Source organism: Sparus aurata, chromosome 7, assembly GCF_900880675.1.
Source record: "Sparus aurata chromosome 7, fSpaAur1.1, whole genome shotgun sequence".
In the NCBI taxonomy this organism is placed as follows: domain Eukaryota; kingdom Metazoa; phylum Chordata; class Actinopteri; order Spariformes; family Sparidae; genus Sparus; species Sparus aurata.
Window position 1 is genome coordinate 33,639,797 of NC_044193.1, and position 64,923 is coordinate 33,704,719.

At 40.1% G+C, this 64,923-nt stretch overlaps 2 protein-coding genes across 2 annotated transcripts; both read left to right on the forward strand.

Moving 5' to 3' along the window:
- The first annotated feature begins 444 nt into the window (after positions 1-444).
- LOC115585398 (zinc finger protein PLAGL2-like) lies at positions 445-17,480 on the forward strand. Its single transcript, XM_030423733.1, has 2 exons — positions 445-600; positions 10,848-17,480. Exon 2 carries the CDS (start codon positions 11,294-11,296, stop codon positions 12,593-12,595), a length of 1,302 nt encoding a protein of 433 aa, XP_030279593.1. The 5' UTR covers positions 445-600; positions 10,848-11,293; the 3' UTR covers positions 12,596-17,480.
- Positions 17,481-20,544: 3,064 nt separating this feature from the next.
- On the forward strand, positions 20,545-55,138 carry mfn2 (mitofusin 2). The gene is made up of 18 exons (XM_030422301.1): positions 20,545-21,021; positions 24,480-24,661; positions 25,898-26,033; positions 26,308-26,470; positions 26,555-26,679; positions 27,276-27,384; positions 28,137-28,244; positions 29,269-29,422; positions 30,453-30,520; positions 31,054-31,175; positions 36,767-36,893; positions 37,169-37,273; positions 43,031-43,133; positions 45,781-46,001; positions 47,122-47,277; positions 49,689-49,885; positions 50,059-50,193; positions 51,458-55,138. The coding sequence occupies exons 2-18, from the start codon at positions 24,484-24,486 to the stop codon at positions 51,525-51,527; spliced, it is 2,277 nt and encodes a 758-aa protein (XP_030278161.1). The 5' UTR covers positions 20,545-21,021; positions 24,480-24,483; the 3' UTR covers positions 51,528-55,138.
- The last annotated feature ends 9,785 nt before the right edge of the window (positions 55,139-64,923 follow it).

Here is a 64,923-nt window from a genome sequence, read left to right on the forward strand (position 1 = left end):
AATTACCCTTTTTATAAAGTAGTTAATTAGAAGATTGTGTATTTCCTTTGATGACTTTTCCAGCAGTTTCCCCAAGGTAATGTTGTATTTTCTATCTTCTGCTAATGAAATGAATCCCTTCTTAATCATCAAATCTGTTACAACCTATTAGTGCATGGATGAGTTTACTGTTTATTACAGTGTTAACATAGTCCAGTGGAGTGCTCGCCTATCCTATGGAGGGTTTTATTTAGACCTGTAGGCCTATGTCATACTCTCAGACGAGAATCATCTCCTCCTTTGGGCCCCTGCTCTGTATTCATATGAACATATACTTAGTTTTGAATAAATTAAAAAAAAGGGTTCCTTGAATCCTGTGACAGTTTAAATTTAGTCTGTAAACTTGCGATCTTGGTTACTTCTGCCACCATATGCATGGCTATGTGAAGTAAGTGAGCCCCAGCACTGGGTGTGACGTCACTCTCCCAGAATGCATGGCTTCCAACGCGGCGCCCAGCAGTCCAGGCCCGGACTCTGAGAAACATCTCTAAAAGTCGTACCAAAATGTCGATGTGGGGACGGAATGGAAGGTGGACGGAGAGGTGGACTGAGGCACAATCTGTAAGTAAGGTTGTGTTCATGTATGTTGACCTAAGCAGGAGTTTAGGCCTGTTCGTTGAATATAATGGAGTTAGCTCCCGCAAGACAAACTCCGATACAACTTAGTGAAGCGCTCATCTTTTGTTTTTTAACCAGCATGCTAGCTCAGCTAACCCCCAAACTTCACCCACAGCCAAACTTGCACTAGCTGGTTTGTTCACTCGATCTAAATCTAATGTAAGACGGATGCAAACCTGCGGGCACGAAACCTAATTTCACCTCCGCCGCCGAATTTTGATAATGCAGCAGGCTAGCAGGCAAATGTAGCCCCCGTCCGATAACGACCCCGTCCCACCAGTCTCTACCAGTTCAGACGTCGTCATTTTAGTTAAGCTCCCATTGGGCTTGGTGGAAGTTTTTGCCCGGCTTTATTTGGTATCGAAAAGGCAAGAATTTTCACTCAAAACAATGGAGTTTATACAGAAAAGTGTGCGGATTGAAGCTTCATCGCAGCACCATGTTGAGGACCCACAAGATGGCACTATCGGCTCCGAGCGTTCTCTTTATCAAGTTTGTAATGACTCAGAAACCGCAAATGTTCGTTAATGTGTTTAAACATTGTGCTTGAGGAAAAAGTGGCGACTCTATGATAGAATAATACACAATTTTACAGTAAAAATATAATCCAATTTGATTACAACATCGATGGTATTAACAACAATTATCAGAAGTAACTACTGATTCAGAGGCATGGCCTAGTTCTGAATGTGGTCGCACTCCTCTGACGGATCTACATTCTTGATAGAAACTCTTAAATAGTTTATTAGGCAACACAATAAATCAGTGAGTTTAGCTTGTATTTTTTCAAATCCACTCTATAGCCTCAAATCACAAGTGGCACAGAGGGAATTACAGTAATTAAAATACCAAATTAACTATTACAGTTGTTTGGAAAAAAGTGCAATTACTTACCCTTAACATGTGTTTAGTTGTTTGTTTGTATTCTAGTGATATTCAATATTGTTCTTCTGGTCAGCAAACCTCATGTGCTGAGCCACATCAACACTGAATGTATCCAACAGTACGTATTGCATCAAAGCTTCATCTTCTTCCCCTGTGCCATAGAGTTCTGTGGTAGTCCAAAAACTATTAAACGCATGAGTGAGCCACAGTGTTGCACTGGGGGACATGTTCCTTGCATACATGACACACACAGTGTAGATAATTTTGAATCGATCCCACATATATTGTCCCGATCCCTCAAATACACACAAGAGCACTAAATGTGTATTAATCCACTACTGAAAACGGTCCTCACTGACCAGTTGAAAAATAGTCAGTTCACTTTGATCTTGCTGCTGTGGAACAAACAAATCCATTCTGTCAATCCGTCTGAGACAGACAGCAGCAGCTGACTGTATTTGCTTAAATTTTTGGGCGATATAAACACATAATGCATGATGATTACAAGGGTTGGGATGACATGCTTATCTCTAGATTTGATACTTGAGAATTGTTCAAGTATTTTGATTCAGTATTCTGATATATTGTGATTTGTCTTTGCTTTTTCAAACCCAGACTATGGGAACAAACTGAATCATACACTTTTAGAGACAATATATCTTCAGTTTCATTTCCAAAAAGAATACCCATCACATGTCAGTCAAACTCTCTGATTTTTCATTGCTATATTGCATATAAAAGTGGTAAATTAAATCCTTAAAAATGATTAAAAAGCATCATGTTGTGTTGAGCCTTCTTAGTGTTTTGAAAATAGCGATTTTGATGCTAACAAAGTATTTTCCCCTTGCACCCCATTGAAAATGATTTTGACACAAAAACAAAAATACGGTAAATTTTCATCATTATCATATCGTTTCATTGTAATTATGCTTTTAAACGAAGGTTTGACTGGGGTACATTCACAGACCCTAGGTTGCATTTTGGTGAGAATTTCTCTTTAAAGCTGCTGTTAGCCATCATCCAATCATTATTGCCTAATTTCAACATCACAGCTGGGTTTTTGTGATATGAATAATAATAACGGTGATAAATTTCCCAGTCTGGGATCATTAAAGTAATTCTATCTATCTATGATAATAGACCCTATTAGTCAGATCAGAAAAACACCTCAAATTAACTTAAGTTTCAAGTAAACAGAAAATTTAAAACCACTGAGCAACATCATTAACGTGACATTACCATAACTTTTACAGGTACTTTTTTCTTAATGCAGCTGTATTATCCAGGAAAATTTTAATTAAGAACCAAACTCACCACCTGATCTGCACCTTCCTTGTTGTGGGGAAGCCCAGTGAGTCGATTACCGAGTGCAGTAGAGTTCCGCAGCTCAATGATGATCATTACTGCAGGACTCTACTGCACTCGGTAATCGACTCACAGGGCTTCCCCACAACAAGGAAGGCTTCTCGGGTGGTGAGATTTGTTTAACTTTTCCGACAAATCCAGCAATGATATCAAATGTTTGATGCCTCGAAATATGTGCTGGGACCCTATTTCTAATGTTGCTGAAATTTGGTGCTGTTCTGAGCATTATTTGTGGCTTTTTGATGGCGGTTTTATATTTGGACCCATTTACTGCAATGTATTGTTGTCGTGCAGTCTTTTCTGAGGATGCTAAAACTACGTTAGCTAGCGGTCTGCAAACTTTATCTCTCGAGAGGGAGTCCAACACAGTTTCACGGTGTGTTAGACCATGGATTAAACTTGGAAAGTTTAAGTCTTGGAAATATGTGCTTCAATCGAGTCTCATGCTGAATTGATACCCGTGCAGAGACGTCACGTAGGAGATAAGGATGGAGAGTAAATTCATGAAGCCTGGGGAAGATGCCCTCCTAATTGATTACGGATTAACAAATAAATGGCGCTTGGCGTGGATAGAAGAAATAGGGAAGACGGTAAGCCTTTTGGTAGCTCGTGCAAGAACTTAATAGCAGCAGGCGCTTGCTCCTGCACTTTGTGCTCGAGAAAGCTTATCTATGTAACTAGCGGTGAAAAAGTGCGACCACGTCACGAATCAGACCCCACTCATAGAGCAGCTGTTTGCACTCTCCAACACACAACATGATTATTGGGAGCAACAACCACAGCTGATGTACCGGCATCAATGGCTGACCGTGTGTGTGAAAATACAACTTGAAAATACGCGTGTGCACGTTCATCGCAAAACAAAATTGCTCCGACAAAACTGTCAATGGAGTAAAAACTCAACACAGGAAAGTGATTATAGCAATGCCTCAGTACTTTCAGTATGATCTAATAATATTGATAATTTTAGATATTTTTAATAATAAATGTTTAATAATCCCCAATGCACCACTGTTCCCCCCCCCCCCCCCCCCCAACGAGATACTGACAGACTGCATGCCTGTTTAGAGACAAGATTACAGTCGTGTGTGTGCGTGCGCGCACGCGTGTGTGTGTGTGTGCGTGTGTGTGTGTGTGCGTGCGCGCATGCGCATGCTTGTACAGCTACCTTTTGTGAGTTTGAGACCTGTGGATGTCCTGCAGTGTCTTCCAGTATGATCTAAAGATATTGATAATTTTAGATATTTTTAATAATAAATGTTTGATAATCCCCACTACACCACTGATACACCAGGTAACAAAAATATGCCCAGCTGCAAGGGTAATAGATTACCAGTGTGTTTTCTTGACAATTTTGGTCATTGGCAGGATAAATGGGAGATACGCCAAAAAGATCACCATAGATGGTGAGCCGTTAGCAGAGGCTCTCGCCACTACCAATCAGCATATGCCCGCTTATAGCACTGACAACAGGTGCAGCACATCCACTATCAGGGCATGACGAAATTAAGGCATAAACAAATTGTTCTGCACCAACATATAGCATTTGTGTGTTTTATGTATGCTGTGTAAATGTAGTCCATTATATATGGCTAATGAAAGCATATGTCGGGTAGTTGTATTTTATGGCCAGAATTCTGAAACATTAAAGGCCAAAGTGGCCATCAAAAAGAGTTGTGTGTAAACATTTCACACTTGTTACTGCACTTTCTTGGATCCTCAGCAATACACCTGCCAAAATGTGAAGTCACTCTAATTAACTTCTCGTGAGAAATTATATTTTTTCTTCTTGCGACTCGTTTTAAAAGCGATGTAGTTGTTGTACACTGTCATGGTTGAAGAACGGCTGATTCATTGAGTTGAGATGACGAGTTATCTGTCTGATATGTCCTCAATTTCCTACGTAACCTAAATAAAGTGGCAGCTGGCATTGCCAGGAAGCTGGGAGTTTCTGGTAAGTAAGAAAAACTTTTTGTGTGTTTTTTGTCACAATGCTTAACAGAGCTTGTTAGCTAGCTCGTTTTACCATGTAGAGATAGTGGTATGATTCAGTACAATAGTCAAAAGAATATCTATCCTTGCCATTTCATTTATTAAGGTCTCCAGTGTGCTATAATTAAGATGGATATCAAGGTCCCTTTATTTTTGCAGTCATGAGTTGCTAACATCCATCTAGCTAGCTATTTTTTGCCGAGGGTGGAGCAGAGTAGTATCATCTGTCGGTGTCGAATAAGGTTATTAATTTGGCCTACTGTAATATTGCACCTGTGAAACAATCCCAGGTGTAGGTTGTAGTGGTGTGTTAGGGGTATCGAGTATAGTTTTCTTTATTTCATGCTGATATTGTATTCAAGTGAAAAATTGTGGAGTTGTGAGTATCTTACCTGCACGTCAGATTTTTGTAAGATTTATTTTCTCAATGCACATGAAAATCTGTCAGTAACTTGAAGGAGTAATATTCCTAATTTATTTATTTATCACTGTTTTGTGCATGCTTGAAATATTTCTTCAGGAGACATTAGTCAAGCCACTTTAGTAATTCTATATTTTTGAGTCTAGTCCTCATTAGCATTCAGGCACATGCATAGACATATTACCAAGGGCTATGTGCTCGGTTCTTTTATTCTGTAATTGTAGTCCTTGCTGTTGATTTCTTGAAGCTATATTGCCTGGATCCTTCCTATCCTTCCTAAAAGGAACAGGCTTCAAACATGGTTCTGACTGCCAAGCCTGTCCGACCTAGCAACAGTAACTAAGGAATAAATAAGGAATTTTAATTAACAAAGCTGTGTAGCAGTGATTGCCCTGAACTCACGACACAATTTGGAAATTACTGCATCTTCCAAAAGCCTCTGGTAACCGTTGTCCAGGTTTCTGTGCATCAGGTGAGAATCAGAGACCTAGGATTAGTTATGTGGTCTTTGCTGTTAAATAATCTTTTTCCTCCTGTGTCTCCTGAAGATTGTAGGAACAAGTGGTGGATATCCCTTGGATGGTGACATGCAATATCACTGATTTTCTTTCCCATGTTATATCAAGTAAAACCCAGACAGGTGTTGCTGACACTAATAAGAGAGGAATACTTTTACCAAAGCGTAATAAAGCGGTATGCCGCTATGTGAACAATGCAAGGAACTCCGATTGTTTAAACATAAACACACATTAGACAGATGTGAATCACTTTCCCAGGATCAGTAATTTTGATCAGCATTGCCAATAGCTGCACTCTGCATCTCTGTACCTGGGTAATGCCTTCCAGTGCCAAATGACTCAGAGGTTCATGCCTGTCTCGCCCCAGTGGTACCCTTCCTCTCCTTTTTAGCCCAAACAAAACAAAACAATTTGTTTGACAGATTAGAGATTAATTGTCATTGTAACAAGACCTTTAAGGTTGTTAGGTTGTTAATGCTCTGTGTGGTGAAACTACATCTAATCTGGAGTTGTATCTGGGGTTGTGTGGTTGCTAAAGTAATAGTTTGGGTCTTCTGATGTGAGGTTGTCTGAGGGCCTTGTCCCCTAGTCAGTGTATTGCTTGCTTCTGCTACTACTGTGGGCAATACTTGTGTATTACCCGCAGTAGATGACAGGGATACGGACCTCATATAATCCCACATCAGATATCCTGAACTTTGACGTCCGCTAGCCATTTCCATGTTTTTATTGTCTCTTATTGTAACTTGTTGTTACTGTTGTTATTGTTATAATAAGTTTAATTGATGCTTTAATTGCTCAGGTTCAGTATTTTGACAGTATGTTTTTGATGAAATTAGTCAATAAATAATACTTCTTTCTAAAGCTTGTGTATTTTTCATTTACTTTAATGTTACAGGCAATATCTGTTTAGCTTGTTTGCTCTTTATAGGTAATCCTTTTGTTTATAAAGGTCCTGACCAACATATTACAATTGGGCAGTGCTTATAGATATAGAATTGTTGTATTTTTTTGCTGACAACTGCAATTCCTGCACTTGATAAAAGTAATCCTCCTCCTGCTTTCACATCTGGTTTGGGTCATCATACTGTAATATTTATACTTATGTCATAGGCTACTTAGGGAATTGCTTTTTTTTTTTCTCTGGTTATAATGCTCTCACACAGCCATCATGAACTCTAATATTGTAAAGAAATGCTATTTTTATTCTTTCAAGAGAGGAGTTATCTAAGTCAGAGTCCTGCACGGGTGAAAAATAATGCACTGTGTCGGACACAGATGCAGGACATGCGGACGCCTGGAGAGGTGGGTCGGGTTTTACGATTGCCATTCTCAAGGCGTCACTTATCATGAGTCATTATTAGCGACACAAATGATAAGCATTTATATTTCATACGAGCTCATTCATGCGTGCTTGCGCCATCCCAGAACTCATTCCCTCTACGCTGTCTTACTTTTACTTTTAAAAATTGCGTCCGTCCAATATTCCTTCGGGCGTCGGTATCAATTTATACCGGGTCGGCTCGGGTGCGCAATGTAAGTTGTGTCGGAAAACTGGTCGGATGCAGTGACCTGTGCAGGACTCCGCTCTAAGTGACCATTTTAATCCTCTAGCTAATTATCAAGCTAAATATCCAACATGCTAGTTAACGTCAAAGACTGCGGTGGAAGACGACAGTAAAATATTTCCTTTCTCTAACACTGGATTTATTTATGCCTGAATTTTGAAGGTGTGGCGGCTTTTATTTTGCCGTGGCAGTGCGCCACAGTCAATTACATGTAGGGGAAACCCTGAGTTTCATGGTAGGGTTAGAGTGTGGCCCCAATCGAGCCATACAACCTAGTTACACTCACAGGTGTCTGTGGCTACAGTTTGGTCTCAACTGACACGAGCTTGCAGGCTAAACTGGAGTAGCCTTGTCAATGCAATATATTGATTTGATTTTGATTTGTCCCGTAGGGAGATTTGTCTTCACTGACAGTACATAACACATCTTCGAGGGATAATATATTGGTTCAGTGGGTGAGTGATGTCTTGTGCTATGGTGTTTGCAAGGCGAGTGATGGACTTGTTATTTAGTTCTATGAGGTTGGGTGTGGGGAGACCGATGATTTTAGCAGCTGTGTTTGTGATGCGTGTGAGTTTGGCCCGGTTGGTGACAGAAAGCATATTGAAGAAACATGTGAAACAGTACAGAAGGATGGGTTGAATGATGCTTTGATAAAGTAGCAACAGGAGGTGGGGTGCAACGTATAGTCCTTTGAGTTTGCGGATGGTTGACAGTCTTTGTTGGCTTCCTTTTTGAATGTCCTTGGTGTGCTGATCAAAGGTGAGTTTATTGTCCAGAGTTATTCCCAGATATTTGAAAGTGTCCACTGTCTCAACTGTTTGGTTGTTTATGATGGTGGGGTTCTGGGGTGAGCTGAACAGTAATTCCTTTGTTTTATTGACATTAATTTGGAGATGATTGTCTGCACACCACTTGGTGAAATGAGTGACTGTATTGTGATAGTCCAGAGTGGATTGGTTGTCTGAGAGAAGTGCCAGAATGGCTGTGTCGTCTGAATATTTGAGATATGATGTGGTGGGAGAGATGCTAAGGCAGTCATTGGTGTAGAGAGTGTACAGGAAAGGGCTCAACACACATCCCTGTGGGACCCCGGTGTTGATGGTGAGTACAGGGGATGTGGTTGAGCCCACCCTCACTGCCTGCAATCTGTGGGTGAGGAAGTTGTGAATCAGGTGGGTCAGATGAGGGGGGATGCTGAAGTGGTGTAACTTCTGGATCGACAGGTGTTTTTCTGTTCTCCCACCAGTACCTTTGGCCGCACTGACTCAACCGAGCTTTGCCCATTTGCTCTTCCATCACCAGTTTTACGGTGGAGAGTTGAGCAGAGCTGCACCCGCCCTGCATGCAAGCAGTAACGTCTCATTACTGAAGCCAGTCTGCAACAGGAACCCGTTTCCACTTAAGCAAGTGTTTGTTGCAAATCAATACTCAACTCATGTCTATGCAATAAACCTGAGAGAAAGACGTTTTTACAAGTCGTTGTGTTCAGCTCTGTTTTTTTGTAGCTACTAACTGAAAGTTTAGCTTGTGTTTGTACCTAGCATCTGCTGTGTTTAACTGTTTCACCATGTTTGCTGTCAGTTGTTTTGGGAGTCAAGTTTTTTTAGTGCTGGTGAAAACACAACGATCCCTGTAATGCTGCTTCATGAGAAAAGCTTCCTAATGACTAATTAACAGAGGACTTTATTGTGAAGAACTGTGTGTTTGTTCCTGAATAATCAGAGCCACTTTGTTAGCAGGGATTCTTCGGTAGTACTGCTGGGATCAGAACCAGAACATCATTGGTTTAAGACACCCCATCAAGAAGGTAGCCCAGTTGTGGTGAAAAAGCAAATCCCTGCATCAACGTAATGGAAAAACATCATATGTGTTTCCATATATGAAGTAGTGTGTCTACTCAGGGTTGCCATAGTGCTGGAATTGACTACCAGCTCACCACTGTTGCCAATGCCATTTCCTGCTCTCGTTCTGACTGCCACCTCTAACTGTTTTGCCCAGAAGAGGACACTCTCCAGTCACTAGCAATGGAGTCCGATCAACTCTCACATCCATGCTGCACGAACTTATGACATAAATCCCTGTGATGGTTTTAAATGGGGGAGGGTCCTATTGTCAAGGACTTCATGATACGATGCGCATCACAATACATGGGTCACGATATGATTATATCGCAATACATTGTGATATAATGCATATTGCGATTGCTATATTCCACATAGTTAACTGAAAATGTAAAAACAGAGCCATATGACATTGATAATGCTGCAGACAAAATGAGTTTCAAGTCCTCACCGATGTGGTGCGAAGTCATCAAATTGATGTAGTATATCACGTAAATAAATTGCAATATATGCCTATTTTTTAGTAAAGCCCTAGTTTTAAAAGTGTTTTTTGTTTTCAAACCACATGTCTGTAACTTAAAGCTGCAGTCTCGAGTTTTGAGAAAAAAAGTGGACTTGGCCAGAAAGAAAATTTGAATGATACAGCTCCCAGGTCCCTCCTTCTTCCTCTCTGCTGCGCTGCAGCCCTGCCTTCAAAGCCCCTCCCCACAGAGGAGCCTGCTTTGCACGAGCAGGCTTGTAACCACGTTAGCAAAGGACGCTAGATAACCAAGATGGCGCATTCTAAATACCAACAACAACATAAGCCCTGATTGTTCTTTCAGACCAATACAAGTAAATTACAATGACTGATGCCTCATGTCAATCCCTGTAGATATGCCCTGTAACAAACAATATTCCTCACATTGCGGTAGACAATAGTTACCAGGTAATCATTCAGTTAATCATGGTCACCATGCTGCCTTTCTGAAGCATGAGTACGTTTTAACTGTCCGGTCACTTGAAAGACACTTCTGCTAACCAGTAGCCATAAAGACAAAGCTTGTGGTTAAAACATATAATGAAACATGTCAAGCAGCGGTCTTTACTTATTCAACAGAAAAGTCCTTACAAATCCTGCAGCTCCCTCCACCTCTGAAATGACGCTCCAATATTTATCCTCGTTTTCTCTCTGGCTCTATCCAATTCTTTTTTTTTTTTACACTGCTTGCCTTCATCTGTCTTCTTATTTCTTTTCTTTCTTCTTTCTTTGACGTGGGTTATGGTGGGGCATTTTTCAGCTCTGTAGCTTTTCCGCCATTGTTTACAGTTTAGGCTTGAATGTATCTGACCAGGTAAGAGCAGGCACTGCACCTGCGTGAGGGAGGGGCACTGCCCAGTACGTGCTGCGTGAGGGAGGGGGGCTGTTTTTTAAACAGACTTCATCCATTTCCTATATTACAGACTTGTGGAGTAAAATTTGTGAATCATGTTTTGCTTCTGTGTAGTTATGTAGCCTGCTCATCGAGCATATGTGTTACTATGCCACAACATTTAAGCCAAAGATATTTTCACATTTGTGACACAAGTGACTTTTATTATTCCTCCTCTTTTGCAGGTCTGTGAAGATGTTGAGCTGCCTCTGTGATTCAGCTGCTCTTACTGTGGTGCTCAGGGCTGCTGAATACTAAAATAGACTGCAGACCAACACAAGAGCACTTCTCAGGAAACACAGACCCAGTCAGAGCTTCCAAAGCCCCTCATCACAGCAGCCCTTTTGGGGTTGCTATGGCAGCTGCTGTCACAGAGACCAAGTGCTGGACACAGGCTTGCCTCAGTAAGGCAGGACAGACCACTAGTCATTGCCACAAGAGACCATCAAAGAGTCAACAAACAGCACTTAGCATTAATTCTAGCACTCTAAGTTAACAAAACCACCAAAGGTCTTGTAGGCTGATGGTCAGCTTCCTGGAGAATCCTCATGAGTCTTGTCTGTGTCTGCTCAGGCTCTTGGCCAGAGTCCCTGTGCAGCAGCAGAGCCAGTACTCTTCCTTCTGTTAGACCATGTTCCATCAGCAGGATCATCTGAAGAGCCAGCTGCAGGAGAGCCACCCAGCCAGTAGGCAGCTCTTCCACTGCCAGGAGTGTGGTAAGCAGTACAACACCCAGCTGGGTTATAGACGCCACCTGGTGGCAGCCCACAGCGCTACAGCGGGCCTGCCTTGCCCAGAGGGGGCGTCTTCCCTGCTGGAGCACCTGGGCAGCCATATTGACAGGGCGCCACCGCCAGAGGGGAATGCTAATGCAGCTGTGCCAGTGAGAGAAAGGAAGTACTCATGTGAGAGATGTGACCGCCGTTTCTATACTCGTAAGGATGTACGGCGTCACGCTGTGGTGCATACAGGGCGCCGTGACTTCCTCTGTCCACGCTGTGCACAACGCTTTGGCCGCAGAGACCACCTGACCCGACACTTGAAGAAGAGCCATGCCCAGGAGTCAGGATTGATGCCACCCTGTACACCCAGCACTCCTGTGGCTACACCTACCCCAGCCTCAAAGTGTGCTGTGAAGGAGGAGCCCAGCTCTGTGACGTCTGAGATGGGCTCTGGTTCCAAGGAGCCTATGGAGACTTATTCCAGAGACATGTACAACTCATACCCCATGGCAAATCCTGTCCCTGGGTTGGGCCACCCTCATGGCCTCATGCAGGGATCCTTGTCATCAAGCATGGGTGTTGGTCGCCACATTAACCCCCAATCTTCTCACCCACACCACCATCACCTGCAGCCACCAGTTGCTCCACAGCAGCAGCCCTACAGCAACATGGCCAGGTACCAGCATGGATCTACCTCATATCCTCGTGCAGACGTGGACAGTTTCCTGCTGGAACTGCAGAGTGCCCCCCTACCTCACCCGAGTGTGGCCAACTCCTCTACCTCTACTTCTGCCTCCCCTCAGAGGGAGATGCTGGGTGAAGGGGTGAGTTCTGGTGGTGAATCCCATCTGCTGTCAAGGAGCCCTGCTGTCTCCTCTACGGAGGTGTCCTGCACCACTAACATGGACCTCGGGCATCTGCTGGGCTTTTTGCCTTTCAGCCTGCCGCCCTACAGCCCTCACATGGGAATGGGAGGGTTAGTGATGAGCTATCCACCTGCCGCCACCACCACCACCACTTCCTCTCCATCCTCTTCTACTGGGTTGTCCTCCCAGGCTCCAGGGCCTTTCACTTTCTTCCAGCCTCCCCAGGCTCATGTACCCCAAGGCCCCGGAGCCCATAACCACAGCCAGCTACCTCAGGCCTACAGCAGTCCTGCTGTGAGCTCTCCCAGCTCCCTACCTCACTATTACCAGGCCTTTCAGCAGTAAGCAGTTCTGTCCCCACAATTGTTGCCTTCACAAAATCTCATGGATTTTTCATGAAAAGGGTAAAACATGAAAACGGCATTTATTTTTTATTGTGATGCAGATGTGTAACTTTAGCCTGTCAGCGCTAATGATGCTAATCTTAGTTGTTTTTTGTTGAACACAACAAGTCACCTCATCAGTATTACCTCATTATTTTAAAAGGAAGCTTGAACCTTTGTGGGTAAGTAGTGTAGATGGTCTCAGTACAACCAAAATAGAGTAGTGCATCTTTCTTCAGATTATTAGGAACAATGGATGCACTTGTGGAGAATGTGAAGAGTCATCCGGTTTTAGGTTACCATGGAAAATGCAACAATGTTAATATATGAATATATGTGTGGATATAACCCCAGTTTTCCGAAAGTTGGGATGCTGTGTAAATCGTAAATAAAAACAGAATGCATTTATTTAAAAAAAAAAAACTGTGTTAACAAAGAACACAAAAGTGTTTCTGAGCCTAAGTAGTAATATCCCTTTATACAATCATGTCTTTCATGAATTGGTGAAACTCACCCAATCTTCGCTTGTGACCGATTGAACCTTTCAACGATGCCTCTTACATACCCAATCACGGTACTATCGCCTGTTACCAATGAAGCTGTTTACCCGTGGAATGTTCCAAACAGCCGTTTCTAGAGCATTCCACAACTTTCCCAGTATGTTGTTGCCCGCCTTCACTTGTTTGAAATATGTTGTTGCCATCAAATTTAGGATTTGCATATATTTTCAAAAATCAGTTAAGTTGGTGAGATAAAACATGTCTTTGTACTATTCAATTATATGTTAAAAGGATGAGTAAACTATAACATTGTTTTATTTATATTTTACATGGCATCCAAACTTTTGTGTAATCAAGGTTGTATTTTATCCAGTAATGTATCATGTTTTGAGCAAATTTCCCCTTCCTTACTGAAACTGACTTGACATTTTCTCATTTTAGCGTAGGGGAGTATAAAACAGCCATACAGAGGGAGAACATTTGGTGTAAGATGTACTCAGGTACAGTTATTGATTACATACAACAACAAAAAAATGGAAAATGCAAACTCAAAACTGACCAGCACTGTCAGAATATGATATCCCATCAAAATATGCGGTAAAGAGCTTCCTATCCAGTCATCCTGCATGACAACAACTGATGTTTTTGCGTAATTGAATCAGCAGACAAACCATTAATTATATGGTGTAAATTTAACCCTTTTCTTTGGAATTCAGAATTAAGCTTTGGCCCATTTTTAAGTGTCAATAAGGGCAGTTATTAACAGCAACACAACAACTATTCCGTGTTTCCACCAAAATTAGCGGGTCAATATGTTTTTTTTTAAATGCGGGTACCCTCGCTAAAAGTCGCGTATGGACCCCACTGCCACAAGGCAGCCCATCTGAGATTTTATCTGAAGCGTTATGTTGTACATCATTGACTCCACATTTCACATCATGAATGCACCGGAAACAGTCATAACACAAGAGAAAACAACAATAGACCCATTGTGAAAGAAGTATCTGTAAAATGGTGGTCTTGCGTTTAGATCAAAGCCGAGCTGAGGTGATAAAAACCCATGTCTACTGCAAAGTATAACAGTTAATGAAAAATCTTGCTGGAATTAAAATGCAAAAGCAATTTCATACCATCATAATCCAAAATTCTGATTTCCTTTTATTAAAAAAATAAATACATTTAATAAACATGTTCTGACACTCTGAAATACTCCTATGTAAAACCCCAATGTATGAATTCACTGTTTTATTCAAAACGGTTCCTTTTCTGAGGCACCACAGGGATCACCTGTTCACTGTAAGGGACTCCCAATTGGGGGATCAATCTGAAATTTCCGCTGACTTCTTAATTACAGTCACTCACGACTCTTCTATGACCCTTAAATTCCTTGAATCCCCTGCCTTAAAAAAGTCAAACAGAGAACTCAGAAATGTCCAGTTATCACTGTCATCAACTATGCGCAAACCAGGTCACTGATCTCAGGGTTGCTGCCTGTTCCCATTGCTATATATTAATTATTTCCATCCCAAACTCACCACAGTACCCTTTCTAAACTGTTGCGAATCAGGAAATATAAAATGTTGACTTTCACAGTCATTGTCAAGTTCAGGAGGAAGGAACATAAAAGCACTTTGCAACATGTTGTTCTATCTTCATCATCCTGATCATCCAGGTCTCTCCCCGTTTTCAATATTTTCCATAGTGGAAGGTGGAAACCCTAGCTTCATGATGTGACCTGGGGCACTTGGTAACAGCATTTTGATCTAGGCAAAAGGAAGTCTCAGAGTGCTCCCTGTTGCCCAATTTTTTTCTGTTCAAACTGGACCACTGGATCTGAGCAGGTTGTAACTGTGACCTGCTTGTTGTGAATTACTGAATAGAAAGCAGCATCAATTCTACAAAGAGCTTCCAGAGCACTTGTACCATTGTTTTCTTTTCTTTCTTTCTTTTTTGTTTTTTTCCACTTGATTGAAACCCATTCCTCGAAGGCTGTGGTGCTGGATCTCAAGAGTTTCTGATGTAATAAGGACTTAAAGGCCACCCCCCCATCTTGTCCTGGCCTCTGTGCTGCAGGGGCTCAGCAAAGCCAGAGAAGGGAAACAGTTGAGGGGCTTTCGTTGTCTTGAGATCCAAGGTTCCTTCAATGAGCCTCACTGCAGCATGACAAGCATAACGATTCCCACCTCGAAACTTACCAATAATGAAAAAGAAAATGGTCAAGTGTAGTGGAGATGGAGGAGTCCTCCAGCTGGATGTTGTGAATAACTGATGTGATGTTGGAAAAAAGATATTTAGAGATAGTCAAATGGTGATCTCTCTTCTGCCTTACTTCCATGGACTTTATATTGAAGGACTTCTCTTGCTAGCATTGTAACCAGCCTCCAATTGTTGCACCAATGTCTTAAAATGCTACTGTTGTGCCTCTCTGAGAGTGTCTAATCTCTTGATAGGGTTTAAGCACTTATGACATTTCTAGAAAAGGATGGATTTGATCTGTACCTCAAACACACAGAACTGTGTTTCTGTTTTAATTTGTATTTGCTCCTAGTTGTTTTGGCTCTTACTTGTGCCATTAGATTGAAACTATAAAAGTAGATTTTATGAATCTAAACTCTTTATCTAGCGGCAGACATTGACATTGTAATTCAGTCAAACTTGCTACCTCTACCTTATCTTTCTGCAAAAATCATTGAAAATAGTGTTAACCTATAAAAAAGTAAAAAGAATAAAAAAAATAAAATAAGAAATAGGCAGTTTTTACCACTGTTGAAAATGGGGATATGTTCAGAATTCAACTTTGAAGGACCAGGTACACACAAGTCCTAGTGGTGTATTCTAGGGTCAAACATTGTTCTCTATACTTGCCTTTAATATTTCTACTTATTTACTACCTCAGAAGAGACAGGTGACTGTCCATCTAACTGCAGAGAAAATGTTTGTGTAGAGTTTTATTTTTGTCAGAAGAAGCACATGTACTTTGTAGCTCCATAGTGTTTTTTTTACTGAGATTAGCTCACAGCAGAATGATGTCTAGTGCAAGTAGCAGTTTTCACTGCACTTGTTCTTTTATAATGCTGTCTCTGCCTCTTAAGTCTGGAATGTTTACTTTGTTTATGAATTTGGACCTCTGTATGAAGAAATTCTACAGTTGCATGTTTGAGTTTATGATGCATTTCACCTGAAATCAATCACCACTAACTATTCCAAATTAATGTTCCTTGTCCGAGTGATTCATATTAATCTAGAACAATGTGTTTCACTTGCTGGCTCTTGCTGTGTGATGGTTTGCCCCTTTTCTTTTCAGTCTTTGTTAATTGGCTGCATTTTGGTTTTTGTCAGTTTTGTACGGGCAAAATAAGGAATTTGAACACATCACTTTAGGCTCTGGAAATGATGGACATTCATCGTTATTTTGTGACTTGCAAAAATACCTTCCCCTACATTAGGGCTAAATTACCAATCTGGGGCACCAGGCACTAGGGGCCTCTGACAGTCCTATCCAAAACTTACTTTATTGGAAGCATACTGAGGCCTTTGAAATGGCCCAGGTTTAATTTTACTGACAAGGACCTGTAGTAGCGGTTCAGTTAATGATTGCTCTCTGTCAGGAACAAAGGATGGTGTGAAGTTGTCATTACACTTCAAAACTAGTTGATTGCTATGGATGGTGGGTTATCAGTATTCTGTTCCCAATATGTTCCGTACCAACAGGAGATGTTGGATTCTTTTAACCATAAGCACCCCATTTCCATTGCCTTAATCAAGCAGTTGTGATTCACCCTCACACTCAGACCAAGAGCAGGATTAGGCACATATTTGGTAGAAACCCTAAAGAAATGATTATAATGATTGTGAAAAGTATTGACAAATGATGATGTTTTACAACTGGAGAAAAAGAGTGGGTTCGTGAGGTAATTTTTTGTCCAGCAGAAGACCCCCAACCCACCCTTGCAGCCATTGCCCTGTGACATTATTAGACTGTTACAAGTCTGCTCTTGCTGCGTAGTGTATGACATGTTTGAAGATTGTGTTTGGACAACATATACACAGTTGAACCATTCCAGACTGAAGGCAGAGAAGCGGTGCAGAGCAGAGGATACAGAGGACACCAACATTCATTTCACTAAATGATTGTTGATCGTTCAATACTGTTGTGTTGCCTGCATTTAGTTCGGCTCTGAGAACCACTACAATGCAGGTTTCACCACCTTTAACTTAGATATGTTTTGCATTAGGTGTTTGTATTATCATTTAATAGGTTAGAAGACAGTGAAAAGGAAAGGAGTTTTCTTTTTTGTCATTGTCTAAGCATCAAGTAAAACAAATAAATAATTCTTTAGATTTCAACTGTGTCTTGTGTGTTAATATAATGAGGTTGAGAAGTTAGGTCTATATTACCAAAACTTTGGTGATCCTGATCTATAGCAGCAGTGAAAAGTGATTAAGAAACTGGTATATTAAAACAGATTCATTCACCTAACAACCAACAATCAACACCTTTAGTAGGGTCAAAAGGTCCCAAGACTACTCATGAAAATACCTTTGCTTAACAGTTTAAGTTGACTTTTTAATATCTTAGCAGCCCCCTTTCACTTTTGGCTTTCACTCGAGCTGGAATGGACTCCACAAGTTTGTGTAAAACTGGCTGACTCATTATTCCAGCATGATTAGATAGTTGTCCACAAAGCTTGAAATGTTACAGAATACTTTGCTTTATGAGTCTTAAGTTCCCCAATAAATGTTGAGTGGGGCTGAGATCTGGTGACTATTGAGGAAAGTCCATAACAGTCAGCACTCTGTGGTCTTTTTTCTTCAAGTAGTTCTTGCAAAGTTTTTGAGGAGTGTTTGGGCTCATCCTGTACAATTTGTGGTGTCCCTGCCAGTGCAAGTGCATTCAATTATTAAGTACAACGGGGGACATACAAGATATTAGGGAATTTATGTTCATTTTTCAAAGATTCAACTTTTAACAGAAATTGTTCAGCTTATATTATCATATGTTATAATATAAATAGTTTTACATTTGAAACACATGTGGAACAGAGGTATTTTCACTTGTAGTGTCAGACCTTTTGACCCTACTGTATGTGCTGTACTCTACTGATGGTTAATAGATTGGACCAAACCACCTGTGAGGAAGTTGTACAACTTATTCTGTTTACAAGCACATTGGGTAAAGAGATATTAACAAAATGTACAGTTCTGTTTATCACTCAGCACTAACACTTTACAGTCATATACCTGTTGCACTGTAACTCAGGTTCTATGAATCCCATTTGTAACTTGCATAAGTGTGATCTAAAAATCCCAAAACAGCTGAAATGGACAGCAACTGACTTGCAATTTCCTCTTATTTAATTAAGCACAAATGAGGATTTACTCAGGAATAACCATGGACCAAAAGAGAAAGTCAAACATTTTGGAGCACAAGATCATAGCCATGGAAGAAGAGACTGGAGCCAGGCAACACCTATTACACACAGTGTGTTGCTGCAAAATGTTCATCCAGAATTTTCAAAAGGCGTAGATGCACGTGTCCCCCAACTGCAATACTCTTATATAACCAACAGGAAAATCACTTCAGTGCCATTTGGTCAAATTGTGTCACTTTTTGATGGAATGTTGAAATTGTTGACATTGTGTCATAAACACATCATGGCAGGCCTAACTATCCAACCTAAATAAACTATTCAGCTTTACGTGTTAGCATTACAATAAACTGTCATGTGTGGGTAGTATAGTCAGTGGCATGAAATCATAATAGTGTCATGAATATTTTTCTTAGCCACGTTTCAATGACAAGTCCAGATTATACCAAACTGGTTAAGTGTATTTACACTGTCAAATGCTCTTGTAAGGGTGTTTTGATTGTAGGAATTTCAAGGTAGAAAGAGAAAGATTAAGGGGCTGTTTAGAGATAGTGGATAAACAATTACAGCTTTAAATGACTTCCCTTAAAGGGACATTATGCCGTTTTGGAAAATAAATTCAAACTCAGAATTTTGATTTTTACAGTATTAATGAGGTAATAATATAAACTCAGAAATATTTCTTCCTAAGTGAATAAGCTGTTAAAATAACGTCCCAGAGCATTGAGGCTAGAAAGGTGGCAGGGTCAGCCACATAAAAACAAAGTAAAACAGTAAACATTGAGATGTCCTTAAAGGTCAGTTTGTGTTTTTTTAATGAGTGAATAAACTGAATAAATAAATGGAGTTTGTTTAGGCAGAAAAAAAAATCAGTTAATAAAGATCTCTTTCTTTTGATTGAAATGTCACCTTTAAATATTTAAATGAAACAGGTTTAATATGAATAATATTGCTTCTTTATTAAGTAATGATGTTGTACAGTAGATTTGTAGCCCGCCAATAAAACCAAAGAAGAAGAGTAGGCTGGCATCAAGAACATTAAAGCATTAAAACAGGATCAGCCAGAAACCACCAAGACCTAGTTTATATCATATATGTAATACTGTTAGCACATTCAACAGTCAGGTTAAAGTTATAGTGTTGTACATTTACATTTAGCAGATGCTTTTGTCCAAAGCGACTGACAGTAATTCATACATACATTCACACACTGATGGTGGTGGCTGCCATGCAAGGTGCCGACCAACACATCTGGAGCAGTTTAGGGTTCAGTGTCTTGACCAAGGACACCTCAACATGCAGACCAGGGGACTCAAACCAATCTTCTAATAACAAGACGCTTGCTTTACCCATGATCCACAGGGGTAAAGACACACTCATGAATCCCAGGAAATTAGTAATTAGATACATTAGTGAAGTAACAGCCAGGACAGAATTTGTATAGGTTAATATCAAACTTTCAAAATCGGAGGGAGATAAGAATTGTATATAGGGAAATACAACGGCAAAGTTACTCCGGTAGTAATACAAAATTGGGACACTTAACTATATGAGGTACAAAAAAAAGGAGATATAAAAAAAAATGGAACCAGCATAATAGAACAAGTCACTGTGGGTAGAACTGGTCACAGCAGCTGTCACTACAGGAGGAAAATTATAAGGTATTTTTCTTTTTTTCTTTTTTAAACACACACACACAAAAAACAACTGGACTTAACAGTCCATTACTCAGGGGTCACCAACACGGTGCCTGCGGGCACCAGGTAGCCCCGGAGGACCATATGAGTAGCCCTCAGGCCTGTTCTAAAAATGAAAATTGAGTATTGAAATTATCTGTTTCCCACCTTGTTAAGTCATTGTTGGTAATCATGTGAGAAGTGATCAGTGTGTTCACATAGATGAGTATCATTAATCATTAATTATCATATATAACTAAAGGAAAACTGAGCAAATTTATTATTTCAGAAGAGAGTTTCAAACTGGTAGCCCTTCGTATGACTCAGTACCCATGAAGTAGCTCTCAGTTTCAAAAAGGTTGGTGAGCCCTGCCATTAGTGGACGAGTAAAGCCAGAGGGGGGCAGTGCAACCTGAAGGATACCAACTCCCGTGAAACCTTGAAGAAAAAGAAGAAGAGGAGGAGGAGGAGGAGCAGCAGCAGCAACTGTTTCAAGCGTTATATTGAATCCGTATCTAATATATAGTGAAAGGTCCATGGTAATATCTCGAGGAAACACTATAGTCGCAGGTATCGTGCTTTGGACGAAACTTGGATATTACCAGCCTGCACCGGTCAGCGCTGCGGAGTAAACGAAAGAAACAAGTGTTGTGTGTTGACAAGGCTGCGTTCACTGGTCCCATGCAGTGACGCCACTGCGTTCGCTTAGTATAGATAGCTGGACATTACTAACTGTCGGTGGCGTAGAAGCGTTAACGTTGGTAACATTAGCTTGTAGACATTTCAAAAGCCAAGGGGCCAGGATGCAAGAGGATTACCTGTGAGCAACGACCCCCATCCACGGTAAGTCACGAAACCGAAACAATTGCCAGCGTGACACTGGGCAGGCTACTGTAGTAACGTTAGCTATAGCTAGCTGCTTAGTCCAAGTTCACTGGAAGGGTGGTTAGCTTGTAATGGAGCATGGATTCGTCCCCCCTAGGCGCGTTGTCATGTCAGTCAGGACTAACATTCGGGAACTTGAGTTACATAAGTACACTAACGTTAACATTAAGGCAAAGACTGAGTAATGTATAAACCTTAACAAGATATGTTAGAGTTCGATGCTTGACAGCTAGGTGACGCATGTTAACAAAAGCTAGCTTGGAATGGTGTTATTTAAGTAAACTGGTTTTAGTCTGACGTGTCTTTGTTGCTTTTCAACATCGGTCTACTTTACACGTAGTAAAATATCCGGACTTAAAAGACACAAATGAGACATTTAGATTGCCTACTGCGTTATCCTCAAACTGTGTGAAAGGTCACAGCTGTGTAATGGCCTTGGATCGCACGCACAAACGTTGGATAGAGACTTCTTAACCGGAGCATCTCTTGCAGTCCAGTAAAACAGCTCTCCTGTCTATATCGTCACTGCTTTTTAGAGAAGATTAGCTCATGAGGTTCAGTTTTTGTAAACATTGTCCGAGAGATCTTGATTGCAGGTGTTACAGCTGCTGTTCTTTGTGCTGGGTGGACAGAAGGACATTTATTTCACGGTATGTTGTGTTATTTCATCGTGAGGTTAATGTAGCATTGTATTACAAATAAAATAAATACTTAACTCCGAACATGACTCCACCTCGCTTCACTCCATTAACCATGTGAGGGAACATATTGAAATGGTAAAACAGAAGTGGATGTGATTATTAGTGCCGAATGGAGATGGCATTAAAGGTATAGCTCTGCGTTTGGGATAACCTGCCTGATAATGTAGGTTAATTATTAAATGTAATGTGATTCAGCCTCACAATCAGACAAGGGGCAGGATTAGGCACCTATTTCATGGAAACCCTAAAGTATGTTGCTCTTATATAAGCACTAAAGTCAGTAGACGGGGTATGTCTATCAAGGAAATGTACGTCCCACAACAACAGACACACATACCTGCATGGGTCATGAGGCAACAATTACTTTTACCCAGTAACAATGTTAATCTGAGGTATGGCTTGCTCTGTTTGCACACTGCATCCATTAACTCCCAGACCTGAGACATGACCACAGTTAGAAACAATTCCTTTAGAAACAAGTCCTTTCTCATTGTCATTATTATTATATTGGATAAAAACACAAAACTTATTCCATGCACGTACACTGGGAAAAGTGAAGAAACGACAGATAACCAAAGGAAAAGTCCAATCTTAATCATCTTGCAGGTGAGGTGATGAGTGCTCACTCCGGTCAGATACTTGCCTGGTTGCATGCATGCGGCATCATTAAAGTCAACATTTTAAATGTAGATTAAATCACTAGAAGTAAAAAGCTAATGTTAGACTGTAAACTGCAGCAAAACAAAATGGACAGGAATGCATGATTGTTATGAGAAGGATCTAAGAGACATGCCAAAACCACAGTTTTTGTTTCTTCAGATGTTGAGAAATGTTTGATCTGGCTCTTCCTTGATCTGATACATTATTTTAGAGGCCCTTCATCCTAAAGCTGCATTTTACGGCCGGATGCTGATGAATTGTTAAGGGATAAGAGTTCTTAGCAAAATGGACACTTGTGAGCAGTAGTACATGCAAATCCTCTATGTTCACCAGAAAAGACGATAGGAGCACACTTTTGCTCCAGTGGTCTCTGCAGCACATGGAGGATTGGAGCCAGAATGCAACATAATCCGATGCAATGATGTGTGTGACAGTGCTTTTACTTCACAGACATCATTCACCACGAGATTGCTGTGCAGCTGAGGTTCTGGAAGTTCAGAGAGTTTGATTCCTTCTGCCACATTTGTTCCACTGTCTTAAAGCACAAGCACTGCACAGTTTGCTTATTTTCCAATTCTCTACCATTTTCAGTAATGTGTCACTAATGTATTCCTCAGTGGTGGATCCATGTTTCATCTGTGTATTTAAAGCAACCTGCTGTTTTTTTTCCTTTCATTGTCAGTGAAGTGGCACGTTATCGGGCTTTTCTATACACCAAACTGCCTTGACAAGGTGTGACTCGGCACCTCAGCCCAGTGCAGCAGGAATTTGCATTTCCGTTCAACAAGGCTACCTGCTTGTATCGGTGCTTGTCTTGAATAGTGGTCAGTAGAGCAGCTGTATATGGGCCTCCTTCCTGCCCCCAATATTATCAAAGAATAGCCACTGACAAATATCCCCTAATTCAATGATAAACACATTTAATTTCTTATGACTTCTTCGCAGCTTTCACTATGAAGCAGCAAAAACAGGAAGAGTTGTATTCTTTACTGGCTTTAACTTAACATGCCTCCTAAAACAGCTGAAAGTGAACATTATGAAACAGTGAAGGGCTCTTGACTAACCTTTTAGACTGATTGCAGTGGCGCGCCTAACTTTTTCATTTCGGCAGGGTTAGGGTTACTCCCCCTATGTGGTGGAGGGGCACTGCCAGGTAAGCGCTGGGCGAGGGAGGGGGGCTGCCAGCAGTGTATGCAGGGAAGTGATTGACACTTCTCAGACACTCCCCTTGGCTCTGATTGGTTGTGTTGATCCAGGAGCTGTGGATTCTTTCAAATCAAATCACAGCCACTGGGTGAAGCCACAGACAGCTGAACTGTATCTTATTCTACTGTCAGATCAAAATGACAATTTTAGCAAATATAACAAAAAAATAGTTACAGACTACAACTTTAATTCAGTCTGTTTTTATTTGTCTTTTTAAACTGCATTTCAAATAGATTGTTAAATTCCTTTATTTATTTATTCATTAATGCATTTTTAAATGATGCACTTATTAACGGTTCATTGTTTTTGTAAATGCCTTTTTAATTTGAAGTATTTATTGATGGATGATATTCTATTTGTAAATTCCATTTATTTATTTCTTTTAATTGCCCATTTCAATATCAAATCACAAATTAACATAAAACATAATTAGTTTAGTGTACTTATTAATAGATTCATGCATTAATGTATTAATGCCTATTTTTAGTGTACAATTAGTTAAATGCTTTGTTACTATTTCCGTGACACTTGTGGTCCTCCATATTATCTATCCTGTCTAGATGTCTTGTGTATAAAGTGACTGTATTCGAAATATCCTCTATAAATAATAATGATTGGGTCATGGGTTGCCATGCACACATCACAATGTTAATGCTGAAGTGATACATCAGCCCTAGTTTTGACAAGCTCACTTTACTTGTGTCAGTCCAATCTACAGTGACAAGGCGAAGGTTTTTAGATATGGAAAACTATTCCTGCTGTTAATGTTTGGCTCATTTCAGTGACACTTTTAAGGCATGCTTAAAAGTACATGTTAAGATTAAGTGCTTTTTATGTTTTATCCCCCAGTGCCATGTCTCTGGTTTTCCCAAGACCCAACACTAACGCAGTCCACGGCAAGAAAGATAAGAGACTGATGGCGGAAGTGAATGCATCACCGCTCAAACATTTTGTCACAGCAAAGAAGAAGATCAACGGGATCTTCGAACAGTTGGGGGCCTACATCAAGGAAAGTGCTTCCTTTCTGGAAGGTAACATCCACATTAACGCCTTTCATTTGCTTTCCATTCATTTTCCTAAATGTACTGCTTTATGATAAACTGAAAGCAGCTTAACATGTCTGTCTCGTGTCTGATTATGCCCCCTGGCTACTTGTGGCAATCCTAGGGTGGAGCTGTGTTATTTATTATTTTTAATTAACTATTCTATTAATTAATTATTCTTTTCTTTACTGTTTTTATCAGTGTATATCACTTTGCCTGACAGTGCTAGTTATTGCTTTTATTGAAGTATTTGCTCCTTAGTCTGGCTTTTTATTTCTTCATTGTTATTACCGTAGTTTTTACCATATCTCTATCCTTGTAGTTCATAAGAATGTAAAATCAGGGCATTACTGTAAAGAAGCTTAATGCCCAGTTCATTTTCTCATTCTTTTTGTCACATAAAAATGATTTAACTGTGATATCTAGGGTTGGGCGATTTGTAGACTTCTAACATAGTAACATTGTGATTCAAAAGGCCCCCCACCATAGAGGACAAAGAAGTGGTGTTTCCCCTAAGAGTAGGGCAGGAGTTGTTGTTGTTTGTGATGTGGGTTGAGAGGTGGTGAAAAGATGTATGTTGCTGATCAGTGCACTAACATTACGTCTCCATGTGCCGTTTCTTATTTTCTTATTAAACCAGCTAAGTTAAGTGAACTCTAGACACTTGGATACATTTATGGAATCACTGTTTTTTTTCTAGTGGGCTGCTGTTTCTCTCAGTCTTACGTTTTTACACACAGTTTTCTTAGCTTCTTTGGCTAATCGTGCAACATTGTTTTATGCATAAGAGGCTGAACAAAGCTAAGATATAGTCATGTGAGGTGGAGATGAGGGCAATTTTAATCTTCGCACAGGGATGCATGTCGGTGGTAACAGGTGATCGCTTCCCCTGAAGGGTGAGACAGTTGGAGATTCATGTCAGAACAAAGATTAGAAACAGCAGCAGCTACAGTGGTGAGCTAATACACAACTGCTGCCTTACGACAACACTGAGGGAACATGCTGCCTCATACTCATTAACAACGATGTTCTCGTCCATCACAATGTTTCACTGTAGACATCGTCATATGCCAATGCTCAACCCTATTGGTAGCAGAACTGAAACAGAAAATATTCAATAATCAAAACCCATCCTTTGCATCTCTAGTTTAAAAAATAAACATATTTTAACACAAGTGAAGGACTAAAGTTTTTGTCTGATATCTGATGACCTCAATATTTTAGATACTTACAAAAATGATGAACTGGACCCAGTCACCACAGAGGAGCAGGTCCAGGAGGTCCGTGGTTATCTTGCAAAGGTTGCAGGGATCGGAGAAGTGCTCGCCCGGAGGCATATGAAGGTGGTTTTCTTTGGGAGGTATGTAAATGTGTTTGTTACCCTCTATTTCTAGTTTTAAAACTTCCCATATCAACATTAAATCAAAATAACTTAGCAACTTATCTGTTTCTTTATTTTTGGGTTATTAAACTAGTGTTAAATCCTATTATATGTTGCTGTAAAAAGACATCTGCAAATGTTACGTTTAACATTAAACCAGAGGATTTAACATTTAAAGGAAAAAAAATCTGTGGAAAGACTGAAGGTGAAATGGGATGAGGCAATGCTGACACCCATCTCATTCATTCTGTAGGACAAGTAATGGGAAGAGCTCGGTGATCAATGCCATGCTGTGTGACAAGGTTCTGCCATCTGGCATAGGACACACCACCAACTGTTTCCTGAGGGTGGAGGGCACAGATGGCAATGAGGCCTTCCTCCTCACTGAAGGCTCTGAGGAGAGGAAGAGCATAAAGGTCTCCTCGTCAACTCCAGTGTGTGGAAATGGAATGTTGGTCTGTGTGTGTAAACCCACCTGATGCTGACATGTGTGTTTTCAGACGGTGAATCAGCTGGCCCATGCTCTCCACCAGGATGAGGACCTTGATGCCGGCAGTTTGGTCTGTGTCATGTGGCCTAAAGCTAAGTGTGCTCTGCTCAGGGATGATCTGGTGTTGGTGGACAGGTCAGACACAAGTTGATACTAATATTTACTTTAATAGATATATTCAGTCACCTGTTTTAACTGTTAAACAAGCTTTAAAGTTGATTTTTGAGTTTTACCAAATCGTCACTCTGGGTTTCCGAGCTCCACATTGACGACGGCCACCGACCTGTCACACAATCCCAAAGCATCAGTTGTGAATGATACTAAAAAACTCAACTTTCAAGAAAAAAAATGTTTACCAATAATGTGATTCATGAGGGTCTTTTTTTCATAGATGATGTGTAATCATTTTACAAATGGAAAAAAAAGGTTAAAAAGGACCCTTTAATTATTTTTTTTTATGGAAAATCTGCAAGAACACACATGTATTATACTGTTGGTGTCATTTCAGCAGACTGAGAACACTGAGACACTAGCAGCTGACACTGTGTTTGGAAATATTGTGCATTGTTATCAGGCAAAGATGCATTAAGTATTGAGACTTAAGTTGAAAAACTACAGATACTCCAATGTTTGTAACAGGGAGATATTTTAGTTTAGTTTTCTCTTGCCTTGTGATGCTTACTTGCAGAGGACTTTTGTTAACTTTCTCCACCTCTTGTTTTCCCCTCCAGCCCAGGAATCGATGTTACCACAGAACTCGACAGCTGGATCGACAAGTTCTGCCTGGATGCTGATGTGTTTGTTCTGGTGGCCAACTCAGAGTCCACACTTATGCAGACGGTGAGATGTGACAAAGCAGCAGAAGTACACTGTAAATGATTTGGTTCTTACCAAGAAAAAAAAACTTAGATTTAGAAGTGATAGATAATTTGTCTTGTTTTAAGAGTTAACTTCTTATTTTAAGTGTTCAACTCTACACTATAATTTTATATCAAGCAAACCTTATCTTTTTTGTCTCAAATAGGCAGGAAATCTTAAAATTAGGTAAATAACTGTTAAAATAAGCTATATTATATCTCTCCCCCAAAGTCTCATCAAAATAAATCTTGTTTTAAGATTCAGTAACAAACTCAACTTGCTTGATTCAAGAGTCACACAAAAAGCATCTGAAAAAACAGAGTTTATTGCTCTGACTTCAAGCAGATGATGACCAACGTTTGTTTTTTAAAACCATCATGTTTGGCTTATTTTAAGCCTTCCAAATACCTCTGTAGACATTATTTCTAGATTTAACAATCTTAATTTAAGAAATCTTGTCAAGTGAAATTATCTTGATGCATGGACAGATAATTTCACTTGTTTTGAGTACCTTTTCCCTCAGATTTAGTGTTTTTATCTTGTTTTTAGACCCCCCTTTTTTGCAGTGTAGTAGTTTGAGACAGAAGCTGTCAGTCACATCTAGAAGTTGGTGTGTGATGAGATAAAAGTTAACTGCAGGACTGTCGTATTAAATGTCAATGCAATGCTAAGGTTTTAATGGCATGGTCCACCGATATCTTGTTGTAAACTGTTGTGAATTATGTATTCTACAGGAAAAGTCCTTCTTTCACAAGGTCAATGAGCGACTCTCCAGTCCAAATATATTCATCCTCAACAATCGCTGGGATGCCTCAGCCTCAGAACCTGAATACATGGAAGAGGTCAGTAAAACTGCAAAGCATCAACAACTTGAAACACACATACAAGTTAAAAACACGGTAGCATGCTTTTTCTGTGAGGTGTATAGATGGATAGAATTACTTTAATGATCCCACGCATAAACCTCTGGTTTGTGGTTCTGGTTTTACAATACAACAGCTGTTAATACAGCTTCATGCTGCCGACTCAGAGGAAGCTATAGATTAGGCAGGTGAACAGCTTAACTAGTATTACCATCTTCATCCTTCCAGCAAGTGAACTGAGGATCACCTCCTGCTTAGCAGACCTCTGGACTCCCTGACTTACATCCTGTATCAAGGTTAACAACTTTTTCAGCTACTGCCATGATGATAAGCAAGGCAATGCATGTTTATTTGTATATCATAATTCAGACACAAGGCAACTCAAAGTGCTTTACAGGGGAATAAAAATTACATTCAGAGATACTGAAAATTGGCCCCGGCTCCGCGACCAGGCCCCGGATAAGCAGACGAAAATGGATGGATGGATAGATGGATATTGAAAATTGCATTTAGAATACATTAAAAACAACAAGGAAGACATTAAGAAACAAAACTTTAAAACAAGATAAGAAATAGGAAAGTAAAACAAAATAGAACAGGTTTAAAAGGGACGAGAACAGAAATTAAAAGTCACAGTGCAGTCCAAAGCCTTAAAATTGCTTCAGTGAAAAGCAGTGGCAAACAGAAAGCTCTTCAGCCTTGATTTAAAAGAGGTGAGAGTTGAAACGGACCTGCAGTTTTTAGGTAGAGTAGGTAGAGTCCTCCACCCACTTGGGGAGTATCATTAACATGCAGAGAGGTTCAGATGCAGAAGTCAAAGCAGTGATAGGCAAGGACAGCCTTATTACAGCTCAGTAACATCTTTGTTCCTGAGAGATACAGCAACAAACAAAAATAAGAATCGTCAGTTCCAATGTAAAAAAAACTGTCAGATGTAAGTAGAAAGTAGTAAGTATTTATGGTCACAATTCCTGTTTAATGAAATGTGTTGTTGCTGTGTTAGGTCCGCAGGCAGCATATGGAACGATGCACCAATTTCCTGGTGGACGAGCTGGGTGTAGTAGACCGAGCCCAGGCTGGTGACCGCATCTTCTTTGTTTCTGCTAAGGAGGTACTACAGGCTCGTGTGCAGAAGGCTCAAGGAATGCCTGAAGCAGGTGTGGATTATTAAAGATTTTGGATGAGTAATGTGGTTAAATTAATATCACATCAAGTTGACCTGTGAATTAAATCACACAATGTGAGAACACACAAATGATCAGTCAGATCAGTGATGATCAAATGTGCAGTTGGTTAAAGTAGTATGTTGTCTTGTCTGGTGAGACATCCACTGTCCATTGGCTTGTGTGAAACAAAATTAGCATTTGGTGGGAGTGGGGGGGCACTCTGAGAGACATGACTGTGGGTTCATCAGGTTTACACTAAGAGTTTGCTGGTGGACAAACTTGCCCCAATACTAGAGGTGAACAAAAGTTTGTGATAAGTATATTTAACAAAAGACTATTAGCCTGAAGTAGTAAACTAACCATCAGGTAAGGTACTAATGGGTATCACAACTCAGTACTTTGACACCAATCAAAGTGCCTGAAGAAACTGAAGTACAGCAAGATCACATCAAGTGTTTCATCAGATTTGTGATCATATTGACATATGTTTTGATCCAGTCAGGGTTTCTGCAGGTCTTAAAATGTCTAAAACTTGACAATCTCAATTTTAGGCCTTAAAAAGTCTTAAATACATCCATATTTTGCATATAGGTCTTAAATTACTTTTAGTAAAGTCTTAAATATATAGGTTCGACTCGTAATCGACTCGCAGGGACTTCCCCACAACAGGAAGCTGCAGCAGGAGAGTGGTGAGTTGTGTTCACTTTACAAGGCAATCCGGCTAATCTAGCGGAGATTAAATGCCTCAAACTCTGTGTTGAGACCCTGTTTGTACTGTTGCTGAAGTTTGGTGCTGTTCTGAGCATTATTTGTGGCTTTTTGATGGTGGTTTCCTCTTGGAGGCATATACTGCAATGTATTGTCATTTATGAGGTTGCTAAAACTATGTGAGCTAGCGGTCTGCAAGCTTGATCTCTCGAGGGGGGTCTTACTGGGTGTCACGGTGTGTTAGACCATGGATTAAATTTAAACCGGAATATCCCTTTAAGTACAGTGTTACAGCCTGTTGTTCTGTTTTTAGGTGGAGCTCTTGCAGAGGGTTTTCAAGCAAGAATGTTTGAGTTCCAGAACTTTGAGAGACGATTTGAGGTAAGGTACTCACAAATGTAACAAGATACTTGTACTGATAACAAGATACTCATATGTTTAACAAGTGGAAATAAAATGTAAATGGGTTTTAATGGTTCATGACTTAACACACTCTTAGGTCCCTTTTATCTATTACTATTAGTGCTTAATTCCATGATCTTATTAGGTATCCGTTTTTGTTTATCACTGTGTGTCCGAAACTGTTCAGCTTAGATGGATGAAGGCTAGCAGTTATCCCCTGCCTTCAGTATTTGTGCTAAACTAGACTAAACTCATTCTGGGTAGAATAACAAGTTACCCAAATGTTACTGTGATGTGTTCCTGTCAAAATGACCTAATAAGTACTTAAACTTAGATCGGACTTGGCCTTTACCTGACTAAACTTTAAAAATGTGATGTTACTTACTGGTTGAAATAAGTAAATAAACCAGATGTCAGAAGTGAGTTTTAGCTGCACTGGGAGTAGTGAATTATTCAGTGAGTTGATGTCTGGATTGTTGAGCAGTCTGCTGATGTGTCTGTTGTGTTTGTAGGAGTGTATCTCGCAGTCTGCGGTAAAGACGAAGTTTGAGCAGCACACTGTGAGGGCCAAACAGATCTCTGAAGCCCTGCGCCGCATTATGGATTCTGTACACGTTGCTGCACAAGAGCAGAGGTGAGTCAAGTATTAAAAGGAGATCTACCTCTCATCCAAGTTCCAGTTTGACATAAGAGATTGAACATGTATTCTGACAGAAACCGTAAATGAAAACTGAAGAATCAAAACAAATGGTATCATCTGAAACCTGCTACCTGATGTCACTTCACTTTTTACACGCATTCCCACTCAAGAAGTGGTAAAGATGGTGAAGAACCACCTGCTACAGAACTGCACCCTGTCCAGCAGAACCCTTTTCCCTTACTTGACCTCTTTCTGACGACCACTTACTTCCAGCACAGTGAGGGTTTCTACAGACAGAAGCACGGCTGTGCCATGAGTTCACCAGTGTTCCCAATAGTGGCGAACCTCGTCACGGATGAAGTTGAGAGCAGAGCCTTGATTACTAGGGATGTCCCGATCCAATCTGAAGGATCGGGGTCGGTGCCGATCTGGGCATTTTTCCGCTTATCAGATTCGGCAGTTTTGAACGTGGACCCAAGCCCGATTTTTTTTTTTGGTTTGTTTTGGTTTTTTTTTAACGTCAGAGCAGAATTTGTGGCAGAACGCAGACACGCTCGTAACATTACTCTGGTAAACCTGTGGATACAATGTCTGCAGGGTGGAAATAACTTAAATTAAAAAGCGAAAGCAGTCCAATGGCGACATGCAACATCTGCAATACGACCGTTTCGCGGAGCTGCATTTACTACTCCTTTGATACGGCATACACAAAACAAACACTCAAAGAATACAACGTGTTCACTCAAGAGTACAGGCAAGGACACCGAAGCAGCAAACAGTCGCGGAATACTTTAAAAAGGAAAGAGAAATATCCTCGAGACAGCGACATGGCCACAAATATTACAGAGAAGATAATCTCTGGATAACCAGCTCATCTCCGTGTTAGAGGATCAGGGTTTTCTTCATCACCTGGGGTTTTTGAATCCCTGGTATGCCCTACCATCTCTGCATTACATTACATTTACTCAACTTTCGAGTTACAACGTGCCGGTATGCGCACTAGTTTGGTGGGTCTCATACAGCAGAGCATAGAGTATTAAGCAGAGCATTAAGTGATCCTTCACACTTTGTGAGTGATGGCACTGTGTGCCATAAAATATAATGATCACAAAATAACACTGGTTAAACAAAAGTGTATAGTGAAGGGATTTGAACTGTGATTTTCTCATCCTCCCATAGTCAGGCTGTAACCACTAACCAGCTAGGGATGGTATGTTAGGATTTTATCTTTATCTTATCCATACTCTTAACAGTCCTGTTCTTTATCACTACTAAAGAATGTTTTTTTTTTTTTTATTATCTTTTTTTTAAAGAATAAATTCAGAACAGGAATTCATTTATATTTCAAATATAACTACATATTGTTTCCACTGCAGCAACAGTAAAGTTTACAACAGCAAAGTCACTATATATACTCCGTAATATCTGGAAACAAATCGAGGGGTGGGGGCTGGTTTGTCTCAGCCAGCAGCTAAAGTTTACAAGAAATTGACAAATTTTAAGATTCATGGCAAATAGTGGGGCTGTTAAACTCTTAAAATATGGACAATCTTGCTTTTTGTGAAAGAAGCATGAAACTTTCAGGGTTTGTTCTTGATGACCTAAGCTTTAATTTAAGATGTGGAGGCATTCTCTAATTGACCCCTGAGGTCAGCTAGAGGTCATTGACCTCTGTAATATGTCATTTTCATGCACAAAATTGTAAATGTGTGTATCTTATGATCTTAATATGATAGAAATGTAAACCAAATATGTATTTCCAAGCTTCTGGGCATAAGGAACTCATTTATGCCATTGATAGCACTCTAAGAGGTCAACATCATTAAGTGCAGTTAAGGTTACTCAGAATGTGAGTGGCTTAAGGCGAGACACTATAAGTGAATAGGTTAAAAAAATTAAATAATAGATATCACCGTGAAACTTTCTCAGTTGATTACTCATGTTACGCTTGGAAAAAAATGTATTGCAAGTGTTTTGTATTTTAATGTTTAAATATGCAAATGAGGCCTTATCTCGTTAAAAATGCGCTAATTCGCATACATTTAAAAAAAAAACAAAATCGGATCGTGTGATAAAGCCAGGCTCAAAATATTTTTTACAGACTTTTACTAGAGTTTGTTGTAGCCTGTAATAGCTCAGTCCGTAGGGACTTGGCTTGGGGACTTGAAGGTCGCCGGTTCAAGACCCACCCGGACAAAAAAAGAATGATGTGGACCGGCAGTTGGAGAGTGCTGGTTCACATCCTGGGCATTGCCGAGGTGCCCCTGAGCAAGGCACCGGCCACTAACACTGCTCATTGGGCGTCGTAGCATGTGTGGCTGCCCCTTCGCTCATCTCCTCTACACTGCATGTGTGTGTTTGTGTGTGCACATGTGTGTAATGTGAGTGGAAAAAAGAATTTCCCAATTTGGGATTATAATAGTACATCAAAAAAAATAAATAAAAATAAATAAATAAATGGCAGACTCGGTAGTATAATTGTGCCATTGAATCTTTTCTTGAAGCCCATTTAAGATACATTTGCTAACCACAACTAAAAATCATCTGCTAAGCTTTCTTTCTTGGAGCGTTAGCTATGTGTGAGCAGTGTGTAAGCTGTGTTTTGTGTGTGTTACGGGTGTGATAGGTTGTGTGTTAGGGTTAGCTAGAGTGTGAGGTGTGTGTTGAAGCCTGTAGTGTTTAGGTACTAATCATGGCTAAACGCCATGTGCTAGTAGATTTAGACTAATGTCCTATGCCCAAGAAACCCAAGTTACAAAGGAATTGGGATCTTTGTGCTTTGTGTCATTTGGACACCAATGAGGTACTACTAGTCTGCTGTTTATTGCTCCGTACTGTTGGACAGTCAAAGGAGAAAGTTAGAGAGAGAGAGAGAGATCAGCACACAACCTTTTAGGTTCCCAAGTGCCGGAACTTCTGAAACCACACCATGCCCCACCCTGTGCCCTACCCTGTGCCCCACCCTGTACCGCAGAACTGTGGGAAAATAAGATCCTGTTTACACAAAGGGAAAACGCAGATATTTCCATGTGGTTTAGCCTCTCAATTGCACGACAACCCTGATTTTATCACGGAAAACGATTATTTCTAAAAGCTATGGCTATTGACAGTATATTCTGATTTACAGGATAACAGAAGTAGATTTCCATAAACCCCTCTGTAATTAATTTCCTATCTAATATGACAAAAAAATGAAAAAAATATTTTGAGCCTGGCTTTATTACACAATCTGATTAAGGTATGCAAATTAGCGCATTTTTAACGATATAAAAAAAATATATAAAAAATAATTTATTTTGCAAAAGGTGCCTTTGTTTACAAAAAAGTATTTTGTATCCCTGAAGATATGTAAACTAAATTAAACATCTGCATGCATTACATAGTAAACATGACATGCTGGTAGATGTACATGACATGAGGTGTGTGCTTGCTGTCTGTTTTACACATTTTTGACCAGGAAGACGAGCCTGTCTGCTTCCTCTGGTTTGAGTCAGGACCCGTTGCACAAACCTGCGGTCGAACATTTTCAGCATGTGGATAAACCTCCGGCTTTTCCACTGCATATACGGGCGCCATATCTTTAACGATATGCAACGTGACTGCACCCATAAAAGCTGTCCACCGGGCCGCTTTCTTGTCATACGGGACACAATTATTGCATGATTCTGCTAATGTTGGCTGCTTTATAGCGGGTGTTTGTGGGCTGCTGCGGTTTTCTCGTAGTGAACAAGTGTCCCACTGTGATGCATGCGTCTGTTTGAGATGCTGAAATAAATGGGTCGGTCCGCTGCCTTTAGTTGCAAAAGCCTTTGAACAAACTTTGCAGTGGACGGTGGTTTGTTCGAGGTCTGACGCTACAAAACCAAACTACCAACGAGACAGTGACTTTTTAGGAACAAACTCTTGGCTTCCTGCATGTTGTGTTTGTTTCTCTGTGGAAAGTCAATGCAGGGAGGGCGGAGCCCACTATGAACTACGGGAGCCCGTAAGGAGCGGCGGCAGAGCAAGTTGAATAAAAAATCGATTTTCATTTTTTAAAATCGTCCTAAACCAAAAACTCAAATTAATCGATTTTGCCGATTTATCGCCCAGCCCTAATTTCTATCACATTTAGATCCTAAGATACACACATTTACAATTTTGTCCATGAATATGACATATTACAGGGGTAAGTGACCTCTAGCTGACCTCAGAGGTCATATTGAGAGTGCCTCCACATCTTAAATTAAAGCTGAGGTCATCAAGAACAAACCCTGAAAGTTTCATACTTCTTTCACAAAAAGCAAGATTATTGAGCTTTACAGCTCCACTAAAACTAAGATGATCAGACTACACACAGACAGCTTTCATTTTAGCGTGTTCTTAACAAGCTGTTAATTGTTAGCTTAACAAGCACTGTGGTCGTGTAAAACGTGCCAGTGGAAATGTTGCTGTTTATGCTGAAATATGATGCACGTTTACGCTTGTTGAACAAGTGGTACTTATTGCCTCCGCCAAGGAGGTTATGTTTGTTGACTTTCAACTCGTTTTATTGCACTTACATTAATGCGTGTCGTTGTCTTCCCCTGAGTCACTTCTCTCCTCTCTAAGCTGCCGCTGCACACGCTGTGTGTGTGTGTGTGTGTGTGTGTGTGTGTGTGTGTGTGCGTGTGTGTGTGTGCGTGTGTGTGTGTGCGTGTGTGTGTGTGTGTGTGTGTGTGTGTGTGTGTGTGTGTGTAAAAAAACTGCAGCCATCGGCCACTATCGGAGCCAAGTTCCGCCAATTCCGATAGTTTGTAAAACGTCCTATCGGCGCAGATTAATCGGCCAAAACGATTAATCGGTCGACCTCTACTATTGATTACCTTCACAGGAACTGTTCGTAGCCACTGGTCCATGTGGACGACATCTGGATCAAAATCAGAACAAGGGAAGCGGAAGCCTTTACAGAATATATAAATGCAGTGGACGGTAACATCAAGTCCACATGTGAAGATGTCACAGGAGACAGTCCTTGCTGTCCGACTCCCATCACAGGCTGGGGGTCAGAACGGTCGGTCTGAGATTGTGCCAACAAAGATGGAAGGAGAAAGAACAGAAGCACGTCCCGGGAGCTCTTAAAACCTGTGGCTACCCAAACTGGACCTTTTTTGAAAACCTGTAAAAGATCCAGAGCAGACACAGAGGAGGAAGAAGAAGAAAAAGTAACAACATCGTCATTCCCTATGTCACAGCTCAAGACTCTGTTGTCCACTTACATCTGAAGGAGAAAAATCATTCCATGGAGGACAACAATGTAAAGATCTTGGCCAGAGAAGACAGAGGAACAAGGAATAAAGGAAATGACCATCTTCGAACAGAGGAGGTGGTCTACGACATTACTTAGCAACCCACGTGAAGGCTGGTTAAGTCAACGACCCACAAGTGGCCCTAACAAATCTAAAACTCAGCTCACACAAGTCCTCAACGACTCCATAAGGGGTGTCAGTTATTTCAGACTGTAAACACTGTTCATCTGGGGGTGGAATGCTTGGGAAGAAACATTTATGAATTGTTTTCCTTGTGACGGTACAACAAACGCATTGTCTGTCTGTCTGTGTTTGTAGGGTTTACTGCCTTGAGACCAAAGAGGACCGCCAGGACCGATTAGAGTTCATTGACAAGCAGTTGGACCTGTTGACCATGGACTGTAAGGCCAAGATTAAGAATATTACTGAGGAAGTGGAGAGACAGGTAAGCATGATACATGCTATCATAATACACCTGACTTTTCAGCATCTACAGCAGAATAGCTGGGCTGTAAGTTCCTTCCTGATGGTGTTGTGAGATTTAATTATTTCCTCACAAATCAAATAATAATAGTCATAAGTAATCCCGTTAAAGACATCTTCAATTTCAAGTTCAGCATGTGTAACAAAAGAGGCAAATGGTGATTGTCCTGCAGTGAAATCTTAAGGGAACTCCTGAAAAGGAAATTGTTTTCACCCTCGAACTCTGCTTATGTTCAGGTATCTAATGCCATGGCAGAGGAGATCAGGAAGCTTCATGTGCTGGTGGATGACTTCCACATGGACTTCCACCCATCACCAGTGGTGCTCAAGGTCTACAAGAATGTGAGTTTAACATGCACACATTCATAGGAGTTAGTGTGAGCTTCACAGAGCTCCAAGCCTTCTGTCTGTCTATGTCTGCCACTATTTTCACTGCTCATTCAGATCTGTCATACTGTACTTTTGGCAAGTTGACTTGTCAGCAGATGTAGCTAAAAGCACATCAGATCTTGGTATTGTCTCTCAAAAGCTGATTGGCCAAAGGGTAACTGTAGAGTCCTCATGACATATCTTTTTTTTAAAATGTTCCTATGTCTGTGAGGACTTCAATCAAAACTCTTGTAGACTTTTTGGCATTCGTGCTATATCTTAGGCAACTGGACGCATTTCAGTTTCTTGAAACGATCTACCTGTCATCCAAGAGGCTTCTTCAGTTCTAACTAACTAGAGGGGAGTTGCAGGCTTTTAAACTCTCTGGGGGAGTGTCCTTACAGAGTCAATAAGGACACGTGTGAGCTTTGAGTTTCAGAGTTGTTAAGGCCACTTGTGAGTCCTTGACTTGGAGCCCATCCACACGGAAATGTCTTTTTTGTGTAAACGCACATTTTTTGCATCGTTTTGGCCGATCATCCACACGGATCCTGTAAACGCAGCGCCTGAAAACGCACTTTTTTTCAGGGTGGAAAAATCCGACAGCGAATCTGCATACTTTGCGAAACAATGACGCCATCGCCCCACCCCTCGACCTCTAGCCTTCGACCTTTGAACCCTGCAACGTCTCATAACAACAACAATAACAACAATGGCGGACTACTGCTTGTGTTCGTGTTTCTTGCAACTTACTCGCCTTGTGGTCGAGTGTGAGTCGCAGCTGCAGTTCGACCTCATTAACGGTCCACACAAACGATTCTGGTTTCCTTGCACTAGCCACTGTCGTCTTCTTCTTGTTGTGTTTGGTTTCTCCGTTTACTGTCTGTTTGTTTACAGCGCACAAGCTCTATGTGCATGCTCTGTCTCTTCTTCTCCGGTTTTGGTGAATTTCAAGCGCCACCTATAGGCCTGGAACATACTACAGCGTTTTGAGTCGTTTTCAGTGGATCCGTATGGATGCAAATATTCTTGAAATGATGCCGAGGAAGACGGATGAAAAAAAGATAGTTTTGGTACGTCTGGACAAGGCCTGAAATGGCCTTCATATCGGTTGCTAGGGCTAGGTGAGCCCAGGTGTGAATGGTTGTTAACATGTCTGGTGAGGGAATTCAGTACTGCATCGTAGGTGGGTGATGAGCAATGTCGTAGGCCACCTCCTCGGTCAAAGACGGTCGTTCTGGATGGAGTATTTTATTCTTCTTTCAAACTGTCTGTCCTCTCTAGCCAAGATGTTTACAGTGTTGTCCTCAAAGGGATTATTTTTCTCCTTCAGATGTAAGTGGACAGCAGTGTCTTGATCTCAGGAGTTGGCCCTCCTGTGTTATGCCCTTCCTTTATGGAGAAGTTAATTTATCTCCCCAATGTACAAATCTGTGCTGGCCTGACCGCATTGAACATCATCATCAAGTACATTACTCTGTTTATGCCTGGGTGTTTTGTCCTTAGGATGGACAACTTTCTGACTCAGTCTGTTGCTGGGTTTGAAGTGAACCGTGATATGTTTATTGAAGATCCTCCTGAGTTTCTCTGATATTCATGCAACATAAGGAATGACAATGTTGTTAAGTTTTCTGTGTCCGATGCTGTTTAAAAGTTCCAGAGCAGACAGTGAGGAGGAGACTGAAAAACTGAATAATATTCCCCCCTCAGTCTTTAAGACCCTGTGTGATCCACACTGTCAGTGTGGCTGCCTAGGGTCTCTAATTTAAAGTGTCACATTTATATCAGGGTTATATCTGAGTTAAAACAAGTCTAAGTATAATCCTGATTATGAATGTGATAATTCTGCTGTGTGTGTATCCTGAAAAATTCCTGCTTCCAACAGGATGACATGGTAATGGTTTCCACCCTCAAGTGCAAAGCTTACATCTGGCCTTGTGACAGCCCACTGAACCTGTATAAAGCCCATATAATCTGTGTTATCTAAGAGCAGTCTAGAGTCATGAATAGTACTCTTTCAGCTCTGCAGTCTCTTTTAACCAGCACAGAAGCCAAAGATGTTGCTCTACCTGAGCTTTTCTATGTTTCTTCTTGTGACAAGTCTAAGAGCTGTAAGTCTGACCTTACCCAAAGACCAAATCTACATGCTTTGTAGTACAGATGCAGAGCCCTTGGATGCCAAAAGTATTAACAAGTATTATTTGTAAGTCTATTAATAGGAGTGGCAACTTATCTAGAGTCATGACCGTGTGCAAGAACCAGTTCTACAAACAGAGATGTGCATGTATGAGCCAGGGTTTCCGCTAGAAAAAAATCTGCACCGGACAACGTGACTGGCAGGTTTTCAATTTACTGGACAAATGTTTGAAATTCCGGTCAAATACCTATCTGAATTTATTGAGCTTAAAATGATAAATGATATGCAGGATTTGTAAGAATAATATCTATCTGTCTATCTATCTATCTATCTATCTATATCTCTATATCTCTATATCTATCTCTATCTCTATCTCTATCTATATCTATATCTATATCTATCTATCTATCTATCTATCTATCTATATCTCTATCTATCTATCTATCTATCTATATCTCTATATCTCTATATCTCTATCTATTTATCTATTTATCTATCTATCTCTCTATCTCTCTATCTATATCTCTATATCTCTATATCTCTATCTATTTATCTATCTATCTCTCTATCTATATCTCTATATCTCTATATCTCTATCTATTTATCTATCTATCTCTCTATCTCTCTATCTATATCTCTATATCTCTATATCTCTATATCTATCTATCTATCTATCTATCTATATCTCTATCTATCTATCTATCTATCTATATCTCTATCTCTCTCTATCTATCTATATCTATCTCTCTATATCTATCTCTATCTCTATCTCTATCTATCTATATCTATCTATCTATATCTCTATATCTCTATATCTCTATCTATTTATCTATCTATCTCTCTATCTCTCTATCTATATCTCTATATCTCTATATCTCTATCTATTTATCTATCTATCTATCTCTCTATCTCTCTATCTATATCTCTATATCTCTATATCTCTATATCTATCTATCTATCTATATCTCTATCTATCTATCTATCTATCTATCTATATCTCTATCTATATCTATCTATCTATATCTCTATCTATATCTATCTATCTATATCTCTATCTATATCTATCTATCTATATCTCTATCTATATCTATCTATCTATATCTCTATCTATATCTCTATCTATATCTATCTATCTATATCTCTATCTATATCTATCTATCTATATCTCTATCTATATCTCTCTCTCTATCTCTCTATCTCTCTATCTATCTATCTATCTATCTATCTATCTATCTATCTATATAAAACCTCCGCTAGCTTGGCTGGATTTCTATTGGGAAGCTAAAAACAGACTTCAACTCTCCTCCATCAGCTTCCGGGTCGGGGAAGTCCCGATTACCGAGTGCGGTTAGAAATGCTCAATTCCGTTCTTTTCCCTGTCCGCTCTCGATAATAACTGTTATAAACTGGCAGGAAAGACACATATGAACTTTGATTGCTTTTCCATGGAGTCATAATCATACATTTTCATCCATGAGCTGTGGAACTCTACTGCACTCGGTAATCGACTCGTCGGGACTTCCCGTCAACAGGAAGCTGCTGCAGAAGAGAGGTACATTTAGTCAGCTCCTCAGGAGAAATCCAGCTAAGCTAGTGGAAGTTAGATGCCTCGGACTATGTGCTGTGACCCTATTTGTACTGTTGCTGAAGTTTGGTGCTGTTCTGAGCATTATTTGTGGCTTTTTGGCGGCGGTTTATATTTGGATCTATTTACTGCAGTGTATTGTTGTCGTGTGGTCGTTTCTAAGGGTTGATAAAACGTAAATTAACGGTCTGCTAACTTGATCTCTCGAGAGGGAGTCTAACACAGTTTCACGGTGTGTTAGACCATGGATAAAACTTACACCGGAATATCCCTTTAATGTTTCTGTAGCCTTCTCATAGTGGCCTTTCATTGCTGTTTGCTGTGAAAATAAACTGACCGCTATGACGTGATTGTTGCACCTACTGTACTCAATTAGAAATGAGCTTCTCATATTTGTTGATCTTTTCGTAAATCCATTCTTCTTGGCCGACTTCTCGCATTGTGAGCAAAACATTTTTTCTGTTCCATCAATAACTTCGCACCTCAGCCAGGGATATTTATCTTTCCATTCGGCCCAGAATGACCAACATTTATTTTTCTTTTCGGCGGGCAGCACGGCATCATCTGCTGGAGCATCATCTGCTGTAGTCAGAGTTTAGCTTGTTTTGACATGTCTCTCCCACTCTCGCTATTGTTGTTGTACTGCATGCTTTGCCGGAGTAAATGAAACAAGTGCAAAAAGTTAGGTCTGCCTGAAAAAATAAAATGTTTCGTTTAGACCTGGCCTATTCATAAAAAATAAGATTCAGGGTTTTTTTTTGTTTGTTTGTTTTTTTCTATAAAATGACATGTGGAAGTTGCCTATTTTTATAAAAGGGAATATTTTCAACGGACATTTTGACCGGCAGGGTTAAAAAATACCGGACTTCAGCAGATTTTACAGGTCAAAGTCAAAGATAATGGAAACCCTGGTATGAGCTATTTAAAAGAATTTGTGGCATTCTTCAATTTTCCCTGCTTCATTTTCTTTGAGTTGCACTTAAAATTCTGACCGGTCTTATAAGTCATGTACAGATAGTCATCTTCAGTTATCACTAGTGGTGATAACCAGAGTCTGAGTTATTAAATGAATTATCATTTAATAACTCAGAATGTGATTATGGTGTCTTCTGAACACTGGGTACTATTTTTAAGCCAAGTGTTTTAGGGCAAGTTGAAGTTATGTGATATCAAACCTGGTGCTCAGTTTGGAACAGCCTCACTTATGCAAAAACAGATCATGAAAAGAAAAATGTTTCTAATGAATTAGTTGGTTGTTCTTTTTTTCAACAGCAATATGGCTGACACATTTGAACTCGTTTGGTGAATCAGAAAACAAACCAAACATAAAAATTGATGGTGACACACTTCAGTTTAATCTGTTTTCACTCCTGTCGTGATGTATCAATCTGGTTTGCTGCATAAAGACTTTTGTGAAGGCTGCTCCCATGTGTCCTCCTCATCGCTCCCCAGAGATCGCTCCTCTGCCCTTGATTCTTGCTCCTTGGAGCACAAATAAGAGCTTTGGGACAGCCTGGAAGATGGCCGACAGAAACTACTTCCAATTTAAATGAGAATCAGAGAGCCAGGAAATTACAAATAAGAGAAATGAGATGTACCCTCTGCCTGTCTCAGTACTGTCTGATGAACAGATGTGCCTCAGTTTTAGTCAGTACAGCTGTCTCTGCCAGTTGTGAATCCTTCAAGTCTGTTTATACACACTTTCATATGTTAACTGTAGTGATGGTGTGTTGTTAACTCTTCTTATCAGAGGTCATTTGAAATCTGTTATTTTAACCCTTGACCCACACTGTACAGGTTCAGGGGATGTTAAGCAACAGGGAGAAAGAAATCTGAATTTCTGATGGCCATCCTATGTTAGTATTAGTCATTGTGGCTCAGTTATCACTCACTCATGACTCAGCAAGAGTGTCCATGTACATCTAAGGAAACGAAGAGTTAGAAACTAAAATGCAGCAGTTGAGTTCTCTGGCTGTTTCTTTGTTGTGACTGTTTTCTTTTGTTCTAGGAGCTCCACCGGCACATAGAGGAGGGCCTGGGCAAGAACATGTCAGAGAGGTGCTCCACCTCCATCACCAGTGCCCTGCAGGGCACACAAACTGACATGATCGGTAACGCTTCTTTTGTTTACACCTGTCAATTGATCAAAACCATCCACCTGTTTAAGAAGTGTTTATTTTTGCTAGATTATAACCCATTATAATATGGTGTGATTCCTCCATTGATCCAGGTAAAAGTTTAACGCTTTATTGACTCCAGAGTTGTTCCTAATAGGTGAGCAGACTGTCTGGGTACCTGTGGAGCTGGTGAAGTGCTTTCCACTAAGCGATCAGAGTTGAGGCTAGACAGATTTTATAACAGGAAAGCATTCTTGGAGGGATTGGTGAGAGTTCTGAAGTACTAATAACAGGTCATCTGCGTAAAGCACAATTTTGTGTTCTGTAGGGCGGTTGTTTGAATACCTTTTTGATGTTGTTGTTTTAGCGTATTGCAGTAGCTTAAAGTTCAATGAATAATTGAAAGAGACATCTTTGTCTGGTGCAGAGTGAAATTTTGTGAAATATCTAATTAAAAAAAATTTACTCTCCAAACCCATTTTTTTTGTAAAGCTGCAAATATGAATTTCCAGTTAACCCTATTGAATGCTCTTTCCTCATCAAGTGAAATGATATTGTGTAGAATTTTGGGTTATTGGAAAACTGGTGCAGTGCCTGCTCTTGCCTGGTCATATACGTTCAAACCCAAACGTTAAACAATGGCTCAGAACAGACAACAACAACAGAGCAGAAAAATGCCCCACCACATGGCTATGGTGGTGGCGCTTACAGTAATACTCGCAATAGCATGTTGCAGTCAAGCTACGTAGCTTGTTGCTAAATCTAGCTTGTCAGCTTGTATGCTAACTCTGGTGTTTAGCTCTGTCTTTATGGCTACTGGTTAACAAAAGTGTCTTTTAAGTGACCAGGCAGTTATAACGTTAGTTTGTGTTCAGTACGCTCTGAAGTGGTTGAATTGGTTCAGAGAAATAATGTTACTCATGCTTCAGTGAAGAAATGTTGCACTGGGTAAGTATTAGCTGGTATCTTCGTCTACCGCGATGTGAGGAATGTTTGTTACTCGGGATATGTGATCGGCATGAGGCACTCGTCATTGTTCTATTTCTGACCAATACAAATAAATTACAATTAGGGCTTATGTTGTTGTTGTTGTTATTTTGAATTTGCCGTCTTGGTTATCTGGCTTCCTCTGTTACCGTGGTTACAAGCCTGCTCGTGCACAGCAGGCTCCTCTGTGGGAGGCTTTGCAGGCAGGGCTGCAGCGCAGCAGAGATGAAGAAGGACTGACCTGGAAGCTGTGGTCATTCCAATTTTTCTGGCAAAGTCCACTTTTTTCTCATAACTCCAGACTGCAGCTTTAATGGCTGGATGTCTTCCTCTAATGAAACCTGTCTGATTGGGATGTATGAGACAGCGAATGACTTCTTCAATTCTCAATGCCAAGACCTTACTTATAAACTATATGTCTGTGATGATCAGTGATGGTGGGCGATAATTATATGGATGAATGGGGTCTTTATCAGGCTTCAAGAGGAAGGTGATCATTGCGGTGTTCATTGATGAAGGTTGTCAATCATTCTTGTGAATAAAGATGAAATGGTGGTCCGGAATTGTTTGTAGAACTCAGCAGGGAAACCATCTGGTCCAGGTGATTGTATGTTGGACATACTTATTAGTGCACTGTGAAATTATTTGCGCGATAAGGGTTCATCTAGAGTGTTTATTTGTTCTTGTGTGAGTTGGGTTTATTATAAAGTTGTTTAGAATTTATCAATGTCATCAGTGTTAGAGTTTGAATAGGATCATTAGGGCTGTACTCCTCCCTATACTGATTTAAAACTGATGCTGAATGCCATGGTCTGATATTGCCTAAAGCGGTAAATCTGTCTATAAATGGGTCTAACAGTGTTAAACTTGCCTACTATAATAAGAAAACCATCAGAAAACACAAACTGTCACCTGCTGCTGAGAGAAAACTGTTCAGGATGTCAAGAGTCAACCAAAAACCACCAAAAAGCAGGTCTGCAGTGAATTAGAAGCTGGAAGACAGCTGTCAGTGTCCACAGCGAATGACTTCTTCAATTCTCAATGCCAAGACCTTACTTATAAACTATATGTCTGTGATGATCAGTGATGGTGGGCGATAATTATATGGATGAATGGGGTCTTTATCAGGCTTCAAGAGGAAGGTGATCATTGCGGTGTTCATTGATGAAGGTTGTCAATCATTCTTGTGAATAAAGATGAAATGGTGGTCCGGAATTGTTTGTAGAACTCAGCAGGGAAACCATCTGGTCCAGGTGATTGTATGTTGGACATACTTATTAGTGCACTGTGAAATTATTTGCGCGATAAGGGTTCATCTAGAGTGTTTATTTGTTCTTGTGTGAGTTGGGTTTATTATAAAGTTGTTTAGAATTTATCAATGTCATCAGTGTTAGAGTTTGAATAGGATCATTAGGGCTGTACTCCTCCCTATACTGATTTAAAACTGATGCTGAATGCCATGGTCTGATATTGCCTAAAGCGGTAAATCTGTCTCTAAATGGGTCTAACAGTGTTAAACTTGCCTACTATAATAAGTTGACTGTATTATCTTACCTTAAGTGGAAACATGTGTGTAAGCATGCGTTGTACCACTGAATATGTCTTTATCAAGCCACACACATTAAAAATGTTTGCTATCCATGTTTGTTTGCAGAGGGTCTTAAGCCTCTGCTTCCCAGCCCAGTCAGAGAGCAGGTGGACAAGCTGGTTCCTCGTCAGTGCTTCAGCCTCAGTTATGACCTGGCCTGCGACAAGCTCTGCAGTGACTTTCAGGAGGACATCAGCTTCCACTTCTCTCTGGGCTGGACCATGCTGGTCAACCGCTTCCTAGGGCCCAAGAACACCCGGCGTGCCCTCATGGGCTATAACGACCAGGTAACACTTTCAGGAACATAAACTCCCGATTCCAGACCTAACTGATTCATGGTGTTTTTCCCAATACATCTGTCGGCCTGTCCCCCAAGAGTTAGCCTTATGCAAGAACATTTTCATACTCCTCTCAATCAAGCTCTTTTTTCTGTGTAAAGTCAGATCCAGAAAAGTCTCATGTTGTAAATCACTCGTTGCCATTTGAATGTATCTTGTTCAGTATTTACTACATTGCAGTGTCAGTTCGGATTTGGTAGGATTCTGGTCTTGCCAGTATGGTCTGGTTTATGAATTTCAACCTTTATCTTGGCTTTATTCAAACCAACTCGACCTGTATTTACCAGTTGTGGGTGAAGAGAGCCAGCAGAATGTGGCTAGTTAGCAGGTGCCTTGCCATTCTATACCAACAAAAATTAGAAGTTTGGCCCTCAGAGCTAGATTTAATAATTTCTGTAATTCTTAGTATGTTTATTTTGAACTTGATTAGTTACTTATTTCTCACTGGAGTGGGCTGAAATTTGTCCTCAACTTGAAAGACAACCTAAGGATAATGTTCAGTATGTAGTCATCTGAATAGTTGTTGCAGAATGTTATCACAGTAGTCAAATTTAATAAAAATAAATCATTTTTTACCCAAATAAGGAATCTGTAAAAGACGATGTTGATACTGTGTAGTATTAAAATAGTTCTATCTAAGTTATTTGGTCTGGTGTAATAAATTGAGTGCCACACATCTTGTTAAGTATAGCTTCGGAGCTGAAAATATATTTTAACTGTCATATCATTTTCCATTTCCTGTCTTTTTTTAATGTGAAAGTGTTAATATTCATTGCATATATACAATACAATATTGAAGATGCTTAATAATCCTTCATTATAAAAATAGCCCTTTTTTATTTTCACCAGTATTACATTCAGTGGTTTTATTTAATAGGTAGATATTTGTTCTGTGTTGACTTCAATGTTTTCCATCTTTCTGTGATGCCTGTCAGGCATTTAACCACAATTCTGGCTTCAGTTTCTCATCCAAGAACACTTTCACATATAGACAGGACTGTCAGCAGCTCTCCGAGCCAGTCGCTTTGTGCTTTGTTCTGTGCTGTTCTCAGCTGTGTTCTCCCTGCAGGTCCCTCGGACCATGGCCCTGACTCCAGTCAGCACCAGCATGCCTCCATTTCCACAAAGTTCCATGACCCAGGAAGAGCTGATGGTCTCCATGGTGACAGGTCTTGCCTCCCTTACCTCCCGTACTTCTATGGGCGTCCTAGTGGTTGGTGGTGTGGTGAGTACACACATGCACACACACATTAGTTCAGATATGGATGATGTATTGATGGCAAGGAAGGAAGACATAGGTCAAATGTGATGAAGTGAAGAGGAAGAAGTGAAATGTGATTGAAAACTTGTAAGCACATTTTGAGTTATGTTTTTTTTTTCTTTTTAAAGTTTGATTAGAATAATGATTAATTGCGGAAAACATAGTATAAACAAGATTTTATACAATTCCATCATAAAACGTATTAAAACACAAATATGTGTATGAAAAAATGGCAAACTAGTGGTGATCCTTGTGTCCTTGTTATAAACAAATGACACTCAGTTTGAAGTGTGCCTTTGAAAAATCTCCATTCTTAGGGCCATGTAGCCCTAACACCTCACCATACTGCTTTATACTGACAAGAATCAGGATACACTACATCGACGTGAATGTACAAAACCGATGGGTAGGGCAAAGTAGAAGGGGCGATGGGTAGATTGGGCCATGATGTCTGTAGAAATGAAAATTTCAGGCAAGGGTGGAAACAATAGGAAACTGCTGAAAACATTTCTCTGCACGATATGTACAGTTTTGGTCAAGGGTTTACATACACTTGTAAAGAACATGTATATCATAGCAGTCTTCGAATTCGAATGATTTCTGCAGCTCTCATTTTTCTGTGATGGAATGAGTGGAATACAAACTACTTTGTCACAAAAAACATTCTTGTATTTTGATTCAGTAATGAATTTAATGTAGGTCCTCTGAAATCAAATGTTCTTCGTATTGTGGCCTCTTAACTTTTATCTGATTGATAAGCGCTGGTGACTTTTCTGGGCCCATTTTAATAGGACATGTTTGATACAGCCATTAGACTCAGCCACAAAAACTCCAATATGAAAGTCTAAGGAGCTCAGCATTGATCTGAAAGATCACATTATTGATTTGTCATTATTGAAGTCAGGAAATCAATTGGAGCCATTTAAAAGCAGTTACAGGTCCCAAGATCAACTGTACAAACAACTGTTTGTAAGTATAAAGTGCATGGCACAGTTGTGTCACTGCCACCATCAGAAAACACAAACTGTCACCTGCTGCTGAGAGAAAACTGTTCAGGATGTCAAGAGTCAACCAAAAACCACCAAAAAGCAGGTCTGCAGTGAATTAGAAGCTGGAAGACAGCTGTCAGTGTTCACAGTCAAGTGTGTCTCACATCAACATGAGCTGAGAGGCTGCCGTACAAGAAAGAAGCTCTTGATCCAGACGCAACACCTTAAAGCTCGACTGAAGTTTACTGCTGATCACATGGACAAAGAAAAAACCTTGTGGAGGAAAACTCTGTGGTCAGAGGAAACAAACACTGAGTTGTCTGACCACAATGAGCAGCAGTATGTTTGGAGGAGAGGAGGTGAGGCCTTTAACTCCAAGAACACTAAAGCTACTGTCAGGCATAGTGCTGGGAGTATTATGCTGTGGGGCTGTTGTGCTGTCAGTGGATCTGCTGCTCTAAATACAGTCAATGGAATAATGAGGAAGGAGGATTATCTCCAAATTCTTCAGGAAAACCTCAAATCATCATCAGAAGATTGGCTCTTGGGTGCAGTTGGGTGTTCCAACAGGACAATGATCTAAAACACACATCAGCAGTGATAAAGGAGTGTTTAAATCAAGCTAGAATTGAGGTTTTGGAATCAACTTCCCAAAGTTCTGACTTGAACCCCATTGAGAACATGTGGACTGTGCTAAAGAAACAAGTCTGTGCCAGGAAGCCAACAAATTCAATTGAACTTCAACCATTCTGTCAAGAGAAGTTAAAAATTCAGCCAGAGGACTGACAGAAACTTGTGGATGGCTATCAGAAGGACCTAACTGAGGTGTAAAAGGCAGAGGGACATGTAATTAATACTGAACACACATACATACTGAACATGTATTTGGCACAATATAGCCGTGCCATTGCTTCCCAACTGAGATAAACAAATCTGTTACAGAGAGTAAATATATTGATATGTGTCACTCACCAGAAAAAACTAAACAAGAACAAATGCTGTAGAAATATTGTCTTATTTTATCCATTTTAGATGATGACACACATACTATGGCTAAGGCTAGCTTGAGTGGCCCATCAAGTGTGTTCAGACTCAGAGGTAATAAAACTGTTGTAGGCCTACTTTTTTCATACAGAAAATCGGGCATCAATAAAGGATCTATAAAGATTCTGACCGATAAGCAGAATCTGTAATGATAATTGGTAATCATAAACAGCCAATGTTTCAACTCCCCAATCTCCAATGACTCTGCACACCAGGTCCAACCATCATCTAACGGTGATCTTGACCGAGCTGGAGTGTAGCAGCTTATGTTTCTGCTGACAAATTGTATTATGGGGAAAGGTGGCCTGCTCTGCCACCCCTGAAGTTTTTTTTTGTGTGCAGATCTGGAAGGCAGTGGGCTGGCGTCTGATTGCCCTGTCGGTGGGTCTGTATGGGCTCCTTTATGTCTACGAGCGAGTCACGTGGACCACCAAGGCCAAGGAGAGGGCCTTCAAGAGACAATTTGTGGACTACGCTAGCGAGAAGCTGCAACTCATCGTCAGCTACACCGGATCCAACTGCAGCCACCAAGTCCAGCAGTAAGCATGTTAACTGATCACACACACACACAGTTGGACAGTCATTACTGTCCACCTCAGTTATCATGTCAATTTAATCAGTGATTGGAAAGAATACTGTGATTAAGCATTAAATGCCTTTGTGTCTAATGTTCCTCGATTGCCTTTGTGTCCCTTCTGTCTGTGGTTATCAGGGAGTTGGCCGGTGTGTTTGCTCAGCTCTGCCAGCAGGTAGATGTCACCCGTCAGAACCTTGAGGATGACATCACTGACATGAACAGCAAGATTGAGCTGCTGGACAGCCTGCAGAGCAAGGCTAAGTTGCTGCGGTAAGAACCTCACCACAAACGGCCAGACAGGAGGACAAGTTTTGCAAATAGATGCTTGTGGCAGCACAGAGGCTCAGTGGTTAGGACTGTTGCCTTGCAGTAAGAAAGTCCTTGGTTCAGTTTGTTAGCTTGGGCAGGGCTATTCTAGGCAGAGGTTTGTTCTCCCCATTATTGTGTGGGCTTCCTTTGGAGGCTTTGGTTTGCCCCACCATCAAAACTGTCCTAGTACTCAGTGCTCCTCAGGGGAGTTTTAAGGCAGAGAACAATTTTCTTTAAATCGTTTGAATAATGATCGTATGTGAAAAGTCCAGATTTTTTTTTCTTGTGCATGCTTGAGATTAGTGATGGGGCATAATTATGCCTGAAAATCATTAGAAAGCCTGAGGTGTTGTGCTTCTTTGAACTTCTAGCATATTGTATTACCGAGGCAGAGCCCTCTTTGTGTTAACTAAAAGGACCATATTGTAAGCCAAGGTATGTTGGAGAGCAAACAATACATTTTTTCAAGGCTGATACCGATTATTAGTAATCAAGGAGACCAATACTGACCAAAGTGATATACTGATGGAACTGATATACATATATATACATTTGCAGTAGAAAAGAAAAATCTTTGTCTGAAAATTTAGAATAACCAGTGATGTAATGTAACTAAGTAAAAAAAAAAAAAAATACTCAAACACTGGAGTTAAGTACAATTTTGAGCTAAAATTAGCAAATAAAGACACATCATACAGTACATCTGTGGCTCTCCCATTGTTTGGCAATGCAGCAAAACACTTTTTTCTGGGTTAATTCAGAACCGTACCTTGTTCTGATCGGTGGCTGGTAGAAGCACTCGCGTCACAAAACCTGCTCATGTCACAACTGTCAACTTTCCTTTGGGACAGGATGCAGGGTCTCTTAGCTAGCTACATATGAAAACTGAGATTTTTCTCTGTTTCGGACCTCCGTTCTACTGAGCCTAAACAGCCTACTCCCTGAAGTGGTGTTTTGTTAAAAATGTTGTGTACATAGACAAAGGCTTTCCTGATTCACACTGAAACATGATGCCAGCATTATCAAACGTTAGAATTGTTGTGGCAGAAAAGTTAAGAGAACAAACTTGTTTCCTCTTACTCCCTCTGTGATCACTCATTTGAATCAATTACAAAACGCAGCCATTGTCATCAGCCTGTGTTTAAAACCCTTTTTCAGACATGCACCTTGTTCAATACACTAAATGTGGATATTATTAATACATTTTTTTGTTTGTGTTTGTTAGGAACAAGGCAGGCTGGTTGGACAGTGAACTCAACATGTTCACCCAGCAGTACCTTCACCACAGCAAGTAAACCAGTCAGAGCATCCATCTGAGAGAATGAAAACAACACCAGAGGAAGATCTGAGACAACAATGTCCTCAAAAGAACAGGAGGAAGACAAGAGATAGTTTGAATGTCTGGTATGAGTGGAAGGGGGGACTGGGAGGTTGTGGTACGATTCCAGAACATGAGCTCAGCAGGGAGTCCTGTGTTTAGCAGGTGACTTGTCACACTAAAACAAAAAAAGTAAAAAACAGGATCAGCTATTCAATAGAAGCCAAAACATGAACATTTTAGCCACATCCGAAGTAAGCGTCCCCTCAGTGCATTCCTGATGCTCATTTATTTAGCACTTTCATATTCAGTTGATATGCAAATGAGAATGAACCCTGATAGATCTGACTCCAGAGCAGAGATACAGTCTGAGCTCTCCTTACATCCTTATTAGCACTGTTGAGTGACTTGTACCACTTTTTGTCAGAAACCTCACACTGTCCTGTTATTAAGATTCCAGTTAACTCTGTCACTTTGGCCTGTATAGATTTGATTTTGTATATACAGTTTGAACATTGGACAAGTGCCATCCTTAAGTAAAAGGCGGTCCATGCAAGGGAAGGGAGTAGAATATTACAATCAGCTGAAGACATGTAAAATAATTGATTGAGATATGTGTATCAGCATGTCATCTTTTCACTGACAGACGTCAGTATTGACATGCTAAAGATGTTTGAGGTCATTTTGAAATAGTGTCACTATTACAGAGTGCGTCCACCCGAAAGCGCTGCAGTCATATTTACACTGTGAACCTTCCCACACTGGAATATCCTGGGCACTGTTCTTTAATAACCACATTCAAGGGATTCTCATCAGAACAAAACTGATCTATCATTATCAGACTTATTTATTTTGAAGAATAGTTGCTAACAAAGCACAACTTATTTCTTGATGAACGTCTGTTGACAATAAAACTTCAAAATCTAAGTTTTCACCAGCAGTAACTCAAAGGAAAAATAAAACAGAAATGTTTTATGTGGCTATCCCAATCAGTGCTGTTGGTAAATGTAGTTAACTTAAAATCCTCAGAGTGTGGTGTCTTGACAGAGAAACTTGGGTTATCAGAGTTTTTTTTCCACACAGCACTATTTGCTGTTCACACCTGCTCAGCATGTGGAGGTGGCCATTTTTAAATGAAGTTTCAAGTGAAGTTAGCTTTGCCGTTGCCAGTAAAGGGGAAGAAGGAGTAGAAGTTAGGGGTCTAGAACATATTTGACCTTTATCTAGTTCTGCAGGTAGAATGTTCATGTACCCTATTAAGTAAATGAAAAGAGAAAAAATATGAATTTGTAATTTTCACAATTAAATCTATGCAGGTATGTTGTAAAACTTTGAATGAATACAACAAAAACAATGATATGGAAGATAGCTGAGTGGACCAATGAACTAATAACCATTTACTGATCACATGGCTACAGTTAAATTATTGGTAATTTCAAGCAACACTAAATGCAACAAGAGGAAAGATGCATCAACCCATGGGTTCCCAACCTGATCACTTTAGTGCATTATTTGGTGGTAATGATTAAAAGAATGGCACTTACAAACTTTCAGCTTGAACGTCACTACAGGGCTTTTATATGCCAAGTTCATTAGCTGTGGTCTGTCTGCTATGAAGAAGAGCCTCATGGAAATTATTTTTTAAAGGTTATCCATTCATAAACAAGCAAAAGTCATTGAAGCAAGTCATTTGGCTTTTTCTAACCCTAAAAGGGAAACTGTATGCCCACATGTTTTCTAAATATATTTTCATATGTTATAAAACACAAATAGTTTTTTCCCCCATTTTTGTGATTTTATTTCTTGGCAAATGGGAAATCACCTTAATGGGTATTTCCAGCACTAGCCTTCCATTTCCCAGAATTCAACCGTCATACAGAATGCATTCATATCTATGTCTACATTTAAATTCATTCTTAATGGTTTCAGTTCTTTCTGCATTGCTTTATTCAATTCCTAACCATATATCACCTCACACATTGTTGCAGTGTATCACTGCCCAAGCCTGTAGCTAGAAGCACCTTTACGCAACCAGGAGTAAAACTTTCATGCAACGCACATGGGCTGTGTCAGGGTGGTTGTCGGCGACAGTATCAAACAAAGACTGCCCAAAATATTCAGTTTCTGCTGGCATCAGAGGGCGATGTGAGCAAAGTTGGCCATGGACGCGAGACATCACTGCAGCCCGTTCAGAGGTGGGGTGGACGTGCTTGGCCCCACTCTAGAAGTCCATCTTGGGCATTGCTCAGCTCAACTCAGCACGGTAAAATTGGTAGTGGAAAAGCAAATCAGTGCCCCACAGTTTGAAGTGGCCCAGAAGTGCCAGTAAAAAAGCCCCACACTATTGGCTGGAATCCGCCCTTACACTTCATTAATGCCGTTCAGAAGGAATTTCATATGGGAAAAACTGGGTATTACTTTATTATCGGCATTCTCGAGTTAAACTCACAATCCAGACTTTTCTCACTATACTCAAATAGTGTCTCAGACTACAGTACCCAGTCCAAGCTCCAATCCAATAATGGTATTGGATCATAACACAGACTTCATTCAGTTACTTACTGAATATTGCACTGATTTCATGATCCAGATTCAGCATGTTGGGTTGATTGTCAATTACCTACTACACTCTTTGAAGTTCTCGTATTACTTTTGAACCCATGCATAGCAATCTACTTACAAGTAGTTTATGATGCATTGCTGCATTTGTTCAAGTTTTTAAAACATTAAGATAATTTTTAAAAAGCAATCTGCTCCTACTGATCGAGAGTTGAAATAACTAAACTTAACTAAATTCTAATTCAATCCAAATTCGGGTATTGGGATCGGATGGGACCTGAAAAGTTGATTAGTGCATCTCTAACCTCAGAGCTTCTCTTCTCTCATGTTGTCTTCCATACATATCTAATGACCCTTCCTTCCCCAAACAAATTTTAGACAATAGTGTTTTCAGTGTGAGATGTTAGCACTGTTGATGGTTGTCCCAGTGTCTGGTGTATGCTTGTGACATATTTGTCTTGCACTGAATGCATATGATGGCCAGGCTTACTGCACAACTGTCTCTCTCTCAACATTGCATATGATAAGACTTTTAAAGGAGGTGGTGGGAATCCGGACTACATACTATATGATGGGGTGTAAAAAGGGTGGCCACATATCTAGTTTCTAAACTGTTTATATAATGGAACAATTTGCCTTTCAATTGGAAACCATTGGAAACTGCTGAAAGAAACAAAGCCACACAAGTGTGGATGCGCCTGGATTTGTCCAGCATGTTGAAGTCTTGGTTGATTGGGCCATGCTGTAAATAAAAGCCATACACTGTGTGTTGCCAAGTGAGCAGGGAGGCTGCTGTACCACACTTCCCTTAGAGTGAAGTCATGCACTTTATCAGTTTGCTGCTTTTTTTGTTTGATTTTATTTTTCCTAAATAAAGGTTGTTTTTCCCAAAATCTAAGTAGTATTTGGCTTCAGGAAGGTGAAAGTACATGCATGTCGTGACTGTTATAGTAGTGTGTTGCCCTGTTGAAATGGTCAAACATCTGTATGTATGTAAAAATAAATAAAAGGTGAAACAATACTTAAAAAGTGCACATTTGTTTCTGACTCTCAACCAAAAATGGTAATGTCCAATGAAACTCATGCAGGTGTTTTATCTCTGGAGTGTGATCCAACACACCACTGCACCGTCACTGATGGCGTTGGCCCTTTTCACACAGACTACCTCCGGAGGCGGATCAGAGATGCAGCAAAACTGTCCCTCCTCTACGTATCTAACTTTCACACAGTTATGAGGTGAATTATCAGCGCATGGTTCCTGCACTGAAAGTGCACTGTGAATGGGTTTACTAACTAGTAGCATTAGAAAACAATCAGGCCAGTCTGGGCTAATCCCACTGTTGCGACCAGGGCCTAGGGGAAACCCTGGTGCAACAAGAGCGTGAGACTCCCCTCTTCCCATCCCCTAAGCATCACCAGCAGCAAAGCGTTTTATTGAAAAACAAAGCCGGTACACAATCACATGCTGGCAGTCTTGGACCTTTAGGGTCGTAACACCCACCTACCACAGGGAGGAAGATGACACTATCTCATATGCGACAAACCATTTTCTCACCACGTTCTCAATTATAGGGGAGTTGGCATGGAATTACCCCATTGAAAGTTGTAACTAAATGTTATGATCTGAGTAAAAAATAGGCTATATCTGCCTATGAAATAAAACCACTGAATGTAATATTACAGGCAGTGAAAAGTAAGGAAAAATGGCTGTGTAAAAAAAACATTAAATAGAGTAAAATGATATCTTAGAATTTATTTGTATATATGCAATGAATAGTGACATTTAACCTTTTTTTTTCAGACATACTGCAACTATTAAAATTAATTATTGATTATGTTAAGGTTTTCTTTGGTGTTCAAGACTAATTTAAACCATTGAAAAATGATCAACTGGTGAGGCATACATACACATACAAAGAATCACAAATTGACCCAATAACTTTTAGAAAACATGAATACATGTGATAAGATGGAGCAGGTGCTTTTTCTTCCTGTACTGCACTGCACACAGTTCACAAAGTTTTGAAGTCCACAAAACATTTCTGGAGCTTCACAGTAAAACAGCTCACACAGTGTACTGTAATGTCCCCAAAAGTGATGGAGACAACTGTGTTGTGTTTATATGGATCCCCATCATTGTTCATTCACATTCATGGTCGGTACCCAAACAGGTTCATGATAGAACATGCACACATTTTGTCATTTTGTTCAGATGTGAATGTTGTAAAACTTTCTTCAATTTTTTTTTTTTCAATATCCACACATCCTTCGTGCACATGCCACAGCACATGGATCTGTGAACTCTCAAGCTCATTTTATCATCACAGCATTCAGCATTTCCGAATGCTGTCTTTCTGGCTTATTTGAGAATTTAACCAGCAGATGGCAGTATGGTATCACTGACCACAACCACATTCATCCAGAGTCAGGCAGCTGTTTTGTAGCAAACTAAAACTGACAAAAACTGGTGATTTGTAGACCTTTCTTGGCATTAATCATGTAATTCTGTCTACATAACATGAAAATGGGCAACATTGGTGAAGTTCCTCCTAAATGATTTTCCCTTTTTTTCCTTTCAAAAAAAAGGAACAATTAATTTTAGCTCGTTTTTACATTTTGTTTATAATGGAACTTGGAAATGATTTTGTGTATTTTTTACCTTACTGACTTTATAACCATACAGGGGGACAAGCTGGCAGTTTTGCTTTGTTGGAATATACAATAGTTAAGCATATTTACTAAAGTAGTCTTAGATTTACATTTAGGGCATTTGCAGACACTTTTGTCCAAAGCGACTTACAATAAGTACACTTGTCACAAGAAAGAAACCACAACATATCAGCATCGATAGAGTAAGAAATAAAAAAAGGTTAGTCATGCAATATGTGGTCAAAATAAGGTTTGAACAAATGAGTCTTGAGTCTTTTGCGGAACATGGCGAGTGATTCCTGACATTGGTCGGGAGTTCATTCCAGATTGGGCGGTGCCAGAACAGGCTTTGTTTGCTCTCAGTGATGGCAGTACCAACCGGCCAGCTGATGGAGTAGGGTGAAGTGCTCACGCTGGGGCATGTGGTCTGACCAGTGTTTGGAGGTAGATGGGTGCAGTTCTGTTGACGGCCTTGTGAAGGCCAGCGCCTTCATCTTAAATTGGATGGGGGTCGCAACAGGACACCAGTGGAGGTCACAGAGGAGGGAGATTATATGGGAGAATTTGGGTAGATTGAAAAAGAGGTGCGCCACAGTGTTCTGGATACACTGCAACGGTTTAGTCGCAGAGGCTGGGAGTCCAGCCAAGAGCCAGTTGAAGTAGTCCAGGCAATGACCATGTTGGACCAGGAGTTGCTTTTCATCGTTTATGAGGAAAGACCGGATCCTGCAGTTGTTGTAGATGGCAAATCTGCAGGATCGGGCCACAGCAGTGATGTTGGGGGCGAAGAACAGTCCGTCGTCAAGGATTAGGTCCAGGTTCCTCACAATCTACGAACTGTGGCGTCCTCGACAGTGACTGACAGGTCCATGCCAGGGCAGTCTTTCCCCGGGATGAAGAGGAGAACACTTTTACTAATTTTGAGCTTGAGGTGATGTGCAGTGATGTGCAAGCGGAGATGTCTGCCAGACATTCAGAGATGCGCATTGCCTCATGGGTATAGGAGGATGGGGAAAAAGAGAGGAACAGTTGGATACCGTCTGCATAACAGTGGTAGGAAAATCCATGTGATGTGAGTGCTGAGCCTAGTGATCTAGTGTATAGTGAAAACAGAAGTGGTCCTAATACTCAGCCTTGAGGGACACCAGTTTCCAGAAAGCAGGGCTTAGACAAGGAGCCTGAAAGGTGCGATTTGTCACGTATAATGTGAACCAGGTTAAAGCAGAGTCAGCGATGCCAAGTTCAGCCAACAGTTTTAAGCTTCTTGTATTCAATTTGAAATGTAAAACAAAACTCTTGACATCATAACAATGTTATGTCATGAAAACCTGGATCTTGAAGTTAATATGTAAGTAACGTAATGATCCTACCCTCTCACTGAAGTTACAGTTATGGTGAAAAGTTTACATCTACCATTAAAGAACATGTGTATCATGGCCGTCTTCAGTTCCAATGATTTCTACAGCTCTTATGTTTCTGTGATGGAATGAGTGCAACACAAACTACTTTGTCACAAAAACATTCATGAAGTTTGATTCAGTGATGAATTTATTACAGGTCTTCTGAAAATCTACTTGATCAAAAATATACAGACAGTAATTCTAATATTTTAATAGTTAGATGTCCCTCGGCCATTTTCACTTCAGTTAGGTGCTTCTGATGGCCATCCACAAGCTTCTGTCACTTCTCATGACAGAATGGGTGAAGTTCAATTGACTTTGTTGATCATTGTCCTGTTGGAACACCCAACTGCACCCAAGAGCCAATCTTCTGATGATGATTTAAGGTTTTCCTGAAGAATTTGGAGATAATCCTCCTTCGTCATTATTCCATTGACTGTATTTAGAGCAGCAGATCCACTGACAGCACAACAGCCCCACAGCATAATACTCCCAGCACTATGCCTGACAGTAGCTTTAGTGTTCTTGGAGTTAAAGGCCTCACCTCCTCTCCTCCAAACAAACTGCTGCTCATTGTGGTCAGACAACTCAGTGTTTGTTTCCTCTGACCACAGAGTTTCACTCCACAAGGTTTTTTCTTTGTCCATGTGATCAGCAGTAAACTTCAGTCGAGCTTTAAGGTGTTGCGTCTGGATCAAGAGCTTCTTTCTTGTACGGCAGCCTCTCAGCTCATGTTGATGTGAAACACACTTGACTGTGGACACTGACAGCTGTCTTCCAGCTTCTAATTCACTGCAGACCTGCTTTTTGGTGGTTTTTGGTTGACTCTTGACATCCTGAACAGTTTTCTTTCAGTAGCAGGTGATAGTTTGTGTTTTCTGATGGTGGCAGTGACACAACTGTGCCATGCACTTTCTACTTACAAACAGTTGTTTGGTACAATTGATCTTGGGACCTGTAACTGCTTTTAAATGGCTCCAAGTGACTTTCCTGCACTGAAAAAAGTATAACCTTGCTCAAACTAAAAAAATTGATGTCCAGATATCACATCTAAAATATTTGACTTCACAGAATCTAAATTGAGTAACTTCTTATGACCTAATTATTTTATGTTGATATAAACAATAATACTTGACTTGACTCAACCTAAATTCTTTGCCTTGATCCAAACTATTTTCTTAACATTTTAGTTATTGAACCAAACTAATAAATTGAAATTGAACCAACCTAATGTATTCACTTTTAACTAAATTAACTTGATTTTTTTTTGCATTGACACCACTTAATTACTTTACATATATCCAAACTATATTTTTCACATTTTATTTGACTCAACTCCAAAAATAATTTGTTTCCCACCTTATAACTCTTTAAAAAAAGACACTTGGCCAACAGATAACATTAAATGTATTTATTAATCTTTAACATATATGAACCATATGCAACATATTCCCTTTCGTTTAACTTACGGTCCTGACAACTGTTGCTATCAGGGGCAGGAGGCTACACAATTGAGCCCGAGAGGATGGGTCCAGTCTGAATGTTTTGCCCTGAATGAAGCCCAATTGGACTAGCGATGGCTTTTGGCTAGCTTACGTTACCATTACCTGTAAAGGGTTAGAAAATAAATGTATTATTATTCATGGTCATAACGTTTCTGGTAAATGCTAGCTAGCTAGCCTGCTCCTGCCAACTAGCTAGCCAGCTACAATCATGCCAGCTATGCCCCATTGAAGTACTTAAATTGGGCTATTCTTTGCAATTTTGACAACACAAAACACTAAAACTTTAATTATCAGCAACTGCTTTGCTACTTACGTTTATTTTTGGACGAAATCCACGATGTCAAATGGTGCGTCTGGCCAGCATGCCTAGAGGGAGCTACTGAACTTAACATGTGCTCTGACTGTGCAGTATGCAATGCGCATGCGCAATTAATTTGACTCAAACTAAAAATATTACCTGCAGGTCATGAAGTAAAAATAATAGTTTGAGAGGAATCAAAAACTTTGCTTTGGGTCCTTTGGACGTGTATTTAGTTCAGTACAAATCAAAATTGATGTCTCTAAATGCAAAAATAATGAGTTTCACAATCAAATCAATAATTTTATCTTGTTTCAAATGGCAGTTATTAGTTTGAATGAACAACTGCATGTTACACTTTTTTCAGTGTGACTTGTTCAAATTAACAATGAGATCTTTCAGATCAATGCTGAGTTCCTTAGACTTATTGTTTGTGGCTGAGTCCAATGGTCATAACAAACAGTTCCTATTAAAATGGGCCCAGAAAAGTGACCAGCTGTTGTCAATCATAATCACTCAGAAGAAGTTAAGAGGCCATGCTACACAGAACATTTGATTCACACAACATTCTATAACCACCAGAATTAATCTTTAAAGTCAGTGTATATATATTTTTGATCCAGCAGATTTGGTCACATTTTCAGAAGACCTATAATAAATTAATTACTGAATCAAACTTCATGAATATTTTTGTACAAAGTAGTATGTGTTGCACTCATTCCATCACAGAAACATGAGAGCTGTAGAAATCACTGGAACTCAATATGCAATTTCTTTACAAATATATGTAAACTTTTGACCAAGACTATTTGTAGCTTATTAGTGCATATAGAAAGTTCTCTCTCTCATCCAGCCAGTTGGTACTAGTAGTCTAACATTTAGTGAAAAAGAGATGACTTGAGTGCAGTGAATGAGTCTAAAACCAGGAGCTCTGAAGCTAACTGAGGTGTCATTGCAGGAGAATTAGGTGAAACACAGGGGTCTTTCCCTGCAGTGGCATAGCAAATCATCCCCTGCAGGAGAAACAGATATTTCTGCAGTTGCTACTACCACTGCTCAAAATTGGTGTTGCCACAGAATGGAATAACATGCTTGACATGACATGCAACTCCTGCAGCAGCAGTCTGTAATTTGTGAGGCTCTGCTGCTGTAAGAACCACATGGGTAAAGTGGTTAGATATTTATCTCCAAAAAACATTTTTCACTCTTGAAAGTGAATTTAGTTTATCATAAGTTTCATGAGAATTGTGTTTAGACCAAAATAGATCATTTTAAAAATTGTTTTATACATCAATTATGGTATCTATCAGCTACAATGTGAGGTCATAAACCTAGCATAAAAGTGCACCGTTTTAGCTGTGGGGACTAATAAAGTCAAAATGGCAGCTCTGTAAGTTGAGCCACCCAGCGGAGGTGGGAGATGGATGGATCGAGAGGAAGATGGAGGGAGGAGTTTAACAAAGATGGAGAAGAGAGGATAGAGGAAGGAAGGATGATGAGAGGATGAGAGTTTCAGTTCAGATTGTTCAAATGTGTTACTACTCCATAACTGACCTTACTGTCAGCAAGGACACCAAGAAACCATGATTCTGGACCAAGAATTCAGTTCTAGTGTTTTCTTTCCAAAAACACAGCTGTTCATGTTCTCTTCCCAAGCGCACTTTAAGGTATTCTCATGTTCAAATGTTTTTTTTTTTTTTTACAAAACAGCTGTTTAGCAGTAATATGCAATAATAATAAAAAGGTTATTGTACCTGTTGAATTGTGTATAATAAATAAAAATACACATAAATGTGAAGAAGTGACTGTTATTTTGGGAGGGAGAAGGTGAGGGAGGGGTGGGGTGGAGGTGGGGAGGAGGGTGGGGGGGGGGAGTAGGGATACAGCACAACTTACCCCATACATGGGGTAAGTTGTGCCACAAGACCACTTTTTTTGGTAATACTATATTATTGAAACCATTATGTTTACACTCATTCTGTTTGTTTGAAGGGATGCAAAACATCCTGAAATATATGCAGATATGTTAGATAGTGACAAAACAATGATTGCCTTGATGTAGTGATCCTCAATATGAAAAATGGCTCATCTTACCCCAGTCTCCCCTACCTGGCCCAGTCCTCAGATAATTTACTAATGCCTCAGTTTCACAATCAATCCAAATCTGTTCAGTTTTCACAACAGAGACACAGTGGCGTGCTGCTCAAGGGAAATCACAGCCGATCTGACTGACAAGCTGGGCAGAGATTTGTAGCTACTCTGCAAATTGCTCTGTCTGGATTGGTGTGCCGTTCCAGGTGCCACTCCAATCGGGATCACCCAGGATGCCGGCCAAGAAGTGGGAGGAGCACACGAATCCTGAAACCACACCAACTGTGTGACAGGCAAAAGCGGTTACACAAACACAATGGAAGCAGATTTCGGCGACGGCCGTAACAACATTTCTAAAAAGTATACAGGGCATACACACACAATAAAGACACAGTTCTTTATAATATGTCATAGTGATACAAAATGTCACTTACGTATAAGGATACATGTGTGTGCATGTATGTCTTATTTTATCTTTGGTTATGGAATACTTTTTTGTAAAGTAGAAGATAATCAATCTGATTGCTGACTTTTTCTGTAGAAGGAGATGAGACCAGATGAGGCTGACAACAATCCTGAGGAGCCAGAGTCCGGCTGAGAAGAAGCCTAACCCTAACCCTAAAAGAAGAACATCTGGAAAAGAAAATGATTGTGTTAAGTAAGTGAGACTGATACATTTCCTATCTATAAACAACACTGTGTCAGTTTGTTCTGGTGTGTCGCACTACCCTTGTTCCTGACCAGGCAGAAGATTGTATACATACATTCAGCAAGATGGCCCGATGGCTGCTCTTCCCCAAAACAGGTAGCAACAAATCAATCCTCAAACTGCTTTCAAAGAACCACATTAGCAGGATGAGAGTGCAGGATTATTTTAGCCTGATACCAGTATGAAACTATTAAACTACATTTTAGGAAAACAACTCTGTCAATGCTCTTGAGGCCTGTTCTTTACACACATATTCACACTTTGTGATAAATTAATCAGGAATAATGCCATCCACATGTTCTCAACCAATAAACTAAAAATCAACATCATTCTAAGGAAAGGCTTCATTTCAATCTGAAAATGACTTTATGTTCATGTACCACTGTAGAGCCCAAACCCAGCTAAATGTCAGTGAGCCTGTGCTTTTGCATTGTTCAGTTGTCTGTCATAAGTTTCAGTGACAAGACGAGACCAGATGTATGTTATAAGTTCCCCTCTTTCCATTTATATCTTTACAAAGAACCCTATTCAACACACACAAGAAGATGTGGGGATGAGAACACACTGATGAATTGGATCAGCGACATTACAAGCTTTTTCCAACAGCAGTTATTCAGTTTAGGCTCTCTTGCATTTTAGCAAAATATGGTATGATTTGATGGATAGATGCAATGCTAAATTTCAAAACACTATTTTGGCTCATTACTGAAAAGAAGACTAATGTCTCAACACATCTCAACTCAAGGTCTACTTACCAGCTGTTTCAGTGCTGTTAACTGCCTACACTGTACATCAGTGGCTCAATTGTTAGCATGTGTTCTACAACAGTATAGAGCTTTGGTCACATGATAACAGGTTCACTTATACAACACTTTCATCAAAGTACTGAAAAAATGAACTTTAATTAACCCATTCATGTATGCTCACTTTCATTGACAGTGATCCAGCATGCAAGCAATGGGATCAACTGGGGTCTTGTGTGTTTTGACCTGCTATACTTCCTGAGCTACGGCCGCCCTGACACTCTCCGCTGTTCTGCTTGATTCTGCGTTCACGGATTCCTGGTCAATGACCTTTGACCCTTCCCAGACAATGCTGTGACCATCTTTGTGATCACTCCTGTGCAACCTTCATTCACTTCATTCACACAAAGATAAAAACAAACAAACAAACCCCCAGTGAGTTTCAGCTGCCTTATATTCATTCCTCCATCAGACCAGGGTTCTGTTCTTCAAACATGGTGTAGCCGGTCAAGGCTAAAATGTCCACCAACTTTATGATCCTGTTAATTCTCTTTCAGATAACTTGATCCTTTGAACACATGTTTGTGTTGTTAATCTTAGATGAGGTTATATTTATTAACAATATGCTCTTATTTTGAAATAAACATAAGCAGTATCAATACTCATGCGATTGGCTAAGTGCTGATGATATAATGGATTTAATTATTTTCATGTTCTCATCTGTAAACAAGTTCATGTTTGAGGAGAACTGCTAAATAAATAGGATGACAGTCTCTGTACATTTTAGGATGCTCTAAAGAAGTGTCTAATCCAGGCTTGTCCCAAATGGACATTAAATCAAGCTAATCTGATTATTATTATTATTATTATTATCATCATCATTATTATTATTGTTGTTATTATTATTATTATTATTATTATTATTATCATCATTATTATTATTATTATCATTATTAGTGTACAGTAAAGTCAAAAGAACAAACCAGTTTATTTCTAACAGTGGTGCAGACCTAATTTCAGCATAGTAAAAAAAAAGTGAAAAACTCAAAGTTCCGCCATTAACTCATATAATACAAACATTGTACCAAAATATACCAAATGGATCTCGTGCAGATGTTATTCAACCGCTCAGCATCATCATCATCATGATATCCACTTTTACTCCTGTAAAAAATTGCTCAATGAATAGGCGCTTCAGACAGCCATTTAGCAAACGAAATGCATCTTGCATGGTGGATCTGGGTTGCTTGATCTACAAAATGGCAACATTGATCCAAGAGGTGGCTCTTAGCCTCATGAAGGTCCCATGCTCTGCTGGCCTGTGAGCCAGTCTTGTTCTTGCTGTAATCGCCTGTGAAAAAACAAGTTAGCGATGCTTTCGACAGAGCCGTAACACGCCAGTAAACAGTAAAAAATACC

Coding starts and splice junctions, on each gene's coding strand:
- LOC115585398 (XM_030423733.1), top strand. CDS start 11,294: ATGTTCCATCAGCAGGATCATCTGAAGAGCCAGCTGCAGGAGAGCCAC.
- mfn2 (XM_030422301.1), top strand. CDS start 24,484: ATGTCTCTGGTTTTCCCAAGACCCAACACTAACGCAGTCCACGGCAAG. Junction 28,245..29,268: donor AACCTGAATACATGGAAGAG/GTCAGTAAAACT, acceptor TTGCTGTGTTAG/GTCCGCAGGCAGCATATGGA. Junction 31,176..36,766: donor GTTGCTGCACAAGAGCAGAG/GTGAGTCAAGTA, acceptor CTGTGTTTGTAG/GGTTTACTGCCTTGAGACCA.